Here is a 72089-nt window from a genome sequence, read left to right as displayed (position 1 = left end):
CCAATGTTGACAATTTTAGAAAAATAATAAAATAAGTTAAAATAGGTTTGTTATGAATTTGATAAATAGTTTTATTGAAATTGTAAAATAAGAGAATGTGGGGGCATACAGTACTAAAAAAACATTTGCGGGAACGGTCAAAATGACATTTATAAAAAAATATCCTATGGCTTGCTACTTTTCGCAGCTAAAGATATGATATTTGTAGGTGGGTTTTTAGCCATACCTGCATATCTGTATTCAGGGCTGGCTTGAATCATAACTTTGCCCTAGAAAGCAATTTAAAAAAATCAGCCATACCTCACAAAGTGATCACGGCGGTGCCCGCCACCACTCCTGCCTTAACGGCCCAGCGCCCGTGTTGCTGGCCCCTGCCTCTCACCGGGACCTGCTACACCTACCAAGCCTGAAATGACGCCCTACCTGTGTAGGCAAACGCGGGTAGGCTACTCTAGCAATAACAATTACATCTACCGCTTCATCTAGGAAACTTGCGAATAGAGGAGTCATGGATTGTTACCACTAGACACGCAGCGCAGCGGAAGAAGAGTTGGAGCAGCCGGTCCAACGTAGATGCGCGTCAGTGTAGAGGAAGTAGTCGATCAGATTGTCTCCTCCTCATCCTCGTCCCAACAGCAGCCTCACGCCGTCGTATCCGATCAGCACAGCAGCAGCAACAGCAGGGCCTCCATGGAGTCCACATGTGCAGGCAAGGAACGCCATGCACCGGTATGCTAGCACTGTGTGCGTGGCTAGGGTCTCGGGGTCAGGCCAAGAGGAAGTGGCGGTGAGGGTTGCGGCATGGTGGAATGGTGCACCCCTAGCCCTACCCCTCATATTTATAGAGCACAATAATGGGCTTCCAAGCTGAAAGCCCATTAGTTACCCTAATCCCTCATGGATCAATTATCCTGTGGGCCTTTAGTCCAAATTGTTATGGTTGCCTCTTGGGCACATCACCAAACAATCTCCCACTTGCACTAGAGATAATCATATAGGCAAGCTTTTCCAATATTCAAACCCCTTAAGTGTGTGACCTGTTAGGTTCATGTGCAAACGGCCGAGAATGGAAATTGTTTCCGAAGCACAAGTCAGTAGCGGTACCTAGCAGGACATACTGACTCCCGAATGTACATAAAGATCATATAGACCGAACCTAGGTACATTTACTCACATACCAATCCGTTTGCCTCACAATACCAATCAAGCTCAAGGCGAGATGCGTGCCACCCTTGTAATAGCTCAACCATTCACTCGATCAAATAGTGGATTCAATTCATGACTAACCTTTAGTCATTGTGATTAACTCTTTAATCATATTGGCATAGCCATGCACTTCCCAATCCAACTATCTTGAGGGGCCTAGAGATATCTCTTCTGTTATTTAGGAGGGGCAAATTCCATCTTTATCTGCTCACATCCCATTCCATGTTTCATGATACACCTGAAGATTACTTTTATGACTACCCAGTTACGGAGTAACGTTTGGAAGTCCCAAAGTGCATCACTACACATAGTGAGAAACAATAGCGATCTCAGGTCTAAGGATCTAGCAGGTACACCACTCGAGACCAACTGATGGCACATACGAAATAACAATCCCACCAGTGTCTCGGGGTGGGTCAATCCAACACCATGTTCAATAACATGTATTCACATTATTAATCTGATATCTCCATATCTATGATCCGTGAAACGTGATCATCAATTAATACATACGCTAGTCTGTGTCATTATTGTCCCACATAATGATATAGACTAGGGATCATTTAGAATAACATTATAATCAACAAAGAGTTCTATGAACCAAGTCACATACTTGTCAATCAATGTAAATGATAGTTACTCAAGGAATGAATAACACTTTATTCAATAGTACATAAACATACTCATGCTCCCACTACACACACTAGGATCACTGATGTAAGTATCTAATACCCATAGATCTGGTATGCACCTCATACTTTGGTTGTGGAAGAGGCTTTGTCAACGGATCAGCAACATTCAAATCCGTATGCACCTTGCAAAGCCTCACATAACCTCAATCAATGATGTCCCGGATGAGGTGATAGTGCCGCAGTATATGTTTGGACTTTTGGTGCGATCTAGGCTCCTTTGCTTGTGCAATGGCTCCACTATTATCACAATAGAGATCCACTGGACTGGACGCATTAGGGACAACATCCAATTCAGAAACAAATTTTCTGATCCAAACAGCTTCCTTCGCAGCTTCAAAAGCTACAATATACTCAGCCTCTGTCGTTGAATCTACTACCATCTCTTGCTTGGAACTTTTCCAGATCACTGCCCCTCCATTGAGGTAGAATACAAAACCGGACTGCAATTTGGAATCATTCTTGTCTATTTGGAAGCTAGCATCAGTGTAACCTTTTACAACAAGCTCTTCTTCACCTCCAAACACTAGGAATGCATCTTTAGTACTTCAAAAGTACTTAAGGATGCTCTTCACAACTATCCAATGAGTCTCACCGTAATCTGATTGATATCTGCTTGTAACACTTAGAGCATATGAGACATCTAGGTGTGTGCATAGCATGGCATACATGATGGATCCAATAGCCTAAGCATAAGGAATCACTCTCATCTTCTCTTGCTCATTAGGTGTTGACGAACACTGAGCCTTGCTAAGACTAATGCCATGTGATATTGGCAAGAAACTTTTCTTAGAATCATGCATATTGAACTGATTCAATATCTTGTGAATATACGTGTCTTGGCTTAATCCAATTAGCCTTTCGATCTATCCCTATAGATCTTTATTCCCAAAATATATGCCACCTCTCCTAAACCTTTCAATGAGAAACTATTTCTTAATGAAGATTTAACGGCCTTAAGCATTGGAATATCATTTCCAACCAGCAATATGTCATCCACATATAGGACCAGCAAAACAAGTGGAAGCGCGCTCCTACTGACCTTTTTGTAAATATAAGGCTCTTCTATGTTTTTGATGAAACCAAACCCTTTGACCACTTCTATGTTTGTAAACAACTCCGAGATGCTTGCTTCAATCCATAAATGGATTTTTGAAGTTTGCATATCTTCCTAGCATTATTAGGATTAACAAAACCCTCAGGCTGTGTCATGTACACATCCTCACATAGGTTTCCATTAAGGAAAGTCGTTTTGGCATTCATTTGCCATATCTCATAATTGAAATATGCAGCAATTGCTAGGAGAATCCGAACAGACTTTAGCATTGCGACAAGCGAAAACGTTTCATCATAGTCAACACCTTGAATTTGCTTGAAATCTTTCGCCACCAATCGCACCTTATAGATGTGAATATTTCAATCCATGTCTGTCTTTTTCTTAAAAATCCATTTGCAATTGATAGGTTTCACACTGTCGATCGGATCAACCAAATTCCAAACTTGATTGTCATGCATGGATTCTATCTTAGATTCCATGGCTCCAAGCCATTTCTCAGAGTCAGGTCCCATCATTGCTTCCGTGTAGGTCATGAGCTCATCATTGTCCAATAGTAATATGTCACACTGCTCCGTAGTTAGGAGTGTCAACTTTTGAGTTGCGTGACGTGCCCTTGTAGACCTTCGTGGGGCTGGTGCTTTAACAACAGGTTCAGGTTGCACAACATCTTGGACATCATGTGTAGGTTTAGTGGGTGATGAAACGTTTTCAGGTGTTTCTTGAATTTCTTCAAGTTGCACCTTGCTCCCACTAACTCCTTTTGAGAGAAACTCTTTCTCCAAGAAGACACCATTGCGAGCAACAAACACTTTACCTTCCACTCTACTATAGAAATAATATCCTTTAGTTTCCCTCGGATATCCCACAAAGAAGCATTTGTCTAATTTGGAAGTGAGTTTGTCTAACATCAAACCGTTTGACATAAGCCTCGCATCCCAAACTTTGAGTAAAGACAATCCTGGATGCTTTCCGGTCCACATCTCATATGGTGTCTTCTCAACAGACTTAGTTGGAACTCAGTCTGACTCATCATCGACCTAACCATGTCTAACAAGGTTCAATTCCTCCACTCAGAGACCCCATTCCATTGAGGCGTTCCAGGCGGAGTCAACTATGGAACAATTCCACATTATTTTAGATGATCACCGAATTCTTGGCTCAAATATTCACCTCCATGATCAGATCGTAGAAATTTAATTGTCTTGCCTAGTTGATTATGTACTTCATTCTGAAATTCTTTAAACTTTTCAAACGATTCAGACTTGTACCTCATTAGGTAGATATACCCATATCTACTAAAGTGTTCAGTGAAAGTGGTGAAGTACTAAAAACCACATCTAGCTACAGAACTCATTGGTCCACATACATCAGTATGTACAAGTCCCAACAAGTCACTTGCCCTCTCACTTTGACTAGCGAAGGGAGCTTTAGTCATCTTCTTAAGGAAACAAGACTCGCACGTGTCAAGTGATTCAAAATCAAATAAGCTCAACAAACCATATTTATGGAGTTTTTCAATGCGTTTCTCATTTATATGACCTAGGTGACAATGCCAAATAAAAGTGGGATTCAAATCATTCGGTCAAGCCCTTTTAGTGTTAATGTTATAGACAGATTTATTCTTAAGATCAAGAACATATAATCTATTCACCAATGGATAATGAGCATAGAAAATATCATTATCATAAATTGAACAACATTTGTTCTTTATTACAATGTCATAACCATCAACTTCTTCGAAACATGAAGAAGAGATAATGTTCTTACTCAAAGAAGGAATGCAATAACAATTATTCAATACCAAAACTAATCCTGAAGGTAATGACCTCAACCTATGCTCCATTGCCGACACGAATATCCAACTAGCCTCTTGCTAACCTTTAGTCTTACTTAGTCCCTCAATGATTTGCAAGTGTGAATCATCGATCCAGTACCAAATACCCAAGATTCACTAGAAGATGTAGCAATATTAATTTCTATAACATTTATACCTGAAGCATAAGTCTCAGTTCCCTTCTTCTTCTTATCCTCCAAGTACTTCTAGCAGTTCCTAGACCAATGTCCCTTGAGATGATAGTGGAAGCATTCGTCATCAAGAGAAGGGCCAGATTTCCCCTTTGGCTTAGGCTTAGAGCTTTGGGGCTCATTGGAAATGACTTTTCCCTTGCTTTTGCCTTTGGGAGGCGTCCAACGCTTCCTCTTTTTGTTTTCCTTCTAAACCATCATCACATGAGTGGGGTTTTTCTTAATGCTTTCCTCAGCTGTCTTCAACATGCCATGCAACTCAGCCAATGTTTTCTCCATGCCATTCATCTGATAGTTCAAAATGAATAGCTCATAGCTCGCCAGGAGCGACTGGAGAATGATGTCTATAGCCAAGTCATCCTTGAGTTTAGAAACAAGTTTGTCCGGAGTCTCAATGTAACCAATCATCTTGTAACACCCCAGGAAAAACAAACACCATCTTAGGATGCTACTAAGCCACACTGGACAAAAGGGAAAGATTTTGACAGCATCTCCCCTAAAACGGGAACATCACGAAAGCAACAAATAATAAGATATGTAAACAGATAAAGCACACTAGCATAAATGAAAGATCCTAACATAATATCCAATGATTAAAGGCAAGGTTTAACAAATCTTAGCCATCATTAAGCAACAAGCAAACTCTCATATATAGAGAAGTACTTAAATATTATAGCATCACACTAGAGAATTTTGATTAAAGAGAAGTGTGTGACGTGCTGCGACTTCCCAACCCCCAAGCAAAGCATCCATCCATCAACTACCTGAGATGATGAAACATGGGTGAGATATAAAATCTCAGCAAGTAACCGGCTTTAACAAGCTATTTAAACTACAAGTTCATTAGACAATTGTTTAACTATTATTAGCAAGCATAGCTCCTCAATGAAAAATAATAATAATATCAACTCCAACACCCTCATACATAAATAAAATCAATTCATCGTCAAACCTTGGAGAAGATTCACTTCTCACCACCATTGTCAAATAAATGCCATAGAAAACCAATAGCACTCTAAATGCAAATGCAATGCAAATGCCATGTCTCCTACCTTCATACTCAACAAAGTATGAAGCTGCATCGTTATGCCCAATAAATGATATTGTACCGGTATGGTTGCGGCTATCAAGCGGCGACATAACTCCATATGCCATGCATTATGATGCAATGAAATGCAATGCCAAGATAGATCGCACAAAGAGAGTATACACCGCATGTACCAGATAAGTCTCTCCTCATTTGACAACATAAACCTCATCCTAATTATGCCAACAAGAGCCATTACCAAGTTATAAAGTAAAGAACATGGCATATGCAATAACAGCAGTAAGATGTGCATAAACCTATAATTGAATGGATCATATTGGATAAGTTATCATTCTAAAATTTAAGGTGAAGGTAGAAAACATAGCAAATTAAAACTTGTAGCAACCACCGCTATGTTACTTGCCTCCAAATGAAGGAGACATCCACTCTAAGCGTGATTCGGAGCGTTACACCACCTGTTTTGACACAATAAGATCAGAGCATATCCTCCAATAACCATGTGCATACAGCAAGAAAAGAATTTGTATATCCCAACCCGTCAAACAAGCAACAACGGTGAACATCTCCTAGGCTAACTGCAGCAGTGCTACCTCACTTTTTTGTATCTTTAAAATTATAAAAGATATGACAGCAAGAAAATACACCTTAGAAATCTAAGAGAAAAAGCCTAAAACTTTGTACAGATCGTCTATTTTTAACATGATCCCAAGAGGGATAAAACTACCATTGATTGTGAAGTACAGAATCTATCTGAAATTTCGGGCAGCAGCATACAAAAATCCACATCTCCCAAACCCCTTGTCCAAAAATTCTAAAATTTTGTCAAAACATACATCTTTGAGAAACCTACACCTTTGTTATTATGGGTTTCTATGAATTACATCCTTAAGATCATCTAATATATGTCTGAACATCTGCTGTCAAAAATCTAGACATTCAGAAAGAGCGTCCAAACAATATTCAATAATTGAAGGTATACTCCACCAAAATGTGTCCAAACAATATTCAATAACTGAAGGTATACTCCACCAAAAAATGTGAAACTTTGACAGCAATTAGATCTCACAAGCCTCTACAACTTTTTTATGATCCACTTTTGGAGGAAAAGTCGTTTAGGTTGCCAAAACTACAAGGACAGCAACACTGCCCGAGCTATAGGACAGCACACCTTAGATCGACCTTCAAACCGTGTTTTCCCCAAAAAATCCACTAATCCTCATGACCAAGAACCATATAAAAATATCAATTAGTAGAGCTAAAGTGGATTCACTTCACCTTGGTCGTCCCCCAAACCTAGGGCAGCAAGATTGATATGGGGAAAAGCAAATCTACTCCGAAAATGCACCACATCTTAGTCCTCTCCTCCTCCTCAATCCATTTTTCTCCTTTTCCCTTGGTTATTGCTGCTATGGAGGAGGTTCTAGAGAGGGGGAGGGTGCTATGGAGAGGGAGAGGAACATTCTTGGGGAGGAGTTTGAATAGGAGGGAGAGGGGGCGGCACTGGGGGAAGGTCCTCGGTCCCTCTAGGTCTTGAGGAAAGGATTTCAACTTGGGCCAAGGGTGTGGGCTGGTTTGCTAGGTCTTAGCCCAAATTGGATTAGGACCTCTGAAAACATTTTTTTCTAAAAAAATGTAACATCTTGATTACATGGGACCTACCCAGGCTACCCTCCGCCAGCTTGCACGCAAATAAGGACTTAGAGATGTTGTACCTCTCAGCCCTAGCTTGGTTCTCAAAGATTCCACGCAGCCCCTCAATCATAGTGTGAGCATCCACATACTCATATTGCTTCTACAGATTATGGGACATGGTGGTAAGCATGAGACAGCTGACGTTAAGTGCATCATCATAGTGCTTCTGATAAGCTCTGCGGGCTGTAGTATTGGCATTAGCAAGGGGATCATCTGGGTATGGTTGCTCAAGAATATACTTGATTTTCTCTTACCTAAGAACAATTCTCAGGTTGCGGTACCAATCAATAAAGTTAGCTCCATTGAGCTTTTCCTTATCAAGCACAGATCGCAAATTGAAACCAGAAATGTTACTAGCAGACATGATCTACAACTTAGGATAAAAATGCAAAATTTTAGCACTAGGTTATGTACCAATCTTCTATTAACCAAATTAATAAAAGACACTTCCACTATATCAACATCGTCTTCCCTCTAATAACATATAGTGATCCAAGATTCATATTCACTAAAATCCTAGTGAGCTTTGGCTTCACTACTAAAAACTTAGTGACATAGGTAAGCAACAGTTTGTTAATCATATCCCCATATGACTCTTGTTTGTTGGGCAGCATCCAATACCCCGGCTCCCAACTCCATGCCATAAAGCTCAAAACCATTTTGATAGCTTTGCTGAGTAAACCAATACTGTGCTTGTGAATGTCCGACATCTACATCCTATTCATAATGATAGCTGATGGTACTTTACTTTGGTAAACCTACCACACAACAATCAAAGTTCGTAGGTGCAGTTATTGGTAAAAGGCATCAAAAACTCAACTTTTCTAAGGGAAGCTATTCTATCATGACAAAAACATCCACCACATGTAAAGCATGAATAGAATAGTAAAAATAAATAAACATCACAGGCATATAATCATATTATATTGTGAATAGTATGGCCTTTGGAATCATAGTGGTCTCCATCACCATTTTTCCACCTTGATCTCCATCGCCATGCCTCCTGTCTTGTGGTGATCACCATTGCCACCATGCTTGATAAGGCCTCCATGAACATATGCAAAGCTACTACACCTAATAGCTGATATATAAATTACATGAGGGATCAAGCATCACAAGTCGACACACAGGTCATTATACAATAATGGGAGAACCTCAACCCAGTTGTGTTAACTTGCAACATTGCAGGTTGCACAAATGTTACACACAGATCATCACATGACATTGAGGCCATACCATTCACATCATACCCTGCAAAAACAAGTTAAGCATAGAACGGCTTCTACCGAAACGATGCTAGGATATCACTATAGCAGATAGCAACGACGGTCGTAATTTCTGAGCCATCCAGAATGTCTCAATTTCCACTAGATCAATCATATTGATCAATTTCGACTAGATCAATCATATTGATCAGTGCAACAGGTGTACATGAGAAGACCACAACACATGACCTCGATCCGTTAGCTCAATCTACTGACTATGCACACGACTAGCCCCAATGGTGATTTCAACTGGTGGGAACAAGTCATGCACACAACAGAGAGGGAGCACGAACTAATCTTTTTTTGTCACATGATGCAATGTACTTGAACCCGTTCCATCCACTTATGACCAAATGATCTAATCAAACCGTGCAACATAAGATCCATCACATGAACCTAACCGTAATAGATCACATCTACTACCATCACATATCACCTATATGTGCAAGATCCAAACTAAAAATTACGCAAGACGGCTCTGATGCCATTGTAGGGAAATGTGGGTAGGCTACTCTAGCAATAACAATTACATCTATTGCTTCACCCTGAAACTTGCGAGTAGAAGAGTTGGAGCAACCAGTCCAACGTAGATGTGCGTCAGTGTAGAAGAAGTGATCGATCAGATTGTCTCCTACTCGTCCTTGCCCCAACAATAGCCTCGTGCCACCGTAGCCGATCAGCACAGCAGCAACAGTGCCTCCACGGAGTCCACACATGCGGGGAAGGAACGTCGTGCACCGTTGTGCTAGCACCGCGCACGCCTCTAGGGTCTCGGGGTCAGGCCGAGAGGAAGTGGCGGCTAGAGTTGCGCATGGTGGAATGGTGCACCCCTAGTCCCACCCCTCATATTTATAGAGCACACTAATGAGCTTCCAAGCTGAAAACCTATTAGTTACCCTAATCCTTTATGGATCAATTATTCCATAGACCTTTAGTTCGAATTGTTATGCAACCCACTCAAATGAGGCCGCCACTAGCGGATGGAGGGAGGACCCAGAGTCCCCTGATGTCCTGACCTACAAGGGGCAGGGAAAGGCCGCATCGGTGTTGCTCCGAACCCGAGCCTTCCGTGCCTCCCCCGCACGTACACCGTACCTTCTGCAGGCTCCTGAACACAAGCGTGTGTCTGGTCTCATAATAACTCGACAATGCAGACCTGTTTGTGGTAATGTCATTGCTACTTTCTCGATACCTCATATTCCCTGATTTTCTTAACACCTTCCCCACTTCCTTTGCTTCTTTCATCTCCAACAGATCATTATCTAAAAAGAGAACTGCATGCTACTTGGCAGAAGACATAATAGAAAAGGTGTTGGCAACTTAGCATCATCAAATTGGACGTATGTCTATGCCTGAGTGAGATATTTATAAGCCCACAAATTAAACATGGTTTATGGAGGAACGTTAGGTCCAGGATCTAATAAATACATTATTGGACTTGCTAAACGTTTCTCCATTTCTAAATGCACCGACAATTTACAGGGCCTTTTATGATTTTTGTCACATATCATAGCTGTTCTTAAATTAGCACATGTTGGTATCCATCTGACTTATCATCATTTCATTAAGTTGACATTAACAGCACGTGCATTTTCGCACTCGATCTGAGGGCACGCTGATAGATCGTACAACGGGGAGATTAAGGCGTCTACTAGCGTGGAAGCACTCGAGTCAGGGTCGTCTTCTCGTGAGATGAGGACTCCGTTCTCTCTCTTCTTTCTCTCCGATTAAAACTCAGCAAAAATAGTCTACGTGGCATCATACACACACAGCTAGCTCATTAATTTTGATTGTAATTAATGAGCAAAAAATACTCTAAGGCTTTATGTCTTCCAAGCTCAGGCTGTATCTTTCCCAATGCCTCCCATTCTTGACATTTCTTAGGGCACGTACAACCATAGACGGTTGCGGTCTATATAGCGTCATGGAGGCAAAACAATCCGACGTGGACAATAATTAATGACGAGAGAGAAGGGAGCCATTGTCTCGTGAGACGACGGCAGGGGCTCGTGCTCCCAGGTCACGCGACGATTCCCATCGCCTGTTGTATGAATCGGTGTTGTATCTTTCGGATCGAGTGAGAAATTGGTTGCTTACCTGCTTCCCGCACCTCACCGGCTGTCAACCACCGTCCGCACCCTACTGCCGCCGGGCGCCTGCTGTTATCCATGTCACGCGTGCCTCCCATATCACTGCACCATGCTCCTCACAGCCCAGAGCTGTGGCTCGCCGGCTCCGACGTCAACGCGTTGCTCCGCCCACCAGCTGCCACGCCGCATGCCCGCACCCCCTCCCTGTTGTGCCGTGAAGCGTCAGCCAGCCACCGGCCGTCACAGCGTGTGGATAAGGGAGGAGACATCAAGAGAGAGAGAGGAGAGACTATAGATGGATAGGAGCCACCGAAGATCGCAGAAGCATTGCTTCTTTATGATTTGCCCTTGAGTTTAAAAAAAATGATTTATCCCTTGCCATTTTTGCACTATCGTCCTTGTAAAAGATAGTTTGCAAAAGAAAATCCTTTAAGCAAGTAAGAAGGGTATGGAATAAAATACAAAATTATACTTCAATGCTTATAATAGGATTGTATTTATCTCAATTGGTATACAACACACATTTTCTCGGTGAAGCCACAAAACAGTCTACATAGATCAAATTTATACTTAATCACCATAATTTATGAGTTTGTAGATGAATTAATTAATTTACAAATAATCTAAAGGACGAACTATTGTACAAGCTGTGTTGTCGTCTTTATGTCACATGGTAAGTTTTGTAGACAACTACTATCTAAACTATTGTAAATGCCCTCCACTACTAATAGTTTCATTGTTTTCTTGTACTCTACCAGCCTACCGGTGGCGTGATGGAAAAAGCTGGTGCGTTCTGAGCCTATGACTATCGAGTAGTAATGAAGCTGCACCTGCATGCTATATACTTCCTCCGTTTCAAATTGTATGTTATTTTTAATTTTCTAGATTCATAGATATTATTATGCACCTAGACATGCATTATATCGAACTAAAAAACCTAAAACAACCTACAACTTGGAACTTAGAATGGAGGGAGTATATGTATATATAGTCACAAATGCGTGCCATTACTTGGTAAAATAAAGCATCAAACCTACTTTGCGAGACCACCGCACCAATAAATATATCTCATAAGGAATATATTGTGTAAATTATATTTTAATGTCCGGAGAGGCCAGATGCCTGCCTGTCTGGGGATGACTTCTTTAAGGCTCAAGAAGCTCAACGGATATATTCTGTTGCTTGGAGACTATGGGCATAGCATGCTGTTGTTGTTTACTTCGTCGTATGGGTTGAAGCTAGTTTCCACGAGATATTGTGTAGGATGGTAGGTGAGTAGTTGCATGAAAGCGTACCTGAAATGAAAAATTATACCAAAACTAGTGAACCGCGATGTGCTTGGTTTGCATCCGCACTTGGTCTGCCACACTGAATTAGGCCACTGTTTAATTGCTTCATATCCAGACACTTTCGGCCACAGAATGTTATAGGACAATCCTCCATGCTTGGCAACGCACTTTCTCACCCTAGTTTGGCCAACGTTTTGTCCACAGCGCCTTAGGCGCAGGGCACGAGCTGAAAACTGTTGTGCCTCTGGTCACCGTCCAGGTTGCTGGTAGCAGTGTATCCGTCAGCGGCGCACCTAGGAGGTGGACGGTAATGCCGCCACGGAGAAGACCCACCACCACAATTATTGATCACCGATTTCGCGGAGATGAGGAGCCCATGAGCAACCGATCTTTGTAGTAGTATCCGGCCGGTGCGAGACGCATGCACACCAAACAGTTTGGATGAGAAAATTAGGGCAAGTGAAGTAGGTGTGTTACTAGGCTAGATGGACCATAAAAGTCAGAATTTGCACCTTTTCTGCCAAAAGCTCGTCATGCAGACGGTACACTAGCAATTGATAAACCCAATCTGACAACACACTAGTGCACATAACTAGTGCATGCCATCTGTGGTAATCTGATTGTTACTTTCTCGGTACCTCCTGTTCCCTGATTTTCTTTAACACCTTCCCCACCTCATTCACTTCTTTCATCTATCTCCAACAGCTACTCATCATCAGAATATAATAATAAGACTCAAAAAGACATGCAATGAAAAAGGAAAGGGATTTATTCCTATGATTTAGATGATTGGTTGATAACACTGACAAATTTGCATGTAACATCCACCTAAATTCAAAAGCATTTGAGAAAAAAAATAAAAGAAAATGCATCTTGTTCCATGCATAATAAGCACTGTAGAGGTTGGGATAAATTGTGTGTTCATTCAATTATCTATAAAATTCTATAATAAGTACAATTTTTGTTGAGACAGAACAAACAGTAAACCTTGTTTTCTGCACCAAGTCAGAATGTGCACCTTTTGTGCTGAAAGCTTGCGACCAACTCGGTACACCAGCAGTTGATGAACCAATCTGATTGAAACAGGGTAAGATAGCCTATGAACAGTAAAGTCAATAGTCTCAGAGCAGACTAGTGGACATAACTAGAACATGTCAGCTGTAATAATCTAATTGTTACTTTCACGATACCTCCTATTCCCTCAGCCTGTTTGCTTCAGCTTATAAGCCGGCTGAAAAGCTGAAACGGCTGATTTGTTGTGAGAGGAAAATACTGTTTGGTGGCTGATGAGCCGGCTGAATAAGCTGAAGCGAACAGGTCCCCTGATTTCTTTTCACACATTCCCCCATCTCCTTCTCTTCTTTCATCTCCAACAGCTAAACTATTGGGAAAAAAAAAAGAACTACCTAGGAACTACTACTCATCATCAGAATGTGAAAATATAAAAGGTGGTGGCATTAAAGTGATGTTTATCTATGCCTGCGTGTGAGATATATCATATATCTAACCCCACATAGGCATGGTTGATAGCGGAAGGCTTGGTCCCAAATATACAAGTATTGTACATTATCAAATTTTCTCCGTTTACAAATCAATCGATATTTTATAGGCTCTTTTTCAGATTTTTTTTGTTCTATTGCTTCAATACTAAATTAAATAAGTATATTTCCCTCGTATATCCTCTTTCCTATGATATCAATTATTTGTCCAGTTATCAATAATTTGATCAGTTTTATGCATAAATATATTAACGGTTTAAGGCTAACAATATTTATTCCTCCAATATATTTATTCACTTGTATAAAAATCAGCTGCTTAATAATGGGACAGGTATAGTCATGATTTTCCAGCAGACACACAATAGTAAGGTCATTCTTGGTGCAAAGTTTCGTTGCGCGATTTCTAAGAGTACCATGTCATTTAATAGTCATTGAGTCGATGAATGAAACTAAGTCTCTCAATGCAAAATTTCATTTCAGGGTTTCTTATGTTAGTATATAATTTAAATGTCTCATCTAAGTGACCATATAAATGTATGTAAATGAAACTCAAACCGAGTTCCATCCATGTTTCAAGACTCTTGGTGAATTTGTACACCAAGTTTATTAATCCTTATGAAACCCAATTCTTCTCTTTTCTCATAAATTTCATGCCATGTCATTATTTTTACCTATGTGGTATATCATTATGAGAATAGAACTTATATATGAAACTTGCGTTGAGAATGACCTAAGAGGAAAAAAACCTTGCGTTGAGCCACATTGATGTTGCTCCAAGCCGGAGCTTATCATCACTACTTGAGCGGACTCTATCGCCGCCGGGTGGCAAAAAAAACATTCTCTTTTACCCGAGCACCCCACTCCACCCATCAGCCATCCAAGGGTGCAATGGACGCTATTTCTCACACGAAATGATTAAGTGTGCTTCACCGGATTTGAACTCACGACCTCAAGCTTCATGCAAAGCTTCCATACCACTGCAGTGCACAATCACTTGTGGCTTAGGTAGCGATGCTATTTTTTTATATAAAAATTTAATATTTGGAAATCAAAATAATTTTAAATGGAAACGCTGTAAACTACAAAGTTGTAGATCTTGTTGAGTACTACAACTTTGTTGTTGACTTTGTTTCCAATTGAGGTCGCTTGATAAGTGTGAGACCTTATATCAAATATTTGGGCATTGAAACAATTTCAAATGAAAAAGTTGTCAACTACAAAATTTTAGATCTCATCGAGCTCTATAATTTTTATATAAAGACTGTCGTCATCCGACTTCAAATGAAAAAAGTTATAAATTTTTCACGTGAGTAGTGGGTTTTCACCGCCGGGTCATATTACGAACCAGCGGTGAAGACCCATGTATCACCGTCGGCTCATATTATGAACTGGCGGTGATGACCAATTCAACTTTCACCGCCGGTTTGTGGTTAGAACCGGTGGTGATATACATTTTCACCGCCAGTTCCAAGGTCAACTACGCCCACCTACTCACAAACTGGCGGTGATGATCCGTTGGTAATAGCACTTTCTGTAGTAGTGCGTGCTCCCGCCCATGGCATCTTTGGGGCATCAAGTCCAGGTAGCTTACACGCAGGCCCAGAAAATCATGGATCACAAATACCCCCTGGCATATGACAAATATGCTTGGCATTTTTTTTAACCCAACACAGATATTCTGTGTAGTGCGGGATATGTCAGATAGTGTGGTGAACAGGTTGAAGGGACCGTGACACCCTAAGAGGGGGTGAATTGGGTGTTCTAAAAACTAAGGCTCCAAGCACATATAAAAACATATTCAATTTCTATCTAGATGTGCACTAGGTTTTTCTATGTGTTACTATCTCTACCGTAAAAGAATTTTACACCCTAGATTCCAAACCTATAAACTACATATGGCAATTCTAGGAAAGGTAAACGCGGAAAGTAAAGGGCAATATGAAATGCGGAAGATAAATGAGGTAGAAAAGGTAAACTCCCGGCGTAGCGACAAGGTGATTTTTACCGAGGTATCGGAAAGCAAAGCTTTAATAGTTGTTAAGCCATAATTTCATAATTGATGTGCTACTTTGGTGGCAATACTTATCTTTAGTCATTACCAACAGTTTCATCGTTTTCTTGTGCTTCTACCAGCCTACCGGTACTGAGGTGGAAAAGCCGTGTGTTAGAAGCCTATGACTACCAAGCATATGAAGCTGCGCTTGGATGTTATATGCATATATAGTCAGAAAAATGGGTGCCATCACTCGGTGAAATAAAGTATCAAAACAAACTTTGCTAGACCACCACACCAATAAAATATATCTAATAAATGATATCTTGTGTAAATTGTACTATAGTGTTCGAAGTGGATAGCTGGATGCCTTAATAGCTCAACGGATATATTCTATTGTTTTGGAGGCTACTGTTGTTTACTTCGCCGCATTGGTTGCAGCTGGTTTCTACAAGATATTGTTTGATGGAACGACAGGTGATCGCAAGAAAGCTTACGTGAAACGAAAAATGATATAAAAAATATTGAACCACTATTAAGTGCTGTTCACCTTATCTAAAAGAACTATTAAAGGGATGTTCGGTTCCTAGCCAAACCTAATTTTAGACAAGTTTATTTGGTTGGTAACTGATCTTAGACAATATTCTCTTGGACACCCAAATATCATAACGTTAAAAAGTGTGGTAAGATCCCCATAGTCATGGCAAAGTGTGGTTTTAAATTTCTTAGCAATACATTTTGCGGCTTGCCACATTAGTCTAAGGTCATTAAGAGTGACAGCATGGCAAAGTTTGGATAACAATCCATTATTTATTCTTCAAACCTTAATGAACATGTACAATCTCTCTGCCTTTGACAGTGAGTGGTGGCATATGGAGGGTTGATTTAGAGAAGAAAGACATCCCTGCAACTTTGACTCTGAGATTTCAGATAATATGGTAAAATTCTGACACTACTCTAGGTTCAGCTAATAAGCTATGGGATTAGTTATGCCATCTTCTTTGATATTCTCATGGAAAAGAAAAGACTCAAAAAAAAACATGAGAAGAAACATTGAAGAGTTTTATTATTCCTTTTCTTTAGATGATGATTTATCACATTCAGAATTTTGGTAGCCTTTTGAGCAAACAAAATACATCTTGTTCCCTGCATTATTAGCAGTGAAGAGGTTCGGATATTGTCTTTATTTCATTATCCAAAATGAATAGTAAGCAGAAATTTGTTGAAACCAAACAAAGACAATGTGTTTTTTTCATGCACCAAATCAGAATATTGACGTGCCAAACACAATACGGACACACACATACAAGCATGTATGCGTACTCATCCTTACGAATAAAATTACGCAACCCTACCCCTATAAGCACTTCTGAGAGACAGAACCGGCAAATATTGGGATTGATGAAGTCACCATATGTGTTTCATTATCAATAGGCACGTTGTGCCCACCACTGAAATAATGTGAGTACTTGTATCAAGGACTTGAATCTGGATGAGCAAGTTCTACTATAAAAAACCTAATCTATATTGTGTTAGCTGTTACTAACAATCTTAGGTGTTGTGTTTAGGGACAGTAGCGACCATAAACCAATCTGTTTGAAACAGGCGTAAGATACCAACAATGCACAATAGCGACTGACAGGTCTCACAACACACCAATGCACAAACTACTGCATGCCTTCTGTGATAATGTACTAGTATCTCACCAGTATATTTGTGGTGGATGGAATATGCTTTCTCTAGTAGTGAAAGGTAGCGGTATCAATCTGACGTCTATCTATCACTACTTCCGAAATTGTAATTTCTACTTTCTCGATACCTCCTATAGTCCTATTCCCTGATTTCTTCACGCATTCCCCACCTCCTTTGATTCTGTGTTCTTTCATCTCCAATAGCTCATTATCTAAAAAGGGACTACTAGTCAGAACTCAGAAGACATAATAGAAAGCGGGTGGCATCGAATTTATGTCTGTCTATGCCTGAGTGAGAAATATTTATAAGCCCACATAGACATAATAGCAGAAGGTTAGGTACCAAATATAAATGCATTTGGCTTGCTAAACTTTTCTCCATCTATAAATCCATCAGCAATTTATGGACCCTTTTAATATTGTTGTCCTATCACTCATAGCTGTGTTTAAATTAACATGGTGGCGATTCAACTTTAATTATAAGCATTTCCTCGGAGGATTATACTATGTAGTAGACGTTATTAACACGTGTGGCAGGTCACCAAGTTTTTGTGCCATTGAAAATTGCAACTCAAGTAAAACATCGTGTTCTTAGAATCAACAGAGGTATAGTGTAACATGGTTACAAGCTCCGTCTCAATGCGCCATCACATCTGAAGGAGCTGTTTTAAACAAAACACCACCTCGAACCTGATAAGCTGTGGTGTTCTTCCAAATCTGCAGGTATATCCACACCCATGTCCGGCCCTACGAGCGCATAACTTGGTACCAAATCTTTTTCTTGTCTTCACCAAAAAACCTGTGCGTTGACGTTAAAGCATTGGCCCATCGACTACAAGATGGGTTCAACAAGGCATCGCTCAAGACTCCCTCTACCTTTCCCAATGTCTCACATTCCTCAATTTCTTTAGCCATTACCAAATATAGTTGCAGAATTTTCTCATGCGCCCTACAGGTGGTGTGATGGAAAAGGCGGGTTATTGTGAGCCTATGACTACCAAATGGTGATGAAGCTGCATTGGACGCTATATGTATATATAGTCACAAATGGGTGCCATGATGATGATTGATGGGCATGTTTGTATTGGTGAAATAAAGCATCAAATCTACTTTGTGTTCTAGACCCAACATATTGTGTGAATTCTACTCCCTCCTTGCTTTGAGATATATATATAGACACACACACGACGTCATATATAAAAGGAGGAATGAGGGAATAGTATGATGTCCAAAGTGTATGACTGGATGCCAAGATACATGTATAACTCGCCCAAGTAGAAGGATATGTTCTGTTGTCTTGGAGGTTATTGGGATGCTACTCCCTCAGTTTCAAATTGTAGGTTATTTTAGGTTTTATAGATACATAGTTTTTTTATCTAGATATAATATATATCTTTTAGAAAAAGTCAAAATGACCTGCAATTTGAAACGGAGGGAGTACTTGTTTACTTCGTCGTTTACTTCGTCGCATGGTTCAAGCTAGTTTTGACAAGATACTGTTTGCAAGAGGATACGTGAAAAGGAGAATTGTAAGAAAACTATTAAACCATAATTAAATCAATAACGATCATTATTTATTTCTTAAATATTAATGAGTCCTTACGATCTCTCCCATTTGGACTGTGTGTGCCACGTGGAGGGGTTGATTTAGAGGAGAAAGTCAACCCTGCTGCTGCGACTCGCACGTTGTGGTTAGCCGGTGATACTAATCCAGGTGTCAGTGCTGGAACATGGCATCGCACAAACATGTCTCGCTCTGTTAGTGCCGGGCCACCTTGCAGCGCTTTTCGTGAAAAATGGATTGCTCTCTTTTTCAGATTTTCTTTTTGGTTGAATTGTAACTTGGCTTCATGATGCTAGATTAAATAAGACAAATCTCGATCATGTCTCCTCGTCCCTATGATATCTATAATTTGTCGAGTTTTTTGCATAAACATACTAATGATTTAAGGCTAAACAATATTTTCCTCAAATACATTTATTATCGTGTATAAGTTCAACATGTACTGCATGTAACTTTTCTGTACATAAATTTCATGTCATAGTCCTCTTATTTTTCCAACCCAGAATGTTCTTGTCCAAGAACCAAGATATATTCACATAAATAACTGCTGAATAAATGGGACACTTTTTTGGTAAGGAAATGGGACAGCTATTAGTATTTTCCAGCATACAAACACTAGGAAACTGGGGTGGAGCCCAGTGGAAGCCCAAACGAAAATTTGAAGCGCCAAGTACTGGGCTAGGCCTACTCGACGCCTAGCAACCGGGATGGAGTTGGGCCGGTGCACTCAATACCCACACGACGCGACCCAACTTTCTCAGCTTCAGGCTTCAGCTTGAAGAGATCTTTCAGTGTTGCTGTAAGCAGTGTTGACATCATGCCTTGAAGCCCACTGGAAAGTTTACATGACGATGGTGATAGTTGTGCAAGCATACAACTAGCAAAAAGTAAGCCCAGTAGCCTAGCCTCGCGATAACTCTTCGAGCTGGAAAGCAAACTGCCTTGGTGGAACTGCTAATGGGCCGAAAACCCGTCCAAAATCAAACCAAAACCATATATCAAAGGAACTAACTGACCCAATGACCCATGTCTTTTGATTCAATATCTCCGAAACAGAGCAACTAAGGTCTTGATTGGTCTCCTGCACCAGGGTTGAGCCAGGCTCACGGCATGCAAAAGGGCTCGCTGAGCCTGCATCTGGGGATACGAGAAAATTGTGGCGGAACCGTTCAAGTGCGTCTAATTACTATCGGAGGTAATTATCCAGTCCGGCAATCCGTCGAGTGTCCTTAGGACGATCCGAATCATTCACGTACAACTTGAACTTGAATCTTAACCATACATCAGAATCGCTTCCACGATAGGAAAACATCAACAAACATTACCTTTTTACATAAATACTGAAGGTACGAAAAACAAACTCAAAGTGCAAGTTAAACCATTCTAAGAGTTTCAAACTTAAAACAAGCCATAAAAGTAAAGTAATTAAACATCTAAGTCTAACACTAGGGTATTTCGAGACTCGTAAAATACCCTAGATCTTCGGTTTCTCCTCTTCAGCAGGCGGCTGTTGCGCTTCCAAAAAACAAAAAGGATCCTTCGTACTCAGTAAAACTGACCCGATTAACCAGTATAAAATAACTTACTTCAAGGAGTATGAAACCTTTTTAGTGGACTGGTCGACTCAACTTTTTGCGAAAAGCTTACTACTTGTGGATCCTTAGTTTTGTTATTTTAATCACAATTAGTCCTTACCTAACCTAACCAGTTAAGGTGAATAAAATATTTGCTCAATCAAGTGGTACTAATATCATACAGCAATCTTAATTCAAGGAAAACATTATATTCAACTTGTTCATCTACGATGCTTAACAGTGATCAAGCGCATTCATAACCGAGAATTGCGGCGATCTGGACCGATTTACATCCTGCAAGAAATACCTAATCACTAGCCACGCACAGCTGATCGGGCTGTACGCAACGACCTTTCGATTAATCGTACCCAAAGACTGGAAATATAATCACCCGGACCCGGGAACGCACCCCACATGAGACCCCACGTCTGGCCTGATCACCATATGAGTTTCAGTTTTAGGCTATGTCCCCGCCATACACTCACGCCAAGTAAGGTCAATATATCTTCACCCTAAGAGCCAACTAACCTACCAGGTTTGCTGGTTCCCGATGGCAGTAAGCAACCAGATAATATCACTTGATAGCAATTAAAATAACGGACGGTCCTTAATCAATTTCATTGTCAATAGACAGAACTACCATCTCTAGCTTATATCCACATCATTCAAAAATCAAGCCATTTCCTTGATTTAATTGTATGACAATATTTTCCTTAAGTAATTGAGTAACAAGCATCTAAGCATTGCTAAGCATGAGATAATTACTAATTATTCTTAAACAGGTGGCAAAGATGTCTTAACAATCAAGATTGGATTGTGCATAAAAGTAAGTTTTCAATCAACTCCTAGACTTAATGCATGAGTAGGAAATAACCAATAATTTGGACATATGAATATGAATTTCTGAAATTATTAGGTGTAGATGCTCCGGAGCTTGCCTTAGGTTCCAAAAAGATTAGCTTCTTCAGAAAACCCTTCAACAACAGGAGCAAACTCAAAAGTCTCCTCAAATTCCTCAGGCTCTTCAGATAACTCCACAAATTCCACCTCAAGAGTTTCAAATTCTACGATATATGATGCAAGTCACAGTTAGAATATGCAAAAGAAAAATTATAAAAGAGACTATACAACTTATCTTCATGATAAAGTTGCAAGCCAACACTAAACTACCCATAAAAGAATAACCCTCAAATTTATTCTTAATTTATCTAACCTTAAACTTTTCTCTTTTATTTAGAAAAGCATTATAAATAATTTCTAATCTTAAAACCTAATTCCTATGGATTAATAAGAATTTGTGAATAATAAAACATTATTCAAGATTTTATACATTTTATAAAAACTAAATATTTATTTAAATACCTTAAATATAAGGCACTAAATAAAAATCCAATTTTTATGATTTTTTTAGGATTTAAGAATTAATGCATAAATATAAATAAAAAAAATCCTACCAAAATTAGTTTCACTATTTTTGGATATTTCTACAAATTATAATGAATTAAAGATGAAAACTGAATTTAAATGTAATTTTTAGAACACCTAAATCAATTCCTCCCGAACAACCCGCTTCAAACTGACATGCACAAGGGCTACTGCAGGTCCTACGCAAGCAACCCAGGCTAACGACGCAAGCGGACTGGAGCAAGAACCTGCTGCTCACCGTGAGGGTGGTTACGGCGGCCGAGCGGATGGGGAAAACGCCGAGGACGACCTCGCCGTCGTTGAGTGGTGGGGTTTAGGCGCATGGTGTGGGGAGGAAAAAAATTAGGTGAGGACCGTCCGCAAATTCATCGTTGTGTGGCCCCCCGTCTCAATTTCGTCCGCTAGCGGATCGACGCCTCCGCGCGCGCCTCGCTCGCTCGGCTCCTTCGTGCGTGCCTCGCTCGCTCGGCTCCTCTCCGTCCTCTGGTTCCGCAGGGGCAGCTCGCTCGCACGGCTCGCTCGCTCCTCTGGTTCCGCGCCTGCTCGATCGCTAGCTCGCCCGGCTCGCTCGTTCATCTCGTTCTCGCAAGCGCACCGTCCAGTTGCTAGATCTCGCAACCCCCGGCGGCCGCCCCTGCCACCGTCTCCCTCGTCCGCCGGCGTCTTCCTCCGTCGTCCGCCGCCAGCCACCCCCGCCGCCCTCGAACCCGGCGGCCGCCCCGGCCACCGTCTCCCTCGTCCGCCGGCGCGTCTTCCTCCGTCGTCCTCCGCCGGCCGGCCCCGTCGTCCTCCGTCATCCGCCGCCGTTTTCCTCCTTCGTCCGCCGCCGACCACCGCCCTCGAGCAAATGAAGGCAACACTAACCCATTCAGATCTCAGTTCACAATACTAGAAGAGCACTATGCTGTTTCAGGAGAAAGAAATATAAACGGTATGCTTTCTTGATTTTTGACTGTACGAATGAGAATGCTATTTTGCATCTCTCCATCTAATCCCAAAACAACAAATTTATTAGATAATCTGGAACTAGTTCATGGGCCAGAAAATACTACCAGATCAAGTGGTGAGTTTCTCCAGAGAAGTGTGTCAGCGACTGATCTAGATATAACTGAATTGGCACCACATAACACTCACCATGTTGCTTCAGAAGACGCATATGTTAAAGGTTTTCCTCTTTTCTTTCTGAATTTAACGTTTATACATATTTGCTAACTTAGTTTAATTAAAGGACTTATCTGTTACCCCTGTCAGATGTTCGCGGGGATATCTGTGTTTCACAAGCTGGTGCTGATTTCGAAACAACTGGTGAAGTTGAAGGTTGTATTAAGAAAATTGAACCCATAGGTGACATGGGGACACATAAACTGGTAGTCCAAGATCCTTCTGATGAGCTGGTAGTGCAGAACATTACCAAAAGAATTTAACTGGAGAGGAAACAGGTGAACCGGACTGCGACTCCTCAAGCATCTCATGGAGGCATCTGCTGTCAGAGCTCCCTTTAGTATCTTCCTGGAAATCTTGATCTGCAATGCTGAGAAAATCCTTCAGCTCAGCGAAACCATCATGAGCACCGAACCGTGATGCAGAGGCCATTCTCATTCCTTCATGATCAATTGACTGGTTTGTTCTATCCCGCAACAATGCCAAATTCACTATCAGCTCACAAATGCAGGTCTGATCAACTCTTGTATGCACATACAGCATTGCATCAAGATATGCGGACAGAGTATGATACTTACCTCCGAAGAATTCAGCCATCTTGCAACAACAGAGTTTCCCGATCTTCCTAACTGAGGGCATATAGACAATACAACAACTACACTGACAGCATGATTTGGCTTATTGGTTATTGAACTATATATAGATGCAGACAATGCAGCAGTACTGAAGGTGATCTCTCCAGATGGTACTATGACAAGTTGGTGTCCTGCGTTAGAAAATAGGAAGTTTGCAACCTAGATTTTCTTATGCAGTTGTAACATTTTCCACCATTGTCAGATTCTTGTTGTGGCTCCTTCAATTTGAAACAGATTAATGTTGTAGTTTGTACTTTGTAGTAATCACATATGTACATGATGATCAATGTATTACCTTTTCCTGACATGATTAATGTCTTTTGATATGAAATATATATGGATGTGTTGGAAAAAAATATATACTTTCTTAATGTATGAATCTGGCTCAGTAATCCTCTTATGTGGTATAAAAAAAGAAGAAAAATGATAGCAGAAGAGGGTGCAATATGGTAATCTGAAAAAACAAATTATATGATCCTATAAATGGGTGGTTCTTCTAAAACAATATAGATAAGTTCACATGTTCCAACCGACACAGCTTAGATGAAAATAAGCATCAGTAAAAATAAATTTTTGCTGTAACACAACTTTGAAGAAAATTAAGCATCAGTGAATAAATTTCTGCTGTAACACAACAAGGTTACATATTTTCTTTATTTGTCGGTCCATCAAAATCCAATTTTTCTAGCAGGCAGTTGCATTGTGGCAGCTTGATCAACCCCAAGTAAGAGACTTGTGTATCCTTCTCTAATATATGGAACACTCATGACAGAAGAATTCCCGTGCTTATTGAAGTGTGGTATTGTACTGTTAGCATCAACGCTACCATCATTTAGGTCTTGTCATAGAATATGAAAATGTTTATAAAAATAATATGTAAGCAAATAAATATGAAAAATAAATGCAGTCAAAGCCAAAAGTCTTACAATAAACTTATTTGGACTAGCACCTTCATAACTATTTTCTGCTACATTATTTGATTCTTCTCCTATAGTCAAACATATATAGTTAATAATACAAGTATAGAATAAAACAATAATTCTAGAATTGGTACAATCAATACCTTTCTTTTTAGCAGTTTTCTTCTTCTTGCCTGTATTCTTTTCAAGGGAGATGGTCCCTCGTTTACTCTTTGCACCTTTTACCACCTCAGGAACTCTAAACGATATTGTACCTTTAAATGTATCTGTTGCGAAATCAGCTGAAACAAGAGGAGCCTCATTCAATTGTTCTTCCATCTTACTTAGATAATTATCTGCATCCAAATCCAACTTATCCATGGCTTCCTCCAAAAGATCAAGAAGTTCTTTTGACTTTGAACACTTCAATGCAATAGATGTTGCTTTCTGTGAGATGCGTGCGGCATGGGTTTTTAAACTTTCCTCCTCAGATCCTTGTTTCTGAATATAAAATCCTCTCTTTGCATATTTTGTCCATCTGTGCTGGATATATTGCGAAGGCAAAATGAAAACATCGTTGACATTGAAGACTTTGAAGGCATGCTTGCACAATATACCTATCAGATATGAATGCCATGTTTCATCAATTTGTATTAGATGTTGTATTATTGCAATTTCAAATTTGAATATATATACATACCTATGGATTCGTACTTCCTACAAGCACATGTAATGGTACTGTCTGCTTTGTTGAATATGACAGTTGCTCCATAATCAGAATGCATATGTGTAACCGTATATATTAGAATTGACCCTTCGGCTTGCAACAACTTACAAGAGAATGAAAATTGTTTGTTAAATTCTTCCTCAAACTCTTTATACATCCTCCCTATATATGACTCAGCTGTGATTTTCAACAGAGGAATATGAGTAACTGGGCTCTTTCGACGTGAATTAAAATCTTTATCCAACTCATTATTACGAAGACTACTGTAAACCTTCTCACATTCTTCAAGAAGTTCCGAAAGATCTAGTTTTCTATGAAATCTTTTCTTGAATACATTATTCATACCTTCGCTCCTTTGGGTCGAGTTCATATCAGCTGTAAATGAGTTACGATACACAACAGCCCATTTTGCCCTCAAATCATACAGGTTTGCCATCCATTTGTTGTCCTCAAGGTTGTAGTCACGCAACAATTCATCCCACTTCTTTTTGAAGTAAAACTCCGATCTGTCTTCATAGACACATCTCTTAAAATCAGGTACAAACTTGTCAGGATGCTTTTGAATTACATGGCCAAGATGTTTAGCAGCATTAAGGTAAATATGCCACAAACAGAGGCGATGACTTGTGTTTGGAAATACATAAGCAATTGCTCCTGCCATGGCTGCGTCTTGATCAGTAAAGATTGTGCTAGGATGTTTGCCTGACATTGCTGTTAGAAAGGTTTCAAATAGCCAAACAAATGATGGTATAGTCTCGTCAAACAACAATGCAGCCCCAAAAATGATAGTCTGCTTGTGATGGTTGGTTCTGAGGAATGGAGCAAAAGGCATTTCAAACTTATTAGTCTCAAATGTTGTGTCAAATGACACAGCATCACCAAAGCATGCGTAATCCATGATAGATTGGCCATCTGCCCAAAAGAAATTAGCTATCCGACCATCTTTCTTGTCTATTTGCATGGCATAAAAAAATATTGGATCCTCTGTCTGCTTACGCTTCAAGTATTCCAGTAGTGTTTCTGCATCATTGGATTCTAAGTACTTCTTGCGCTCACGGCCAATCTCATTGTTGCAATCCATCCGTGAGAATGGCACTTTGTCTGCTCCTCTAAAACTCCTTCATAAACTCAAAAACCTGGGCTGGCTTCATCCCGGATTCCCTCATCTGTCCAATTAGCTTCCTGTCCGCTTCTTGAACACTTCGTTGGGACCTCAGCTTGCCCCTTTTATTTGGACTAGCAAGGTAATGGTTGTGATCAAGTATAACCTTTTGCACCGTCCAAATCCCTTCTTTACTAACACTAAACTGAACACGAGCATCGCAATCCGTCCTTGTAGAGTGCCTTGATGACTCAGTTTCTCGATGACCTTCATTACTGCAAACCAAATATTTCTGACGTAGAGTCCCATCTCCTCGTCGCTTTGTATGGCTCTTTCTAATACTAAACCCAATCTTACCAGCATAGGTGTTGTACATCTCATAAGCTTTATCTTCTGATTCGAAAGCCATTCCAACTTCAGGAATGATCATAGGTTGCACAACTTCATCAGCCATCCGTTGCACATTTAGTCGAGAATTAATGTGACTTACCTTTAGCATATGAAATAAATTATGCTCTCAATTAAATAAATTATTTGTAATTTAGTTACCTTATCTGGTGCTTCATCTGCTATTTCTTCAGGTATCATGCAACACACTCTAATGTTATTTTCGGAGTAGTTCTGTGCAATCTAGCATATATATGGTCATAAATCAGTGGAGGTCGAGGTCATGTAGCACGGTCAAACACACACGTAAAAACTCCTCATGATCAAAGAATGTGAAAAAAATATGTACCTGCGTTGGCTGCATTTCGTTGTGTGCTAGGGCAGGCACAGACGACACCATAGGCGACGAGTCGAGAACGTTGTCCTTCTCCTGGCTTCCTACCGCCATTGCAGCTGCGATATGTGGGTAGGCTTCTCCTGCTGTGGAGTTCAGACTGTTATCCTCCTGGCCTCCTTCTCCCATGATAGCTGCTACGGTTGCGATGTTCGTCGAAGATTTCTATGGCGGTTGTCCTTCTTTGCCACGGTCTAGGATTGTACAAAGATTGCTTCTCCTGAACTTGGATACGACGCTGGAAAAGGTGGCAGCGTCGGCGGCACGCAAGGGATGCGGTGGCGGACAACGAACGGATCCTCACGTGGAGACGAGAGATAGGGCGGTTCTCATCTAGCGGACGATAGTTTCTGTTTCTGCGCTGGTTTCTGTTTCCATGTGATTTTGATGACGAGCCGAGCGAGCTGTCCACCTATCGAACCACGCGACCGAGCTGAGTCGAGCGAGGCATGCGCGGAGGAGCCAAGAGAGAGGAGCCGAGCAAGCGAGGCGCGCGCGGAGGCGTCGATCCGCCAGCGCAACGAATCGAGATGGGGGGCCGCACGGCAGGAGTTTGCGGACGGTTCCCAGCGCAACGAATTGAGATGGGGGGCCGCACGGCAGGAGTTTGCGGACGGTTCCCAGACAATTTTTTTCCGTGCGGGGATGGGGTGGAGACGAAGCTGCGGATGCAAAGGATTTGAATGGGAAGCAGTGGAGATCAAGGAATCGAGCGCGAGGTGGAACTCTGCTCTGCTATGTTCTTGCGGATGAAGGAAAAAGAAGAGCACAGCAGCTGCAGCTAGGGATTTATTTACCTCGACAAGGCGGTAACTGATGCTAGCAGCTGCTTGGTTAGCGTGAACGTGGCACGGTGAAAAACGTTGGCGGCAGGCGGACAGTGCGTGGCGCACGAACTGAGATGGCGGTGGCGCTCGACGGCAAGCAGGCAGACGAGCTGCTGGTTGCTGGGCGGCAGAGTGCAAAAAATGCACAGAAAACCAGCCCCTTCAACGAAATTCGTCCAAACTAAGCTTCAACTCGCCATGAGCCTATAACCAAAGTTGGAGCTGGTACAAACAACTACAAGTGATAGATAGCACTTTTGTTCCAACGATCAAAGGATTTGGAGATAAAAATTTGCAAAACACGAGCTCTTACTGTACTTTCAGGATTCATAGACCATGCTGAAACTGTGGACAGTTTTAATCTTTGGCCTCCAATTTAAATATCCAAACTCATTCTTCTATGCCTGGGATATGTTAACCATATATCGCACTTCCCATTTTGAGTGAAACTGTCTAAAGTGTTCATGAAAGATTCTCCAAAATCTTGGACCAAAACTGGCCATTTACCACAGCATTCAGACTTACAGTTGCAGAGGCTTACAGAACTGATCCATAGCTGTCTTTGATACTTGATCTGAGTCTTGTCCCAAGCTTAATTTCATCATGCCAAACACCTTCAAACCTCTTTTCAACATATTTGAATCTTTTGTTTGAATTTTGACCAGATTTGACCTTTTTCCGACATAAGTTGACCAAGTCCAATAATCCTCATTTTAAGCCCATAATTCATATTATTGTCCTTAATAATCTTTCTTAAGGGTTTTAAACACAGGGGTGTTACAAAAATCGGCTAGGCCCGGTTGATGCATAGCGCGTGCGCTCGGTGGTCAAAAAACACTACAAAAAGCTGTCGTCTTATGCATATGCTGGTAACCAATCAGCAGCTCCAACGAGCCAGACCAGTTGAATTCATGCAACCAAACATTGCTGGTGAGGGACAGACTTTGGGATACGGGCCAGGCTGCACACATTCACAAACCAATCACGCCCTACCTGACCTGCTCCAAGGCTCCTTGTGAACACGAATCTTGTTAGGACAAGATGTAATCTCAAGTCAAGAATAATACAAACCTTATACAAGAAAAAAGGGTCATATTTCATCGAACAAACGTAACATTACTAGGGGAACATCCATCCGTTGACTTATCTTTGCCGATCCTTATTCAGAGTCAGCACAGATAATTTTCACTCGTCTTTGTAACGTGAATTTTAGATTGTACGGAGTATCCGGAAATTTGTACCTTTTGCATATAAATTGGAATAAAAAATTTAAATGAAAATTGTAGGTTCAACAAGATCTATAATTTGTAGTTAAATTTTTTTTATTTGAAATCATTTAGATGTCCAAATTGTAGATCAAAGATTTAGACAATATGGAACGAGGATTGAAAGAAATAGAATTCCATATATTATGTTATGTAACGTAAAGATGGGATGGTAATAAGGAGGGATCGTGCACGGGAGGGGGGATCGTGATGGAAACCGCGCCCATAAAAAATATAGCTAAAGGTGGCTCTCTAGCTAGGAAAAAAGTTTTTTTTTTACTATCGTCATTTGCAAACTCTTATTCTGACTATCCATGCCATCTTATAAACATATCGGTACGGATACTTATTGTCAAACTCTCTTTCAATTATAGGCCAGCACATACTTATTGTCCATACTAGGTGTAGCGGCTAGCACAAATACGACGAGTATGCGCGGTTTTATTGTACCACCTCGATCAGCGGCAGAAGCAGGCCAAACATCTAGGGAGGCTTGCTTCTTCTTCATCCCCTATCTTCACCTTTTCTTCCTCTTTTTCCTCTCTTGTTCTCATCTCCTTTTTTGACGAAACAGCAGGGGAGGCCCCTACTGGTATTTTTTTTCATTAAAAAAGGGATATATGTACATGTTACAAGGCTCTAGGCTTGAAGAGAGATCCTAATTAAACATGATTAAATTAGCGGAAATTACAAAACCACTGACTAAGCTCCAAACTCAAGGAGGGCTTTGCCCTGTGAATGACAGAGGCAAACTCGTCCTTGAAAATAACCCTCCATCGTCTAAGCCAGAGGGTAGCACCATCAAAGATAATTTCATTTCTGTGCCTCCAAATGCTTCAACATGCGACCATAGTTATTTCCCTGAAAATCCTGTCTCCAAAGGATCTTCTAGCCTGGACAATCATGTCCAAGGTCACGAGGTTGACATCCCAGTCTATGTTTACAAATTGCCAACACCACTGACTAAAAGGACAGGATGATGTTCAGGAGATGGTAGGGGTAAGGTGCTATCCAAAAGTAAAAGCACTCACACAACGGTTTCAGGAGTCATTGAATAGGATGGAAAGATTGTTTTCGTAATGTCCGGAACTTATGTGTTCCACAGTTGTTAGTTTCCACAGTCGAGTTGTTGTGGCTATCTTATCCTTGGGTCATGGTTGAGGTGTATCCAGAGTGGCTATCTTCTACGATTATGTGTATGCTGCTGTGTGTCCGATATCTTTTTCGCACATGCATGGTACTATGTGATTCTACAATCTACACCTAGCACCCTCTTGTCCAAAGTTCAATTTAGAAATTTAGCATGACTTAATTATTTATTTGGCGAACATTTTACTATTAAAAGTTCAATTTCTATCAGCTTTTTTTTCTTTTAGGACTCTTTTATAGTCGTTGTAAAGAATAAATAAATTGAAGCCATCCTAGAGCTAGGTCGGCTGCTCGCAGCAACAAAAAAAAAACATGCTTTAGCAATGTCAATGTGTATCCCTCCCAACGGATAAGGCTATCAACAACTTAAAAGTCCAATTATCAAAAGTCAAATCACTGTGGCCTGAAGTTTCTGCGTATATTACCTTGGAACTAGCCTGCTGACTACGTCTGTCCAATCGAGCTGTCATGCAAACCTATGAGACCTGATTAGGCAGATTCAGTTGCAAAAAAGTACTTTCATTGTTGTGCCAAGAACCGGGACTCGGGAGACGAGCATATGCTTGCAATGGCCAAACTGAAGTCTCGTGGCTATACGGGCACACCATCAAAGCAAACCTCATCTGTATGAGTAAACTTATTGAACATGAAATAATTTCATCCGTTGTTGCTCAAATTTGGAATTCTTTTATTTACTAATTCACATATTACACCAAGGAAAAAACAACCACAACCCTTTTGGACAAGGACAAGGAGGTGTTCAAAAGTCAAAATTGATGAGAAGGTCAACATATCCGAATACTTGCTGCATCTATTCAATGAACTGCCATGACTTATCAGGTTACCCTCGCCGTACAGCTACGGCTGTACTTCGCCCACTCAGATAAGCTCGCTTACGGAGCGCTGACTCGATGGCCTGCTGTACTACATGTTCTGAAAAAAAAAACTAATAGGGCTCATCAGGCCACGCTGATGGGCTTATTGTGTTTGACTTTGAGCATATCGCCCTTTCAAGTCTGGGAAGGCATAGACATGGCTGTCTGCATGAGACAAAAGTTGACCTTTGCATTCTGTCTCTTCGTTCTGTGTAGGGTCTTCTCTTCACAAAGGTGACATCTTATCTGTGGGCATTTCTTGGGTGATCTCTGTTTTTTATCCCATAACAATAAACCATGAGCTTCGGTGCCAACCAGAGTAGCAGGTATCTAGAGTTTTTGTTATTTTTTCTTAGCAATTTTCCTATATCTTTGTTTGTCCCTCGTTTTCATGACAGCAATGTTTTGGTTTGGGTTTTTTTATAAGATAAAAGGTGATTTCTTTATTCTGTTGGATTGTCGGAAGAAATAAGAATTCAAACAAAAATGTGCAATTCCAGTAAAGATATTTTATTTTGATGCACGAACCCTACACAAATATTGTCCTGCATTTGTCAAAATTATAATGGAATTGTATTGTATGAGTAAATTGCAGGTGATTGGTCGCTTGGTCAGAGCTCTGATCTTCAGAAAAAGACAAGTCCTCAGGGGGCGAAACTAAAAAGGCAGAGGTCCGAGGACACCAGAGCAGAGAGAAGGCTTTGCAATTCCCACAAAATCACGGCTATATAAAAGGAGACGCGCCAAGAGCGCACCCCACCTCTTCGTCTTCCTCCCATCCCCCGTCGAAAGTTCCGCCATTGCCATCGCTCGATTATTGCCCTCCATAACTCGGAGCCCCAAGGCAACACTCCCGGCGCCAGGTAACCCCTGCTTCTGCTGCCTCGGCCCTGTTCTTGGGAGTTCTTCTCAGGTTTAATGCCTTAATCTTGGGGTATAATTTTGGCTGTTCAATAAGGATTTCAGACCTTGTGCTCCACACATTTTTCCTTTTTATTTCTTCCGGAAGAATTTTCCTTGCTCATGATGCTTGGCAAATCAGTATAGATTACCGAAATAAATTTTTTGACCAAATTAACCGATTCACTTTGATTGCCTAATATAAACTAATCACATGAAATTTTTACCAAAATAGAATTTACTTCTTTTGTCGTAGTTGGTTTCTCACTAACCGAAACCACCGCTTCCAAGTATCAAGTCCGCAATTCACGTTTGTTAATAACTTCCAAGAAATTTGATGTAAAATGATCTTATTGAACTTCCAGTCCTAGGTCAGTGCTTTTCGAAAATAGAGGTCTGGCGTAAACTAAAAGTAGGCCGAAGTTTCAGTTTCCATTCTGACTGAACTGAAGTACTGAACTAATTTTTTTTCATGCACTCTTCAAGCCTTGTTGATAGAGAAGTTTGTTGCTTTTTTTTTTTGTCTGACTGGCTATGTTTGCCCCACAACTATTAACCTTCATGTTCTCAAAGAAACCATATCATGAACTTCTGTTGATTATTCCAAATCCCATGATTGTTCATTAGTTAATCACTTAATTGGCAGTCTTAGAACTCGTCTATTCTGTTGTAGGCAACTGTCCCTGCTGAGAAAATGGAAGCGGCTGGTGGCTAATTGTCATCAGCCTCATATGGCCATCGGTATTATGCATGTACTCATCGTACACAGTTTTCGCCGTTCTACCTGCTATTAATATAATGCTATACTTTCTGTAGATATTGGGGCTATGTATGGGGGAGGGACCTGCTGCAACATCAGTAATAAGGAGACCAAGGCTGCGTATTCAACTAGAACAAACCACTCCAAGGCCTTTCACTATCGGATAGCATTTGATATGGCAAAAATAACAAAGTCAGATAAATACAAGTTGAAGAACCTCATTTCAGTGCCATTCAGACCAGTGTCCCTTACAGTTCCCATTGGTGATGGATATCATGAATTTTCTGTTTGCAACATCGCCACACATATTCTTTTCTGTTTGCAACACCGCCACACATAGCAAATAAGCAACGCAGACAAACACGGTAATCATCTCAATTGTTCCTTGTTAACAGGGAGGCAAGCATTGGCTAGGCAGTAAGCACTTGGTGATTCATTGACGATGCTTGCACTTGTTTCACCAAGTGAACCTTCTGTTCAATCACAGGCGTACCTCAGTGCTAGAATGCAGCTCAAGTTTTCAGCTGAGCAAAAGCCCTTCTCCAGGATGATCATCAAAGAGCAGAGTGACTCATACAGCGTGCTGATACCTGGTTTGCCTGAAGATCTGGCAAAGATATGTCTTGCTCTTGTCCCTCGGAGCTATTTCCCTGTCATGGGTTCTGTGTCAAAGAGTTGGATGACATTCATCGGGAGCAAGGAGTTCATCGCTGTTCGAAAGGAGGTCGGGAAGCTCGAGGAGTGGATTTATGTCCTTACCGCTGGAGCAGGCGGTCATGGAAGCCGTTGGGAGGTGCTGGGGAGCTTGGATCAGAAGAAGAGGATACTTCCTCCTATGCCTGGACCAAACAAAGCTGGCTTTGGTGTGGTTGTTCTTGATGGAAACCTTTTCGTCATGGCTGGCTATGCTGCTGACCATGGAAAAGAATTCGTTTCTGATGAGGTGTACAGCTATGATGCTTGTCTGAACAGGTGAGACATTTTTTTACCAAAGGATATCGATATTGTTATTCTCTTGTTAAGTAAGTACTAATCCATTTCTTCTCAAACTCCAGGTGGACTGCACTCGCCAAGATGAACGTTGCACGACGCGACTTCGCCTGCGCAGAGGTCAATGGTGTAATATATGTGGCTGGTGGATTTGGACCTGATGGTGATAGCCTGAGCAGCGTTGAAGCATACAATCCACAGAAGAACAAATGGATACTGATCCAGAGTCTCCGCAGGTCGAGGTGGGGATGCTTTGCTTGTGGGTTCAATGACAAGTTGTACGTCATGGGTGGCCGTTCAAGCTTCACCATTGGCAATTCCCGCTCTGTCGACGTGTATGATCCTGATCGCCGCTCTTGGGATGAGATCAAGAGAGGCTGTGTAATGGTCACCTCTCATGCTGTCCTTGACAAGAGGCTGTTCTGTATTGAATGGAAGAACCAGCGGTCACTTGCAACATTTAACCCGGCAGACAACTCTTGGCAGAGGATCCCGGTGCCGCTTACTGGCAGTTCCAGCACTCGATTCTGCCTTGGGGTGCTCGGCAAGAAGGTCCTGCTATTTTCACTGGAGGAAGAACCTGGGTACCAGACACTGATGTATGACCCAGCAGCGCCAACAGAATGTGAGTGGCAGACGTCTAAGCTCAAGCCTTCAGGGTCATGTATATGCAGTGTGACCATTGAAGTCTGATGGTATGGCTATGTCGAAATGGCACCATTGTATTCTACAGCTTCTTTGTTCTTCAGATGATGAATATTGGTGATCATAGTTGTATACCTGTAAACTACCTACTTCAGGGTGTTTTGACTTTTATATTTCCCTCTTCGCTTTAGTCAATTGGCAGAGTTACCGACAAAGGAAAGCTTGTAATTTGATCCGATTGTGATTTTGTAAGTAATGTCTATGTTGCAGATATGCCAAATTATTTTAGTAGTTCCTTAATAACAGCAGAGTCTGTTGTCCATTCATCTGTGTATGAACTACTTCTAGTGAAAAGCACTTCAATGTGCCTTACTTGTCTTTTGTTAAACTGGAAAGCAGTGTTTAAATTTCACTCTCTATGATGCCTAGTTGGTGAAATGGGCTCTATTAAATATTCATAAACAGTTGATAGAAATAATATGTTTTATGCCCATAAAAAATTTCAGAATGAAATGAGACTTAATAAGACAGGTGCTCACCAAGGTGCATATTCTAACATTCTACATTTTTTAGAGTTCTAGGGAAAAGATCCCCAGTCCATCTGCATTGCAATCAGGACAACATAGTTTTACACCATCACAATTCACAAAGTTGAGTTCAGTCACACCCATTTTTCTCATCCTACCTACTCACTGCACCTCTGGTGCCAACACAGATTTTCTCCTCTCAAACATAACAGGTTCAGTTTTCAATAATTTTTCCTAACAAAATCCACCTACCCATCAGACCAAAAGCTCCAGTAGCGCGCGCCTCATACAAAGGACACACCAGAAATTACTTGCCATGCACATCAGTTTTCGGCGCACGCCGACCTCATGCCTACTTCTGAGACCAAAACCTTCTGTATTTTTCTTGTATTTTCAAGTTAATCTGATTTTGCTCCTGAAGTTATTATGTACTTGTGTGTTTGAAAATGTGAGGCCCAACATTCAGGAGGTTATTAGGTCTGTTAGCACGGGGGGAGGCCTCTGGTGCTTGGCAGGGGCATCAAAGCTCCATGAGCTTGTGCTCCGGTCGTTAGCTCCAAGAGCTTAAAGCTCTGGAGGGTTTTGGTCGTTTTTCTTTGTTTCTGTGGTGAGGCTGTAATCTTAGTGTTTTGTATGGTGTGTGTGCATGGTGTCCTGTTGCTCGTGTTGGGTCTCTTCTGACTCGTGTATTTTTTCTACCTGAATGAAATGACATGCAGTTCTCTTGCGTTATTCGAGAAAAAAAAAGTTATTATGTACACATGGACCTACCTTATGTCCAAATAGTATTTGATGACTTCAGAAAGCATGCACGCCTTATTTGCTCCATATTCTCAATTCCGAATGCTATGAAAATGTACAAATTCACAAGTTCAAAGACACCTAACCAATCCCCTATAATTATTATCTACAATAAACTTTATATATTTTCTTATTGCAAAATGCACTCTTTTAGCTTTTTGTTGTTGACCAAATGGAAATATACGTTACAGTTGAAAATAAAATATATCCCCTCCATGCTCGGATGATCCTGCTAATTTGGGGTAATATTCAAGCTCTTCTATTTTACCATTTTTATGCTACTTAAGAGAAAAGTAAGTGCAAGACGCCAAATACAGAGGGGGTGCAGAGGAAATCTAGATGCTTACTTCAATCATCTAAGAAAGAAAGTCATGAAAGGTACTTGATTGCGGTTATTACGTTAAGTTTGTAACTAAAAGTAAATTCAAAGTTTCAATGCAGCTTATTTGAATTTGATATCAATATGTGAAATTAGGAGAGGGGAGGGGGGGGGGCGACGGAAGGTTCTCACGCCCTTGTGACTTTATCCTTCTCTCATATCTTCTATCTTCTTCTTGCAGCTCTAGAAGGTTCCCAGACTTAATTTTGTTCTGGGAGATTTGGGAACCGGTTTGACCTTTGTAGACAAAGAATTAGCTTCTTTGAAGATTATGTGTTCCACTTCGTTAGAAGAAGTGAAATTATGATTTAAGTTTATTTCTTATGGAAAAATTATACACAGAATCTTTATTTCCAATGCCTCGAATTAAAATGCTTCTTTTCTGCGTGGAAGGATCTCTGTCGTTGACTAGAACTGAAAAGTGCATTTGGACATTGAAACCTATCTACGCATCTTGTCCATTATTTGCTCTTGATAAAGGACACCTCAACTTTAATCCATGTTGCACTATAAAACACATTCATTCTAATGAATAATGTTTTCCGTTCTCAAATTGACAAATCAAAATCGTACCTTATGCAAAAAAGTCGAAATAAAATCTGCAGCAGGATGGTATTAAATGAGACAGTGCAGACACTGTACGAATTCCTGGCCCCCTTTTTTCAGAAATCCCTTGTCGTTGTGATTTTTATTCTTCTCGTCACTTTAATGAATAGGCAGAGCTATTGCCAAAGAAAAAGGTTGTACTCTGAAGTCTGAACCATTTGTGATTTTGTAAAGAAATGTTGATTGCATTTATGCCAAATTGTGATTCCCTGATAGCAGCAGCACCTCTAATTCATCCTTCTAATTCATACCTATGTAATGAAAAAGCACATCAACATGGATTGCTTTTTTTATGTTACTGAGAGTTTTGATTTCACTTGATTAATGCACACCATTGAAAATATGAAAAAATAGGTCTACAAGTTCTCAATGGTTCTTGAAAAAATAGAGATAAGGATACCATGTTCTTTGTCCATGAAAAAAATGATTTAATGATACTTCATTTTTGTTTTTTTAATCCCTGAAACTTCATTTTTTTTAAAAAAATATAAAAGATAACTTCTTAGCAAACAGTGCACATTCTTACTTTTTATATTTTTCATATATTTTCACCTTAAGTTGAGTTTTCTTTTCAAGTATTGTACATATGGCCTACCTTCACTCCAAATATTATTTCATAATTTTTGAAAAACTTTGTATCCCCTATTTCCTTGTATTCTCCATTCTGAAATATACTGTGATGAAAAATGCACGATTGATGAGACAGCATACCTATCCTCTGAAGTTATTGCCTGCATTTTGTTAGTTTATTTTTTTTTCATTTTGATGAAGCGAGATATGTACTGCAACAGAAAAAAATAAAATACACACCCTCGGATATTGTGTTTTTTCTGTGCTTTTGGTTAGTATTCAAGCTCTTCTATACAGTGTGCGTGCGTGCGCGCGCGTATGCTGACTTGTTTCAAGAAAATATGCAAAAATATGAGAGGGGCAACAAAGGTTTCTTGTATGGTGAGTCACTTGACATTGCAACAGTAAGAATGTTGACAGTCCAGCAAACGCAGTCAGACAGAATGATCAATAGCATTTTCAGAAACCAGCCATGTATATTTTTAGCTACATTATCTTTCCTCTAATCTTCTCCTTTCTTTTCTTTTTTTGGCAGAACAATATGACACTCGAGATCTCCTGTCCTAGTTTCAGCACTTCAGAAATGAAAACGAATATATACATGTACTGCTACTGCCCGGCCTATATATTAGAAACTCAATTTCTTTTATACAAAATCATAATTCGATGCCATAATGCTAGTTCACTTTATCCTTGTGCTCTTTTCTCTTCTTCCTGGAGCTTGTGAAGCTATGCTTCCAGATTAAGCTTGGGAAGCAACCTGACCTTGATGACTTCTTCGATTTCTCACCTTTGCGAGAAGTCTTCATGTGTTCTTCATCATGAACAGCGCCATTCTCCAAGTCACTACTGCCGTCGGTAACACTGTCATCATCTTCATCGTCGTAATGCTGCTTCTCCTGAAGAAGTTCAAGAAGTCTCTGCTTCTTCGGAACCAGAGAAGGCTTGGATCTGTCTACCGGCATCCGCGTACCGAAGGATGTAGCTAGTCTCGGATGATCTGGGGTGCTGCTTCGTGATGGTGTGAAATCTTAAGAGTCAAGATGAAGAAACGAGTCAAAAGAATGCGAAAATTGACATCGATTCTGCACGTGTACATTATAGCTCAGGCTTTACCTCCTCTGACGCTGTAAAAATCATCTTCACTGTCAGAATCTAACCAGGGCCTTGCTTCGAAGAATGACTCATCTTTGCTTCCTGGCACAGTAAACAGATTATGTTAAATTGTGCATGGATTTGTCTCATAAGTGTGCATATCAAAGCCAAGAACAGCTGCAATTTAAACAGACACCGAGTAATGCCTTTCTTTGGTCAAAGGTAATGTCTTACAGCTATAGCTTCCTCTATGGCTCACAACAAGTGCAATGTGGAAATGCAAGGAACTGTTGGTACACGTGGTAACATTGAGAACACAAGAAAAACTCTGAAAAGACAAAGAACTAGTTGGCCGTCTGGACTGCGTGTTCCAATCCGTTGTCGGAAGTGAAAACGACGACTTTCTTTGTTATATGAAAATTCTCTGTATATTATTGAATTTCTAAAATTACAAGGTCCATATTGTTTTTCTTCTCGTCGAAAGAAGATTTCTTCTATTGACTATAACTGGAAGCAAATATTTTCACATTGATTTTTCTCATGTCTGTATCTCGTCCATTAATTAATTGGTCCTAAACGTTGAGAAATCCTCACCTTTACGCGAAATGGAAGAAGCAAAAAAGTATGACATATTTTTGTTCTGAAAAATCTCTATACATTATTGAATTCCTAGTTATTGCAAGGTCTATGTTTTATTCTCACCGAAAGAAGACTTCCACTATTGACTACAATTCTGAAAGCAATATTTGGACATTGATTTTTGCCTACAGCATACGCATCTCGCCCATTAATCGGTCCTAAATATTTATTTAGAAATCCTCAACATTAAGCCCCCCCGTTGCACCATAGGCCGCATTCATTCAGTCTAAGAAAAAAATTTCTCCATCCTGGAATTGGCAAACGAGCAAGTACCTCATCACATAAAAGTCGATACGAAATCTTCCACAGGACAGGGCAGCCAGCCATCAACCCTGACAGGGCAAACGCTGTCCCCATCGACCCTTCCGATACGTACCTTGACGACAATTAGATCCTGGCCAATGGTGGCAACGGGACGTGCGCTGCATTTTGCCCTCCACATGGTAGGTGCAGGATCAATCAGTCAGTGCTGACCACTCACCGCATGAACTGCAATCCTACCAAACGGAATGGACGAAATGTACGCGGTTGCCAGATGAAATGGGTACCACAACTAACCCCCGTGGAGTGTTGCGCGTGTCACTCCAGGCGGAAAGATAACATTCTAGTTTATTAAAATTTGTTTGATCGCTTTTGCATAATTGCATCGAATCGGTAACCACCCCACCCACCAGTGTAATTATAACCTTTTTTTTTGGTTAAAAAGGAAGATTAAAAGAAGAACAAACAAACAAACAAACAAAATCGAGAGTTTTTTAGCACGCTGACGAGTGACGACGAGTATGCCGGTCGGATGAAGAAGAGCCGTGACTTGAAATTGCTCTACGGTGGTGGGAATCCTAGGCATGGCATCAAGATCACGAGAAGATCGTCGTAACCGGTCGAGGGAAAACCAGGAAAGAAATTGAAGCAGTAATGGCGCGCCATGAAACGTAGATGGCTTACCGTTGTCCGTGCCGTTCCGGCGATCCGCCGGGCCCTCGCCATCCGCGTCGTCCCTGGCGTCCGGCGCGGCGGGCCGGGCACCGCCGTCCGCCGCCGCCGCCGCCGCCGCTGCAGCCGCCTTGGCGTCGGAGGCGGCTCTCTTGCCGGCGATCCTGAGCCTCATGCCGTCGTGGAATATAATCTTGAGGGAAGGAGGTTCTTCGAGAGCCGCCACTCGGCAGCTGACGACTGCCCGGAGCCTGATATGGATCAAGAGTGCGGCTCGCCCGCAGATGGAAGCAGGCAAGAATGTGGGGAACCGCGCGATGGCGCAGGGTGGAGATCGACGGGACGCGTCGCCGTGCGGCCCGCGTGGGGGTGGAGGAGCGAATGAATTGAATGAGCACGGAAGGAATCGGATCGGAGGGGGGGAGGGGGGTGCTATCGCTATGCACACGGCATGGATTTTTCAAGGGCGGGGCGGGGGCACGGCGCCGTGTCCCTCTCGATGGATGTGCGCGCGCGACGCGATCGATCCACGGGGTGCCGCCGCGCCGGTGCCGTGTCTCGTTTCCGTCAACTCTCCTCTTCCAGCTAGCAATAATCGACTGACACGGAACCAGGTAGACCTGCTGCACATACGACCCCTTTTTTGGGGTTTTTGTTTTGGCAGCAAAGTGCACAAGACCGCCTGCCAAATGTGCATGTATTGTGCTCCGCACGACCTGAATTAGTTTTCTGCAGCAGACAACACGGCTGTGCTGGTTGCTCCTGATGCTACGTGCGTGCGCAGCGTCCGCTCGCTCCCGGGAATCAAGCACGTTTCTCACGGGTCTTGGGATAATGCAAGGACGCTGATCGAATTGGTTCGGCATTATTCGTTACCTGCTCAACAAACACTATTCATGTGTTTGATGTTATTATACTGCTAGTAGTAAAGTACAAGTACATTATAGTATCCCAAGAGACCTGCAACCATATATTACTACTCACATTTTCTATTATGTTTGTTTAGACTCCGAATCACGAGCAATAATTTGCTCGACACACGTCGAAACGCCATGTTCGCTTTGCCAACTGTGCGAGCTCATGTGAACAGAGAGGACGCAGGCCAATTGCAAGGAGGCGCTCGATCGTTTTTTGTCAACTGCCAAGTGCGAACAGAGAGGACGCAGGTCATTGCAAGAAAGCAAGAGCTCATTTCTACTGAAACTTCATGTAATGCACACTGCTGCTGTGTTTACTGCCTTGTACCTCATTTTTTGCACTAGGCTTTCAACAGATTATATTACATGAAGCTTCATCGGTGAAAAAAAAGAGAGGAGATTGTTAGTTACCTCTGTGGACTGAGGCTGAACGGATTCCATTTGATGAATAATAAAATCGGTCCACTTTGTAAAGGCCGAGTAACTGGGCCTAATTAATTGGTTGGTGCTGAAACAGAAGCCCACGAAATGGAACGGATGTTTCGGTCCTGTGGGCCCAAGTACGTCTTGTAGCGTAGGAATTCTGAATGCTCGGAACGGGCCGGCCCAATACGACGAGGCGGCGGCACTTGACCCGTTCGTTGTTCGTTCATTCCATCCACGCAGGGACGGACTTGGGCCATGCGGTGCACCGCGTGACGAGCAAATTACTTTTGGACGTACGGCCACACACGTAGTACGTCCGTCCGTCCGGGGAAGCGCGCTGCTGCTAGCTTTCACTTAGCTCTAGCCCCCTTTAAAAAAAAACCTTAGCTCCTGTTCTAAATTATAAGTTATTTTAATCTTTCTAAATTCGTATCAAAAGCTACTAGGTATGAATTAAGAAATGCTAAAATAACCTATAATTTGAAAAGAAGTGAGTAGCTAATTTCGATTTCTTTTTAAGATGAAGCTTTATACGTAGAGACCACATCCACCAGGTCTCTGCATATTGACCGTTGGTATGGAGGCCCATAATCTCCACGAGACAACGACGTAACCCACCACCCGGCGGCCCAGCGGCGACCGAGGCGCTGGCAAGACGTGAACCATCCAGATCGACCGGACTATAGTCCAACAAGATGCACTTGCGTTTCGCACGTACGCCTTCCAAGCTGGTCCCGTGATTGCATATTGTGTGCATCTACCCGTGCTGCACGGCGAAACGTCATGGCACCCCATGCTTGCAACACGGTGCATCCATCCGTGCGTGCACCGGCAACTGCCGTTCGGCGCACCGTACCGTACGTCCCGCGCATGTTAATTTCGACAGCGACGCGGTCTAGCATTCCGTTTTACTTTCTCTGTCTCAAATTATGAATTATTTAACTTTTCTATATGTATAATTTTTGCTACGTATCTAAATATATTGTACTATGTCTAAATGCATAATAATATTTATAAACTTAAAAAATCACATATATATATGGAAAATCCTTTCTACATGCGCTTGTAGCTGCTCCTACCTTTCTCCCAACCTCAACTAGAGCTAACGGGTTCAGAATCTGAGCCGCGAAAAATGATACGTATGTATGTGTGTGGGATGGCGGAATACCCTCTCGCCGATCTGTATATACCGCGAAAAAAAAAGAACGCATGGTGATATACTCTCCGTGCAAATCGGATCCCGTCCCGTGCGACGGCGAGGGGTACGTACGTGCGGCCGTAGGTTTCGCAGATTTTGTAGGTGACGTCGAATCGGCACCTGGTAGAATGGAGGAAGACGCTGTGGTGGTGATCATCCTGGAGGCTCTCTGGACTGTTGGGGGGCTACTGTTAGTAGGGCTCGATGGCGAGCTCCGGGTGGTGGTAGGATCGGATGCTTGCTTGCTTCTGCAGACTGCAGCCAGCACGGTTCCTGCACCCTCCTTCCTCATGATCAGCTAGCAAGGGCGAATTTTAATTCCCATCACGGTCCGAGAGACGTCAGGGAGGAATATTAATGACCTCTTTACGATCCCTAATCAACGGTCGTAAGGGTCAGGGCCCACCCCGACACCCGTAAATCCCCACCGACCAAAATACACCCCGGAGGTACTGCGCTCCGCCTCGCCCGACCTCGAAACGGGACTCCGCCTCGTGCGAACCGCCACATGGAAGCACGAGCCTTGTGGGTCCCCCTGAGCTCACCAAAACATAACCGATGGGACGCACACGCTCCAGGATACGGTTCTAACACGTGGAGAGGCGCCCGCATTCCTCGACGTGAACTGTCGGAATGTCAGACTGCACCGTGCTACGACGGCAATACAGGGCTACGGCTGAACCGTCTTATCCCTCTGCGACACCTGTCATAGGGTACTCATCGCCCGTACCGTCTAGCAAAGGAGGGCAAACCGCCTGGTTTCATATGCAGCCTGGCAAGAAGTATACATCAACCGCACCGCCCTGTCAGAATACATGGCTACATGGCTACAGTGGTCGGCCGCCTCCTACCACCTACACGGCTACAGTGGCCGGTCGTCACCACCAACTTGCGCGGCTACAGTGGTCAGCCGCCATATGCGACTCACGTGCTCGGCTACAGTGGCCGACCGCCGAATCATCGATGGGACCCGACGGCAATCACCCTTTCCCAGTAGTAGTACCGACAAGACGCAGAGACAAGAAAGGAAGACGGCATCTCCAGTAGCTCCTCCCGCTTTCTTGTTTTACTTTTTTACCTTTCTTACTCCCGGCTCATTTTGTAACCCCTGTGTCCTCCTTACACTATAAAAGGGGACCAGGGGGCCTGAGGGAAGAGCCCGAACAACACCGAACACACACTACAGCTCTCGTAGAACCCTAGCGCTCAAGACACTTTGAGCGTCAGCAAACACCCACAGAGACCTGGGAACCAGCTTTCCTCTCTCACCCGTTTGTAGCCCCTACTGCAAACTTGGTACGAGTAACACGAGCAGCCACCCACACTGGACGTAGGGCTATTCCTGCCCGAACCAGTCTAATCCTCGTGTCCTCCCGTACAACCATCCGAGCCTAACGCGCAGAGAAAACAATTTACTAAGCCGGTAGTCTCGACCCGTGATTCTTGACACCGATAGTTGGCGCGCTAGGTAGGGGACCTTTGCGTGTTCGACGTTCATCACCGGCTTCGGATGGCCAATAACGACATCGGCTTCGCTCCGGGCTCCCATGTCCATTTTGGGAGTCTGGACTTTCTCGCCACGGGAGAGGGAATCGCTCTGATTCCTCTTCCCGTCCAACCTGCTCGCCCCGTCACCCTCGGCTCGCCGCCGGAATGATGGGGAGTCGCCAGGCACGTACCACAGGACCCTCCTCGGAGGAACGGCCCTTTGGTCTGCTCAATGCCGCAGTGACTCACGGTCGTTTCCTAGCACGATCCATGATCACGCTACCCACGAATGACGAGTTCATGGGCATAACGGAGTACGCCTCGGGGGCTGTCTTGCCTTCCCTTATGGAAAGGCCGGAAATAACCTCCGATGCTAGCTCCAGCAACGGAAGCTACCACCCCTCGCGCGAGTGCTTCATGGCCGACGCACACTCCGTGAGGGCCAATGACGACGACAAAGGGGAGCAGCATACTCCCCCACTCCGCGCCGCAGCTATAGCCGGAGCCCACGCCAGGGCCCCTGTAACGACTCAGGATCATCAGCCGAGTTAATCTTAAGACAAGTTCCCAAATCCGCAGTTCTAATCAGCCCCGACCCCTGAAACCCAACCAAAACCGCCGGTTCTCTCTAAGTCCAAAAGCCAGTGTTCCTCCAAACTTTGGAGCTGTGGGAGAGCTAGAGTCTGGAAGTTGGACCCACAACCAGATCCCACGGATCTCTCGGGTCAAGCGCGCCAGAGCAAGCGTGCGCCCTGCGTCAGAATCTCTCCGCCGCGTGGCTTAACCTCCCCGACGAGCCCCGCCTTGCCCAGTCGCCGGCCACGACCAGACGGATCAGCGCGCCTCCTTCCCAATCGCACGCAGAAGCGCCCTGCAGACTCTCTGCCTCGCCTCGTCTCGCTCGCAACCTCGCCGGCCGTGCCAGGTGCCCTATCGCTGCTGCGACCAGAGATTGGCCGCTGCTGCGCCAGACCGCCTCGCCTCCCGCGCTCATCATCTCACCCGGATCTCCGGCCGCGCGTGCCCCTCGACGATGCCGCCTTCGCCAACCACGAATCCAGCAGTGACAACTCCTTTTCCCGCCTCGCCAGGAGCGTGCCCCAGCAAAGCCGCTGGTCTGCGCCTGCTAGCGTCACCGCTCACCCTGTCACCTCGCATGCAGCGCTCTCGCCTGCAGTGCCCCTTCCTTCTTTCCTGTCACATGCTAGCTGAGTCGCCGCCCCCAATCCACCGCTTGATGTGACCAGACCCGCGCTCGCCCTCACCAATCCTTTTCTCCGGCAAAACCGCGCCTGCATAAGCCTTGTCTCCAGTGCCCAATGGCCGAAGACGCTATCTCCGAAGCTCTGTTCCGCCGCCCATCACCGCTCAATCGCCACCATGGCAGCGCACTCCATCCTTTCCTTCCCGATCTTCGTGCTGCTCCAACACTCTCTCTCCCGCGCAGCTATAAAAGGGAATGCCAGAGTCCTACCGGAGTTCCCTTCGCCATCGTTACCCTGCCGCATCTTCCTCTGTTTCGTGCTCAAGCGCTGCCACCTAAGTTCTTGAGGAACTCTCCTCTCCGCTCAACACCCACCTTTCCCAACCCACCGGCCGCTTGTCTCCTCCGCACGGTGCTAGAGCTTACTTGTGTCAACAAGAAGCACCGCCACCGCCGGAGCACCGCCGGACATCGCCGCCACCCAAGCCTTAGCACCTTTCATCACTCCGCCTGAGCCTGTTCTTTCCGACCCCAAGACTTCACCAGTAGGCCTAAAGGTAAACTGCCGACCCCCTTCCCGGTTCGCCCGACCCCTTTTTCCGTCTCGCCCGACCCTGTCTGTTTCGCCCGACCCCTTTTTCCGTCTCGCCCGACCCTGTCTGTTTCGCCGACCCTTATCCGCCTCGCCCGAGGGCTCGGCTGTATCTTTTTTCTTTGACCCAAAGGTATCTGTGTCAAATTTCGGGGACTTCTCTGTGATAAGTCTGAGGACCCCGGTACAGTATTCCTTAGGTCGGAGGGTCAGATCATAAGTTTCTCCCAATCCGACCCTTTGTCTTGTTCTCTATCAACTGAAGCTTGAACCTCCACAGTTTTTTTCCGTAGCTTTGCTACAAGTTTCTGGGCTAAATCTTGCAAGTGTTGTTGAATTAACGGTCTAAGTGTTAACTCCTGCTTTTGCATTCGTGTAGAGCTAAATCTCACCGACGGCACATACGAGCTGCATTCGGTGCCAGAAGACGGAGCAGTAGCTGAGCCGCCGACTGCAGGAGCTGAAGTAGAACTCTCAGAGGACCGGTTCGCCTCCACCCCGCTTGAAGGCAAGCCCCGGAGCATGAACCCAACTTTCTAAACTTAAATATGCCTTCCTTCGTTTGTATGTGCATTTAAGTACAGGAGTTGTTTAAAACCCTAGATGCATGACTTAGTTCCCTTGATCTGAACACTAGTCTGATGAAGTCCGAGTAGTTGCATTGCTTAATAGGACTCGGTAAAAGTTGAGTGATTTCCTGTCACTCGCGAGTTATAGGAGTTGGTTGTTCTCCTTCTGGTTACAACTATAAGGACGATGGACGGGGCAGGACCTGGTGAACTCTTTTGGTGGTCGGTGGATCGCCCTGTCTGTCTATATGAATTTGCTTAAGGTCGGAAAGTGTTGGTGTTCGTGATCAAGTGTTTGAAAGTACTAATCTCATACCTAGTATGGGATGGGGAAGCCTAGTACCTGATTGAACTAGGACGTGGCTTATACCCCTGCTGTCCCTGGAACGAGGTTCCCATGGTGCATCATGTGGGTGCAAGTGCGGTCACAGTACGGTAGAGACCGGGACTATGGAGCATTGCATGCCAAGGGAAGTTTGGACCTGACACGTGCCTGGGAATTGATGGGGACGGCCGACACAGGAAGCGACCCTCGGTGATGCGCGGATGTCGTGAGATTAGGTTCGCCATGCATGGTTAAGAAACTCGAATCGATTCGTCTGCCTCTCACAGTTTGAGACTGCTTGATCGCTATGCTACACTGAGTAAAGATGGAACATGATGATGATATGAACCCGATGCTTGTTCTATACTTGTTGTTGGAAACTGTGGTTGTTTAGCATAAGTTGCCAACATAGACTGGTTAATGAACTTAGAATCTGAGCTAAAATATTGAAAGTAAGGACTCACTGTGGTCGCTTTTGGCAAAACAAACCCCTCAGCCAAAGAGCCTTGCATGTCTAGAAGTGGTGGAGTAGTTCTTCCCACCGGTCGGTTAAGTCTTGTTGAGCTTAGAAGCTCAGCCTTGTTTGTGGCTCTCTTTTCAGGTGAAGTTGCAGCTTCTGAGTTTGCTGCTGTTGGCACTTGGCCGCCCCAGCTTCCTCCTGGGTGGACGGTCGAGTGGGATCCCTCCTCGGACGGTGAGGAAAGGGATCACTGATGTCCTGATCGGCCTCATCAGGGACATCCGACTCCGGCGCTAGCTTCCGCTATTTTATCTTTCCGCTGCTTTTGAATCTTGTAAAACTCTGAATTTTGAACCAATGTTGAAATAAATCGTCGAACTTGTTAACTTGGTTGATCTGTTGTATTCTCTGGAACCACTCATCTTCGTGTGGGTTATGCTAACTCGGTCCTGTTAAGTGGTTAAATCGGATGAAATCCGATGGCACTTCGAGTTAACTTGACTAAGGCATGAGTGTCACGTGTCAAGCAGCTTAACCGTGCTTTAATTAAGTTAATCCGAGGTGGTTCCGCCACAGCCCCGGAGCAGCCCCGGTAGCCGGAGGAACGCGCGGTGCTCGAGCAGGAGATCGAGCACCACCGCAACGAGGACGGAGCACGCCATCGGGCCCGCGACGTCCACCAGCACATCTGCGAGGACGACGATCATCCCCAACTCTTCACACGTGCCAGCCAGAATATCGCCGCCGCAGCAGCCCTACTCCGATGACTCGCCAAGCCGGCAACGCCCGAGGAGCGACATGCCCACCAAGAGGTACGCAACCTGCTTGAGTGTGCGGCAGTCCAGCAGGCGGAGAGCTCCGCGTCTCGGCGACGCGGACACAACGCCAGCAGGGTCACACCCTCCGCGCCTCATGAGAGGCGTGGAGGGTCTGTCCACCAACCTTCCTTCCGCGGGGGAAACCGGGCCTTGCCCGTTCGACGGACTCCACCACGTGCGGGCGGCGGAGCCCAATCCATCCACCAACGCGTCGGTCCCGTCCGTGATGCACGTGACACCTTGGACGCATGGAGACGCCCCAGTGCGGACAGGGAGGACGGAGTCGACCGGGGCTACCACGTATGCCGTGGTGGCCGCTACGACAGCGGAGAAGACCAGAGCCAGAGCCCCAACCCGGCGGGGCCCAAGGCTTTCTCCGCGCGGATCCTCAATGCGCCGTTCCCGGCGTGCTTCAGGCCGCCTACCAACATCACCAAATACTTCGGGAGACGAACCCCGAACTTTGGCTCAGCGACTACCGGCTCGCCTGTCAGGCCGGTGGGGCAGATGATGACCTGTTCATCATCCGCAACCTCCCCCTGTTCCTAGCCGACTCCGCGCGAGCATGGCTAGAACACCTTCCGTCAGGCCGGATTTGGAACTGGAACGACCTGAAGGACATCTTCGTGGGAAACTTCCAGGGCACATACATGCGCCCTGGAAACTCCTGGGACCTCCGGAGCTGCCGCCAGGGGTCGGATGACACAACGTCATGCTTCTATTACCGACAACTCCCTGGACTAGAATGGCCTCCAAATGATGAAACATGGCACAAAATAGTGTTTGACATGCAGAAAAAAGTATGATGCTTTTGTAAGAAATCGGTGCTCATACCCTAAGAGGGTGAGGGAGTGAATTAGGCAACTTAAAACCTTAACCTATGCCTTCCACTACTTTTACATCAAACTTCAACTAGATCCTGCTATCAAGATGTGCAACTATGGTTGATTTACTGTAAACCTCATCCCAAAACAAGTTTTGCAAACTAGAATCAATCATAGCAAGATACTACACTAAGAAAGTAAAGGCACACAAGTTGCAAGTATGAAATGCAAAAATGTAGGAGGTGAGGATGAAGGGAAGCAAACTCTTGACACGAGGATTTATTTCGTGGTATCGGTAGGCACTAAGCCACCACTAGTCCACATTGTTGAAGCATTCACAAAGAGCATTACTTCTCGGTTACCGAGTCTCTTCCGGAACATCCCTTGACTGGCCACAAAGGCTCAGCCACTAAGGCTCACGCCAAGTTCCCCGATCACCTTGATGTCGTCTCCACTAAGGAGCTTCTCCATGAAGGGAGGGGTCTCCACGTTCCCCGCACACGGTCGTCGACGCCGCTCCACACCAAGCTGGAGGGTCGAAGACTTGTTGGCGAGCCACCAAGGCTCCAAGGCGCCGGCACACCTTGTACAGCAGTGGTTCACTCCTTGAACCGATCACAAGGAAGGCACACCTTACACTCTCTCTTCTTTAGCCCTATCCTAGCACTAATAACTCTTATAAGCTTGTGCTAAGCCTTTAAATAATCACTTATGCACTTTAGGTGGCTTGAATGTGTTCTTGAAGAATCTTGATCTCCAATGGACTTCTGCACACTCCAGCATCTTCAAATGGGCGAGTGGAGGGGGAATAAATAGCCAAGGCATCAAAGAGCCATTGTTCCAACAGTGGATGTTTCGATGGTATGTATTTTTGTAGCATCGGAAAGTGATGCTACCGTATGCTCCTCCGTATTTCAGCCATGATTCCAACTCTGAACTCCGATTTCGATGAAATTCTACTGGTTGGAAAGCTTATAAAATTCTACACGAGATTCACAAAAAATCCAGACCATTCAATCACTTTTTGAGCACCGAATGAATGCTAAAAGTCCGATGGTACCGTCGGACCTTCCGATCACCACATCGCTACTTTTCGTATTTTTATCACAACTTTTTACTCCGAACTCCGTTTTTTAGCACCACCAAGAATGGCATCTGGCACGTAAAGAAACAAACGCATGTCGTACACCAGCTTAGCTGCGACCGACCTAGCTGCTCAGGTCGCAGAGAAGACAAGGTGTGTACTTCTAGAGCCCAAGCTATCAGGTTGAGGCACCAACTAGATCTACGTACAATCACGTGGAAACGCACGACATTAAGCAGGGAGGGATAAGCACTCTGAATTCTGAAGCATGGATGCCTTTGTACACCTGCTTTGGCTTGCTTTGCTTCCACTGACGCGAAAGTGAAATACACGGGTCGTGCTGGAGCTAGGTTCGGCCATGGCCAGGAGGGAGAGGGAGTGAGAGAAGAGAGAGCAGGGTGTCGGTGTGTGTTCATAAGAAAAAGGGAGTGGGGTGCCTTGCACCGAGCGCGTTGGGAAGTATGAGTTAGAATCTGCTCCCTCCGTCACAGTATTTAGGGCTTGTTTGGCAGAGCTCCAGCTCTGAAAAAATAGCTCCAGATCCATAGATCCAGCTAGCTCCACCATAAAGCTGCTCCACCGTTGATTTGAGATCTCAAAAAGCGCTTGGTACAGCTCCACTCTTGTCTTTATCTCACTGGCAATTTGGACCCATGCATCAGAATAAAAAAAGAAAAAAAACGTCTTCTTCCTCATAGCGCCGGGTGCGATCTCGCACAGGCGCTGCGTCGCGGCGAGTACGGCCTTGCGCGTGCGGTTGAGGCACGGCCTCGGCGGCGGCTAGGCGGCCTCGCGCGCGTTGGCGGGCGCGGCCTTGCCGGCAGCTAGGCGGCCGGGTGCAGCCTCGCTGGGGCACTGCATCAGGGTGCCGGCCAGCCATGCGGGCGGGGCTTCGGTGGGCGGTCGAGGCGGGGCTCCGGCGAGCAGGGCGAGGCCACGGCGGCGTGAGCAGAGAAGGACGATGGCGCTAGCAGAGGAAGGACGGCGGTGTTTCGCACGGAGAAGAAGAAAGCTACGAAGAAATAGAATGAACAGACCATTTTCCACTAACAAGTGGCAGTGGTGGGTAATTTCCTCCAACTCCATCAAATTTGATTTCGTGGAGCACCCCCTGAGGTGCTCCACCAAATCCATAGATCTAGGGGTATCCACCGTTTTCGTGGAGCAGATCTGTGGTGGAGTCGCTGGATCTAAAACCGTTTGGCTGAAAAAATCTAGAGCGGAGCTGTTTTTGAGAATCTGGAGCTGCGTGGAGCTTTGCCAAATATGTTTTTATTTTAACTTTTCTGCATGCATAGTTTTTACATGCACCTAGATATATAATATATCTAGATACTTTCGGGTGGAGAGAGTAGATAAGAGGCCTCATATTTAGAGAAGTAGGGGCTAAAAATGAAAAGCCGGCTGGGGATGCTCTTATGTTCTTTTTGCAACAGCAACAAGGCAACAAGTCAACTGAAGAGATGTTCGAGTTGTTGAGAGAGAGAGCTTAAACAGTGCATCCCTCGGTTCTCTTATTTCTTTACATGTATCTCGTGCATTGTAGGCACAAAATTTGGCGAAACAAGTCGAAGTATATATCAAGGCATATACTGATATACACCTTGACAGCATACAAGATACATGCGAAAGCAGTGAGTATAATTTCCTGTTATTCCCCCTATGATTATCCTCGTAATCTTTTAGGCGACTTTGCAAGAGAAGACCTCCATCAAACTTGCTGACAACTCTGGAAATACTCGAGTTGGCCTAAAATCTTTGTTGAGGCAAACAGCGGTCGCTCTGCCTTCCAATACGAGCTGCCAAGAGTAGCAATAAAGGTGTGACTTGAGAGATAGATATGCTTTTGATCATTAACAACCTAACACATATAACACGCTTCTAGTTCCTGCGTGTACTCCCTTTGTTCCAAACTACAATGTTTTAAATTTGTCCTAAGTCAATTTTCTTTACTTTGACCAGAAGTTTTTAAAAAAAATACACCAACATCTACAACATCAAATTAATTTTGTTAAATTCACCATGAAATATGTATTCTTAGTATATTTGTTTATATGTAGATGTTAATATATATATATATTATAAATTTAATTAAATTTGAAATTTTTGATTTAGAATAAAATTTAAATAACCTATATTTTTGAACGGAGGGTTAATTACCTTACGATGTGGCAGAGTCTCGATTATATGCTCTACAATAATTCGTACGCCTTTGATTTGAATAGGCTTCACCTTGACCGCAAACTTGTCACCACTCTGACGATGCAACGCATGTAATAAATTGTTAAAACGTAAGTAAATTCTTTGAGATCTTCCTTATTGCACGAGGAATAATTTGCCATGCATTCGTTCACAGCAAATGAACCAAGGTAGACATGTACCCTGAGAGGCGCGAAGTACTTGAGGTTCAACTCTGAAAGAGCCATGGCGTTGCCCGTGGACGTCCAGTAGTCCACGCTGATGCCCAGCTGCTCAAGCATCACGTCACGACCTGATACCGTGATACGTACGGCTCAAAGAACTGATGGATACTCGCAGATACGTGCCGTGCGTCTACTAGCTAGGAATAATATAATGGATAATCTTCGAGAGCTGCTATATCTTGGAATAAATTAATCAAACGATGGCTCACCACTGTGGAGGTAGCTGGCGTAGATGGCGTTGTTGACGACGCCGTACTCGTCGAGCTCGTCGTCGCGGACCTCCATCTCGATCTCGAAGAACCTGTCCTTCCTCATGGTGGTAAGCTGGTTCGACGCGGTGTTATTGCCGGGGCGAGCTCGCTGATCGAACAGCTCGCGGCTGATGGCGTCGGGGGCGGCGATGGCAACCACGCCCCGGAGCCGGCAGTACTTGGGCCCCGTAGCCACGTGCGCCGCCGTGACGACGACCCTGCCAAGACGCGCCCGGCCGTTGCGCGCCACCACGCAGCTGTGCTGGCCATGGGCGACGGAGCTCACATCGGCAGGGCGCAGGCGAGGGGAGAGCCCGGTGACCTGACGAACGAGGCCGCCCATCTTTTGCTGCATTGCGATCTTGCGAGCGCGAATAAATGGTGGTGTGGCAGTGGCACGTACTTAGCCGAACTGTGGATATGTTAGTGGCTGAATCTTCTGATGCCTTTGATGGCAAATGCGTGGCAGCTTTATATAGGTGGTACATGGAGAATCGAGGCATGGGCATGAAATGAAATTGCCGGTTATTCAAATGTTCCTCGCCGTGGCATGTGGAGTTTTACTCCCAAAATTCTAATACTGTGTGTGGGCGAGCCACCGGGCTTGCTCTGCCATTCTCTCTCCCTCTGCTCGGCCATTTGCAAGTTTCATGCGCATGGATTTTCATCTCAATAAATGGCATGCACGAAAAAAAATTGATGCGGTATGAAACGAAGAGACGAATTAGACTTCACATGAATGAAATTTATGTGCAGATGGAATTCAGCATACACAGTTACAAGAATTTTTAAAATAGAGCAATTCATTTTATCTCCACGCTACGCTAGTATTCAATGTAGGTACAATTGTAAGTGTCTACAGAATTGATAATTCATACTCTCTCCGTTCCAAATTACAGGTTGTTTTGACTTTTTTAGATTCATAGATTTTGTGATGCGCTTAGATATACCATTTGTCTAGATGTATAATAATATCTATGTACCTAGAAAAGTTAAAACGGCCTATATAATTTGGAAGGAGGGAGTATGTTGCATTTGATCTCAGCACCATAAAAAAATGAGGGTGGGCAAGGGGGTATAAACCCCACCTAAACAAAGGTGAGAACCTAGGGTTCGAATATTCTTAACACCGCGCAACAATTAAAATTAAATTATGTATCGTGTATAGTGTTGTTTTCTTCGTCAAAGCTAAATTTGTAAAAATACGTGATGTTCTTAGAAACTGAGTAACGAAACTCTTCACTGAGTCTCAGGGCCGGCATCAAGTTTTTGCTACTATGACAGCTGAGCACCGGAGCGCAGGACCAGGACCCACTGGATTGTACTCGGAGTTGTGTTTCCGACTGTACTGCTCATCTAGTACGAGCTTGAGATGATTTTAGAAGGCACGTGTGAATCGAAGTCAAGTTGGAGGCACGTGGCCTTGACCGTTGATGGCTTTGGTTATGGCAAGTGCTGCTAAAGAAATTGTTTGAAATTAAAGGTCGTGCTTTTTTTGAGCTGCTGGTAGAGATTTCTTTATCTCTTTGTTAGGTATTACCTTGTGTCTCATACTGTGACTACGAGTGAAGCCATTTGCTGGTGGAGTTGATCATTTTAATTGTAGTTGTTGTAGTGATTCTTCCGTTGTTAACCCCTTAAAGGTTGTTATTTGCTCAATATACACCTCTTTCTTTATCATAATACAATGAGTAACTCTCCTGCTTGGTTTGTTTTAAAAAGATGGCAAAGTGTTGGTGTTGCCGTTTGCCTTGGTATTCTTGGGAGTCAATTGCGGGTGGGGCCATCTTGAAGTGGGTCGCTGATTCATTTTACAGGAAATTATGCATCAACCTAAATAACATGCCAAGTTGCAACACCTGTCAATTATCACGGTGAACACATTGTAGCGAGGAAAATTGCAAAATGAGAAGAACTTTAGCATCCATGGATGAGAAGAACTGCCATACTCCGTTAGCAACTCTGGAAGATACACCAGTAGGACAGTCATGCGTGTCAGATTTAGATAAACTAACATCAATGCTAGGCCTGTCACCGGGTATTCATACCCTTTCTCCAAATCTACACTCACTTCAAATAAGAAGGTATGGGTAGAAAATTATATATCCATTAGAAATGGGGAGGGTATAAATAATCAATTGGATATATATAGTACAAAATTAATATCTATTGAATATGAGTGGGATTGTGAAGGATAAGAAGTGGGAAATAATTATTTGAATTTGGACGGTGAAAGAGAAGGGTGGGTTTGCCCGACGGGATCAGTCTAGATCGATCTAGTCGGAACAGATCGGGACAGCTTCGACTCGACCCACACCGTCCCAGGAGATCGATCACGTCGCAGGCCAAAGCCATGGCGCAATCTACTCCGGCGCGTGCTCCACAAGAATCCAAGCGATCGACTACAGCGAATTTATCCCGATGGTAACAGGGAGTCTCCTTTTCCAGTCCTGGTTGCTCGGCAGAAGAGGAAGCTTGCTAGAAGTTAGAACGTACAACATTCTTTATGTTTCATTCTTGAGGGTGGTGGATTGTACCGTGTTATTGTTGCCCCTTTCACCTCTTGATTTGCACGGTCATGACAGAGTCACTTCTAATTAGCTTTCCACGAGACCTTATAAATTTCAGAGATAATAATACTTGTACCACAGAATCTGCAGTCTCTGGGAATTACCAGAGATAAACATTATGGGCGTTATAGCCAGCTTAGACTGTGTTAACCCGTTCGTTGACAACATAATGCCTTAAGTATGTTCACGAACTTTGACTTTGCTTTGAATAGTTTCTCGCTTTTTCTGTACAACTATAGCAAATATCAATATCAAAAATTAAAAAAATGATCTGTTTTACTTTTACAAGAAAATAGGCATAAAAAACTTTATGTTCTGTTTTGCATGCAACACCAACAAGTTAACTGAAGGGAAGTTCCAATTCCAGATTAAAGAACCTAAGAACCTAAGCTTGCATCCCAGTTCGTGTTCGCATTGTTGAGGGTAACTTGAACAAACAATTAATCCATCTCTCGGCTCTTTTATTTATATCCATCTCGTACATTGCTGGTGGTACAAATTTAGGCGAAACAAATTAAATTGAACCATATACACCATGACTGTATAGAACGAAGAAAAATGATCTATCGTGAAAGCAGTCTGTAGAATATTGCTTCCTTCTTCGTCGTGTTTGTTTTTTAATCTTACAACCCTCAGTTAACCTTTTAAGCAACTTTGCAAGAGAAGACCTCCATTACCCTCGCTGACAGCTCCGGGAACACCCGAGTTGGACGGAAGTCTGTGTTGAGGCAAACAACGGTCGCTCTGCCTTCCAATACGAGCTTACGATCCGGCAGGGTCTCGATCATGTGCTCGACGATCATCCGCACGCCTTTGATCTGCACGGGCTTAACCTTCACGACGAACCTGTCACCACTCTGACGATGCAAGTGTATAAATATAAGTAAAATCTGCGGGATTATTTTCCTTTCACGAGGAATTTTCCATGCATGCGTTCATAGCGAGCGAATGAAGGCAGGCGTGTACCCTGAGAGGCGCGAAGTACTTGAGGTTCAGCTCAGAGAGAGCCATGGCGTTGCCCGTGGATGTCCAGTAGTCCACGCTGATGCCCAGCTGCTCGAGCACCACGTCACGACCTGGCAACATAACGACGGCTCAGAGAATTGATAGATATACTCGCTGATACATATGCGTGTCTAATGAAGTTCTTCAAAAAAAAAGTGTAGGAGAATGAACGATGGCTTACCACTGTGGAGGTAGCTGGCGTAGATGGCGTTGTTGACGACGCCGTACTCGTCGAGCTCGTCGTCGCGGACCTCCATCTCGATCTCGAAGAACCTGTCCTTCCTGCATGTGTTCTCGTACCACTCAGACATCTCATCAGGATTATCATTCAGCTAGGGCCTAGGGGGCTTGGTGGTTTCCTGGAAACAAATTAGCAAAGGGATCGAAGCGGACCTGATGGTGGTAATAAGCGGGTTCGATGCGGTGTCGTGGCTGGGGCGAACTTCTTGTTGGTCGAGCAGCTGGCGGCTGGTCTCGGGGACGGCGTTGGCAGCCGCTCCCCGGAGCCGGCAGTACTTGGGCCGCGCAGCCACGTGCGCCGCCGCGACGATGACCCTGCCGGGACGCGCCCGGCCGGTGCGCACCACCACGCGGTGCTGGCCATGGATGCCGGAGCTCACGTCGGCGGGGCGCGGCCGAAGGGAGAGCCCGGTGACCTGACGAACGAGGCCGGCCATCTGCTGCTGCATTGGCGATCGGCGAGCGAACTGTGGTGGCAGGTTCGTTTCTGAACTCTGGATATCTAGTGGCCAGCGTTAGATATATCGCACTGATCGTTGATGCCATTATGCCAAGGCGTGGCGTCTTATATAGGTGACGGTCTGACGGAGAATCAAAGCAGCATGGCCCGAAAATCGCCGGCTATTCAACTGTCCTCGTCGTGGGGTTTACTCCGAAAAGTTTCCAATCCTGTGCGTGGGCGAGCCGTCATTGGGCTTTGCCATTTCATCTGCTCTATTTCTTAAAACATAATATGGATGAAAATGCTTTATATGCACATAAAGTTTGCTCATTCTGTAAATGCACGCACGCACAATGTATGAGAAAAACTGAGCCGTAGATGTTAAATTGACAAAATCGTCTCACATGTTTCGTTATCGGCGAACATATTTCCTGCCACTAAAAAATAGCATTGTTTTTCTTAATAAAATAAATTAAGAAAATGTGAGCCATCATTCTAAGTCTAACACTTAGAGACCGATGAACAGATTTCACTGTGAAAACCTAACTAATTGAGGTATGATGACTTGATGAGCTTGGTCTAGTCTAACAAATCCAACAAGTAGGACCAGCTGCGAGTTTGGGCTACCGTGCTGCCTACTGGAGCCCATGATCACTGGATTATACTTCTCGTGGAGTTAGGCTTCAGACTGTTCAAGTACCTTGAGCTTGAGGAGGCGTGTGTGAATCGATTTCAAGTTGGAGGCGCGTGGCCTTGACTGAGAGGTATCCTGGAAGTGGATGACGGGTGGGGACACCTTGAAGTGGGTCCGCCGAGTCATGCAGGATGAAGGCCTAACATGACGTGTAGAAGCCTCGTGTATTGATTATTACTTAGGAGTACTCATGACTAATAGGGAACGACGACGAAAGGGTTCGGATTAAACTAGTCAGTCGTGTCCCATGGTGTTGAATTTTTATTGCGGGGACGCCTCACAAATGACGAACAGCAGACGGTTGGTTCGTACGTCCTTTAAAAGTTGCTGGAAATGCAACCGAAATAACCAAAGGAGCACCAGCATGTTAACTATCAATCATGGTGAACACACTTTACTACTTCAGCAATGGAAAATGCAAATTCCACACCTTTGTCTCTCAAAATGCAATCACATTGTTGCTAACTGTTAATTTACTTTCAGAAACACCGTGTAAGTAAAATGGTTGACATCTACCTCAAAACTCAAGCACGCAGAAATTAACTGGTGTGTAGACTACTGTCGTGCACTTTCTTTCTTTCTTGAAGTCTAGTCCTATTTATAGCGTCTGGCAGAAACTATCTTTCTTTGGATTACTATAATCATTATTTCATACCAAGAGGCAGTCCTTTGCTTTGATCATCTCCGTGTCAAAACTCAAAATACGGAAGAACTGTTTTGTAGTAGGGGTATGAAACAAGCAGAAGCATGCAGTTCATTGTTTTGCCCGGTTCCAACACCATTTCCTGTGATTTGCAAGTGCCCTGCTGAAGCCATGCTTGAGGGGGAGTAAACTTGGACTTTTTTTAAGGCAATTTGTATGGGAGGTTCTGAAATATCGCTTTGGCGCTGACAGTTTTATGCAATCTATTCTCACATCTGAGCCATGGGCACTGCGTATTTCCTATTCTTAATAGATGTATGTGTCCTGAAGCTCATGGTACTCCTGCATCATCCAGTGTTAAACGAACTTTCTTTGCTAAGAATATACATTGCAAATCAAATGTATCAGACCAACAATTACACACATACAAAATCACAATGCAGACGGACTGTAGCTCTACTGTTACTACGAGCTGGAGGGTGGACGTGCAGCCGGTTTTGCTGATAAGAATACCCAGCGAAGGTACGTAAGCCATTATACGATAGCCTCGATTGCTTTTTGCTTTTATCTAGTTTCGATTGATCGGATTCGTTCGTTTACAAGTATGTACTCGTGATAAATGCTATTACGTCGATGCAGGTCAGTTGCGAGTTAAAAGGGTCCTTTTGTTAGGCTTTTGAAAGTGCTTTGGTTTCAAAAAAGCTAAACGCTAACCAAAGGGGTGGGCTGCGAACCACCAGTTTTCACAAAAGCAGCTTCTCTTTAGTTAAATTTTACGGTACTTGATCCCCTGCTTCCACCGGAGGTGGCATCCAAGTTTTCCTCAAAATTACCCACTGCTATGAGCGTATCGGTTCATCCTCCTCCTCCCTGCAATAGAACACATGCGCGTGCACGGGGATGGACTGCGGGTTCGCCGCCCCACCGCCGGCTGCCCTCCCCACCGGCGGCGCCCCTATCCGGCCGCTTCCTCTCCTCCCGGCGGCGGCGGCCCTCTCCGACTCCCTCCTCTTCCGGCGGCAGCGCAAAAGGGGGTCAGCGGCGGTGCTACCTCCGCCTGGTGATTGGTCACCGGCGGCCGTCCTCCCCACTCTGGTTCGTGGCTGCCGCTCCCGACATCGCTCCCTGATTCGTTCCGTTGCCGCCGCTCACGATTCGCTCCTAATTCGCTCCCTGATTCGCTCCGCCGCCACTCGCGAGGTCGCTCCGCCGCTGCCGTGGTCTCTGCCCCGGCCGGTGCGCCCAAGCTGGCGAGCCCTCGGCTACCGCTGCTCCTTCGCGCATTGGCCAGTGAGAGGAAGAAGAAGGGGCTAACAATAGGGATCAGCAAACAGCTTTCAGCTTTCTCACAGCCCACACCTCACAGCAGCTTTCTACAGCCCACAGCTCATAACTACTTTTCTAAGAAGCCAAACACACCCAAAGTATGCTGCTGTGCAAGTGCGATCAGATGAGTGTGGCTGGAGGACAGATCGTGGCAAACCAAGCTAGTATCAAATCGATGGGCCATCAAGTGATGCTAACTTAATTCAAGCACTCTAAACAGCGCCTACTCCAAATTTAGAGTGTCGAATTAAAAAACGCACTCCAGCAGATTTTCTACTTGGCTCACCATTTTGAGGAGGTTCGGAGCTATTCGTATCCATGATCTTGTCACCACCATTCAATACTGTACAATGTACGTTATAAAAAACAAATAATAATGATTAGCAGTCTTGTGATAGTTATATGGTTAGACAAGATTTTGCTGTGGTGGTGATCATCCTGGAGGGTGAACGTGCAGCCGATTTTGCCGATAAGAATACCCAGCGAAGGTATGTAAGCCATGATACGATGGCCTCGATTTCTTTTTGCTTTTATCTAGTTTCGATTGATCGGATTCGTTCGTTTACAAGTATGTACGCGTGATAAATGCTATTGCGTAGATGCAGGTGAGTTGCGAGTTAAAAGTCATGTTGGTTGGATTTTGAAAGTGCTTTAGCTTCAAACAATCCAAAAGCTAAACAATCCAAAAGCTAACTAAAGGGGTGGGCTCCGAACCACCGGTTTTCACAAAAGCAGCTTCTCTTTAGTTCAATTCTCACCGTACTTGATCCCCTGCTTTCACCAGATGTGGCGTCCAAGTTTTCCTCAAAATTATCCGCTGCCATCGGTTATGAGTGTACGGTTCATCCTCCTCCTCCCCGCAATAGAACACATGCGCGCGCACGGGGATGGACCGCGGGTTCGCCGCCCCACCGCCGGCCGCCCTCCCCACCGGCGGCGCCCCTCTCCTGCCACTTCTCTCCTCCCGACGGCGGCGGCCCTCTCCGACTCCTTCCTCTCCCAGCAGCGGCGCAAAAGGGGGTCGGTGGCGGTGCTACCTCCCGGTGATTGGTCGCCGGCAGCCGTCCTCCCCACTCTGGTTCGCGGCCGCCGCTCGCGAGGTCACTCCCTGATTCGCTCCGCCGCCGCTCACGATTCGCTCCTGATGCGCTCCCTGATTCGCTCCGCCGCCGCTCACGAGGTCGCTCTGCCGCCGCCGTGGTCTCTGCCCCGGCCAGTGCGCCCAGGGCGGCGAGCCCCCGGCTGCCGCTGCTCCTTCGCGCCTTGGCCAGGGAGAGGAAAAAGAAGGGGCTGACGAGCGGGGTCAGCTCGTCAGTGAGAGATGGAGAGAGTTGAGTAGGAAGGACTGTGGATGACACGTGAGGTCTGCTTAACTGTTTTCTCAAAAGCCACAGCTACCCAACCAAACGGTTTTCGACTTTCTCACAGCCCACACCTCACAGCAGGTTTTTTACAGCTCATAGCTACTTTTCTAAAAAACTAAACACACCCAAAGTATGCTGTTGTGCAAGTGCGATCAGATGAGTGTGGCTTCAGGACAGATCGTGGCAAACCAAGCTAGTATCAAATTGATGGGCCATCAAGTGATGCTAACTTAATTCAAAGCACTAGCATCCTCTAAACAGCCCTAATCCAAATTTAGAGAGTCAAGCTAAAAAAACGCACTCGAGCCTGCTCTCTCTACTTGGCTCATCATTTTGGGGAGGCCTCCAAATTTCCCCTGCACCATCCATTCCTAGGGATCTCTAGGGAGCGTACTATCCATGAGGCTATTGCTGGAGCTGGAGACATTTTTCACCTTTAAAAAAAATATAAAGAACCCCATTTGATTTTTAGGAACTTTAGTTTGAGGGCTGTTTTTGGAGTTGCTCTAAGTGGCAAACAAATCGATCCATGTCTAGCATATAATTAGGGGGAAGCAATGCAGGAAGGAGATTTTTCAATGCTCAGTTGAGGAGAGAGGGGGATATATGCAGCCAAATGAAATGAGGGGCATATAGAGCATTTGGTACTCATGACTCCGGCAGAACACACATCTAAGATGGTGTGGCGTGCCAACGTGGGTGGCACTAGGATGAAAAACAAAATTGAACATAAGTTGGAGTACTAGCTAATTCATCCAATTGAAAGTTGAGGATAAACTTGACTCACTAACGATGGTTGAGGACCATTTCTTTTTTTTTCGTTTTCTCTGAAGAAAATATTCTTTTAGCATAGGTGATAAGCTCATCGACGACATTCCGGGACCGCGTCGAGTAGGTAGGTCAGCAGGCCGATCGGGCCTTGAATGTGCCTGCTGCTCGGCACGGTTCTGGAAGCTTCCTGCCTATTGAGGGTCCCCAGCAAAGGCTGTTTGTTGCGCTGGAAAGAACAGGCGGGAGTAAAGGAGGAGAAATGACGAGTGAATAAAAACTGCAGGCTCAATTCAATTCCGCAGTGCATGGCGGTTGCATCATTGTACAACCCTCCCCCCACACACACACATCGGTGCATTCATTATGCATATGGTGTCCGAAGAAATAATGCACAGTACTGTACTGTACTGTTTAGCCGAGACACTAGGATTCTTTGATGCAAGAAGCCAAGAACCGTCGCGTCGGTGCTTCAGCTCACCTGCGTCTACGAATCGTATCGTGTTCATGCTTTAACCAACTAACAGTTCGTTTACTGCGACCATTCGACTTCGCCAAGGCATAAAGTGAACTGTTCAGCTGGATATTATAAAACTAAAAGCCATCATTATCTAATCAGTTGGGATAGAAAATTTACATGGTGTCTTCCATAACCTCACCTTTTCGTTATAAAATGTAGGTTATTTTAACTTTCCATGATACATTACACAGCCATAAAAAACCGCTTCATCTTTTATACTTTCTACATGAGAATATACTATTCTAAGAAATAAAGGAAAAAAACAAAGATCATCATTATCTAACCCCGTTTGGCTAGCGAGCATAAGTTGCTTGAAATAAGAGAAGGCGAAGACAACACTTTATTTAGGTTAAAAATGTCCGCTTTAAGTCACTACTCGAGCAAACCCACTCCTCTCGGTGAAACGTAATAACATGCTAATGCGTTGTAAAATCTTTTTACTCTATTTTTTCCCATGCATTCTACACCAGCAGCTTCGGAGCTATCCACATTTATGATCTTGTCACGACTATTAACATTGTACAGTGTAAGATCAACAATCTTATGATAATTATGTGATTAGATGACATGTTAGATGTGTGTTCATTTTCCTCATGCTACAAACAACTAATCCAAGGAAAAAATGCATGAAAGGTGCAGTTGAGCAGGACACCATACAAACAACTACTCCAATGGCTCGATGCATTATGCATATGGTGGTTAAAGAAATATTTACCTATCAATAAAGCAATCAAATCTTCTACCTCATAATTTCATACATCAACAGTAGAACCGGAGAAAACCCCGTGAAAACTGGCGCATAGGATACGATCAAAACCCATAGTAAACCCACCCTCCTCCAGCTTGAACAGGCCCCAGGAAGAAAAATACCGGCCTCCACCTTGAACCAGCGCTCGGTTGAAAATTAGAAAAAAGCCGGCGGCCTCCAAACTTTTCCACTCCATTCTTTCCATACATCCTACATGAGGAGGTTCGGAGCTATTCATATCCATGATTTATCACAACCATTCAATAGTGTACAATGTGCGTGATAAAAAAAGAATAATAATGATTAGCAGTCTTGTGATAGTGATGTGATTAGACGAGACGTTACATGTTATTGTTCATTTTTCTCACGCTACAAACAACTAATCCAAGGAAAAAAAAATGCATTAAAGGTGCAGTTGAGCTGGACACCATGCAAACAACTACTCCAACGGATCCATGCATTATGCATATGGTGGCTGAAGAAATATTTACCTATTAATAAAGCAATCAAATCTTCTACCTCATAATTTCATACGTCAACAGTAGAACCGGAGAAAACCCCGTGAAAACTCGCGCATAGGATAGGATCAAAACCCATAGTAAACCCACCCTCCTCCCGCTTGAAAGGGCGCCTAGGAAGAAAAAAACACCGGCCTCCACCTTGAACCGGCGCTCGGTTGAAAATCAGAAAAAAGCCAGCGGCCTCCAAACTTTTTCACTCCATTCTTTCCATACATCCTACAAGAGGAGGTTCAGAGCTATCCACATCCACGATCTTGTCACGACTATTCAACAGTGTACATTGCACAAGATAAAAAACGAATAATAAAGATTAGCAGTCTTTTTATAGTTATGTGATTAGACGAGACGTTAGATGTGATTGTTCATTTTTCTCACGCTACAAACAGGTAATCCAAGGAAAAGAATGCATGAAACGTGCAGTTGAGCCGGACACCATGTAAAGAACTACTCCAACGGATCGATGCATTATGCATATGGTGGCTGAAGAAATATTTACCTATTAATAAAGCAATCAAATCTTCTACCTCATAATTTCATACGTCAACAGTAGAACCGGAGAAAACCCCGTGAAAACTAGCGCATAGGATAGGATCAAAACCCATAGTAAACCCATCCTCATCCCGCTTGACCAGGCGCCCAGGAAGAAAAAACACCGGCCTCCACCTTGAACCGGCGCTCGGTTCAAAATCAGAAAAAAGCCAGCAGCCTCCAAACTTTTCCACTCCATTCCTTCGATACATCCTACAAGAGGAGGTTTGGAGCTATCCACATCCATGATCTTGTCACGACTATTCAACAGTGTACAATGTGCGTGATAAAAATGAATAATAAAGATCAATAGTCTTGTGATAGTTATGTGACTAGACGAGACGTTAGATGTGAGTGTTCATTTTTCTCACGCTACAAACAACTAATCCAAGGGAAAAAATGCATGAATGGTGCAGTCGAGCTGGACACCATGCAAACAACTACTCCAACGGATCGATGCATTATGCATATGGTGGACGAAGAAATATTTACCTATTAATAAAGCACTCAAATCTTCTACCTCATAATTTCATACGTCAACAGTGGAACCGGAGAAAACCCCTTGAAAACTAGCGCATAGGATAGGATCAAAACCCATAGTAAACCCACCCTCCTCCTGCTTGAACAGGCGCCCAGGTAGAAAAAACACCGGCCTCCACCTTGAACCGGCACTCGGTTGAAAATCAGACAAAAGCCGGCGGCCTCAAAACTTTTCCACTCCATTCTTTCCATACATCCAACATGAGGAGGTTCGGAGCTATCCACATCCATGATCTTGTCAGGACCATTCAACAGTGTACAACGTGCGTGATAAAAATGAATAATAAATATCAATAGTCTTGTGATAGTTATGTGATTAGACGAGACGTTAGATGTGAGTGTTCATTTTTCTCACGCTACAAACAACTAATCCAAGGAAAAAAATGCGTGAAAGGTGCAGTCGAGCTGGACACCATGCAAACAACTACTCCAACGGATCGATGCATTATGCATATGGTGGCCGAAGAAATATTTACCTATTAATAAAGCACTCAAATCTTCAGCCTCATAATTTCATACGTCAACAGTAGAACCGGAGAAAACCCCGTGAAAACTAGCGCATAGGATAGGATCAAAACCCATAGTAAACCCACCCTCCTCCCGCTTGAACAGGTGCCCAGGTAGAAAAAACACCGGCCTCCACCTTGAACCGGCGCTCGGTTGAAAATAAGACAAAAGCCGGCGGCCTCCAAACTTTTCCACTCCATTCTTTCCATAGATCCTACATGAGGAGGTTCGGAGCTATCCACATCCATGATCTTGTCATGACCATTCAACAGTGTACAATGTGCGTGATAAAAAATGAATAATAATGATTAGCAGTGTTGTGATAGCTATGTGATTAGATGAGACGTTAGATGTGATTGTTCATTTTTCTCAGGCTACAAACAGGTAATCCAAGGAAAAATGCATGAAAGGTGCAGTTGAGCTGGACATCAAGCAAACAACTACTCCAACGGATCGATGCGTTATGCATATGGTGGCCGAAGAAATATTTACCTATTAATAAAGCAATCCAATCTTCTACCTCATAATTTCATACGTCAACAGTAGAACCGGAGAAAACCCTGTGAAAACTGGGGCATAGGATAGGATCAAAACCCATAGTAAACCCACCCTCCTCCCGCTTGAACAGGCACCCAGGAAGAAAAAAACACCGGCTTCCACCTTGAACCGGCGCTAGGTTGAAAATCAGAAAAAAGCCAGCGGCCTCAAAACTTTTCCACTCCATTCTTTCCATAGATCCTACATGAGGAGGTACGGAGCTATCCACATCCATGATCTTGTCATGACCATTCAACAGTGTACAATGTGCGTGATAAAAATGAATAATAAAGGTCAATAGTCTTGTGATAGTTATGTGATTAGACGAGACGTTACATGTGAGTGTTCATTTTTCTCACGCTACAAACAACTAATCCAGGGAAATAAATGCGTGAAAGGTGCAGTCGAGCTGGACACCATGCAAACAACTACTCCAACGGATCGATGCATTATGCATTTGGTGGCCGAAGAAATATTTACCTATTAATAAAGCAATCAAATCTTCTACCTCGTAATTTCATACGTCAATAGTAGAACCGGAGAAAACCCTGTGAAAACTGGTGCATAGGATAGGATCAAAACCCATAGTAAACCCGTCGTCCTCCTGCTTGAACAGGCACCCAGGAAGAAAAAACACCCGCCTCCACCTTGAACCAGCGTTCGGTTGAAAATCAGAAAAAAGCCAGCGGCCTCAAAACTTTTCCACTCCATTCTTTCCATACATCCTACATAAGGAGGTTCGGAGCTATCCACATCCATGATCTTGTCACGACTGTTCAACAGTGTACAATGTGCGTGATAAAAATGAATAATAAAGATCAATATTCTTGTGATAGTTATGTGATTAGACGAGACGTTAGATGTGAGTGTTCATTTTTCTCATGCTACAAACAACTAATCCAGGGGAAAAAATGCGTGAAAGGTGCAGTCGAGCTGGACACCATGCAAACAACTACTCCAACGGATCGATGCATTATGCATATGGTGGTCGAAGAAATATTTACCTATTAATAAAGAACTCAAATCTTCAACCTCATAATTTCATACGTGAACAGTAGAACCGGAGAAAACCCCGTGAAAATTGGCGCATAGGATAGGATCAAAACCCATAGTAAACCCACCCTCCTCCCGCTTGAACAGGCGCCCAGGAAGAAAAAACACCGGCCTCCACGTTGAGCCGGCGCTCGATTGAAAATAAATAAAAAAAGTCGGCGGCCTCCAAACTTTTCCACTCCATTCTTTCGATAAATCCAACATGAGGTGGTTCGGAGCTATTCGTATCCATGATTTATCACGACCATTCAACAGTGTACAATGTGCGTGATAAAAAACGAATAATAATGATTAGCAGTCTTGTGATAGCTATGTGATTAAAGGAGACGTTAGATGTGATTGTTCATTTTTCTCAAGCTACAAACAGGTAACCCAAGGGAAAAAATGCATCAAAGGTGCAGTTGAGCTTGACACCAAGCAAACAACTACTCCAACGAATCGATGCATTATGCATACGGTGGCCGAAGAAATATTTACCTATTAATAAAGCAATCAAATCTTCTACCTCATAATTTCATACGTCAAAAGTTGAACCGGAGAAAACCCCGTGAAAACTGGCACATAGGATAGGATCAAAATCCATAGTAAACCCACCCTCCTCTCACTTGAACAGGCGCCCAGGAAGAAAAAACACCGGCCTCCACCTTGAACCGGCGCTCATTTGAAAATAAGAATAAAGCCAGCGGCCTCCAAACTTTTCCAATCCATTCTTTCCATACATCCTACAAGAGGAGGTTCGGAGCTATCCACATCCATGATCTTGTCATGACTATTCGACAGTGTACAATGTGCGTGATAAAAATGAATAATAAAGATCAATAGTCTTGTGATAGTTATGTGATTAGACGAGTAGGTTGATGTGATTGTTCATTTTTCTCATGCTACAAACAACTAATCCAAGGAAAAAAAAGCATGAAAGGTGCAGTCGAGCTGGACACCATGCAAACAACTACTCCAACGGATCGATGCATTATGCATATGGTGGCCGAAGAAATATAAACCTATTAATAAAGCACTCAAATCTTCTACCTCATAAATTCATACGTCAACAGTAGAACCGGAGAAAACCCTGTGAAAAGTGACGCATAAGATAGGATAAAAACCCATAGTAAACCCACCCTCATCCTGCTTGAACAGGCACCCAGGAAGAAAAAACACGGGCCTCCAAACTTTTCCACTCCATTCTTTCCATACATCCTACATGAAGACGTTCGGAGCTATCCACATCCATGATCTTGCCCCGACCATTCAACAGTGTACAATGTGCGTGATAAAAATGAATAATAAAGATCAATAGTCTTGTGATAGTTATGTGATTAGACGAGACGTTAGATGTGAGTGTTCATTTTTCTCATGCTACAAACAACTAATCCAAGGGAAAAAATGCGTGAAAGGTGCAGTCGAGCTGGACACCATGCAAACAACTACTCCAACGGATCGATGCATTATGCATATGGTGGCCCGAAGAAATATTTACTTATTAATAAAACACTCAAATCTTCTACCTCATAATTTCATACGTCAACAGTGGAACCGGAGAAAAATCCTTGAAAACTAGCGCATAGGATAGGATCAAAACCCATAGTAAGCCCACCCTCCTCCGGCTTGAACAGGCGCCCAGGTAGAAAAAACACTGGCCTTTACCTTGAACCGGCGCTTAGTTGAAAATCTGACAAAAGCCGGCGGCCTCCAAACTTTTCCACTCCATTCTTTCCATACATCCAACATGAGGAGGTTCGGCACTATTTGTATCCACGATTTATCACGACTATTCAACAGTGTACAATGTGCGTGATAAAAAATAAATAATAATGATTAGCAGTCTTGTGATAGCTATGTGATTAGACGAGACGTTAGATGTGATTTTTCATTTTTCTCAGGCTACAAACAGGTAATCCAAGGAAAAAAATGCATGAAAGGTGCACTTGAGCTGGACATCAAGCAAACAACTACTCCAACGAATCGATGCATTATGCATATGGTGGCCGAAGAAATATTTACCTATTAATCAAGCAAAAAAATCTTCTACCGCATAATTTCATACGTCAACAGTAGAACCGGAGAAAACCCCATGAAAACTGGCGCATAGGATAGGATCAAAACCCATAGTAAACCCACCCTCTTCCTGCTTGAACAGGCACCGAGGAAGAAAAAACAGCAGCCTCCACCTTGAACCGGCGCTCGGTTGAAAATCAGAAAAAAGCCAGCGGCCTCAAAACTTTTCCACTCCATTCTTTCCATAGATCCTACATGAGGAGGTTCGGAGCTATCCACATCCATGATCTTGTCAGGACCATTCAACAGTGTACAATGTGCGTGATAAAAAATGAATAATAATGATTAGCAGTGTTGTGATAGCTATGTGATTAGATGAGACGTTAGATGTGATTGTTCATTTTTCTCAGGCTACAAACAGGTAATCCAAGGAAAAATGCATGAAAGGTGCAGTTGAGCTGGACATCATGCAAACAATTACTCCAACGGATCGATGCATTATGCATATGGTGGCCGAAGAAATATTTACCTATTAATAAAGCACTCAAATCTTCCACCTCAAAATTTCATACGTCAATAGTAGAACCGGAGCAAACCCCGTGAAAACTAGCGCATAGGATAGGATCAAAACCCATAGTAAACCGACCCTCCTCCCGCTTGAATAGGCGCCCAGGAAGAAAAAACACCGGCCTCCACCTTGAGCCGGCGCTCGGTTGAAAATCAAAAAAAAGCTGGCGGCCTCCAAACTTTTCCACTCCATTCTTTCCATACATCCAACATGAGGTGGTGCGGAGCTATTCGTATCCATGATTTATCACGACCATTCAACAGTGTACAATGTGCGTGATAAAAAAATGAATAGTAATGATTAGCAGTCTTGTGATAGTTATATGATTAGACGAGACGTTAGATGTGATTGTTCATTTTCCTCAGGCTAGAAACAACTAATCCAAGGAAAAAAAATGCATCAAAGGTGCAGTTGAGCTGGACACCAAGCAAACAACTACTCCAACAAATCGATGCATTATGCATATGGTGGTCGAAGAAATATTTACCTATTAATAAAGCAATCAAATCTTCTACCTCATAATTTCATACATCAACAGTTGAACCGGAGAAAACCCTGTGAAAACTAGCGCATAGGATACGATCAAAACCCATAGTAAACCCACCCTCCTCCCACTTGAACAGGCGCCCAGGAAGAAAAAACACCGGCTTCCACCTTGAACTGGCGCTCGGTTGAAAATCAGAATAAAGCCAGCGGCCTCCAAACTTTTCCACTCCATTCCTTCCATACATCCTACAAGAGGAGGTTCGGAGCTATCCACATCCATGATCTTGTCACAACTATTCACCAGTGTACAATGTGCGTGATAAAAATGAATAATAAAGATCAATAGTCTTGTGATAGCTATGTGATTAGACGAGACGTTAGATGTGAGTGTTCATTTTTCTCACGCTACAAACAACTAATCCAAGGAAAAAAATTCATGAAAGGTGCAGTCGAGCTGGACACCATGCAAACAACTACTCCAACGGATCGATGCATTATCCATGTGTACAATGTGCGTGATAAAAATGAATAATAAAGATCAATAGTCTTGTGATAGCTATGTGATTAGACGAGACGTTAGATGTGCGTGTTCATTTTTCTCACGCTACAAACAACTAATCCAAGGAAAAAAAATGCATGAAAGGTGCAGTCGAGCTGGACACCATGCAAACAACTACTCCAACGGATCGATGCATTATGCATATGGTGGGCGAAGAAATATTTACCTATTAATAAAGCACTCAAATCTTGTACCTCATAATTTCATACGGCAACAGTAGAACCGGAGAAAACCCCATGAAAACTGGCGCATAGGATTGGATCAAAACCCATAGTGAACCCACCCTCCTCCTGCTTGAACAGGCACCCAGGAAGAAAAAACACCGGCCTCCACCTTGAACCGGCGCTCGGTTGAAAATCAGAAAAAAGCCAGCGGCCTCAAAACTTTTCCACTCCATTCTTTCCATAGATCCTACATGAGGAGGTTCGGAGCTATGCACATCCATGATCTTGTGAGGACCATTCAACAATGTACAATGTGCGTGATAAAAATGAATAATAAAGATCAATAGTCTTGTGATAGTTATGTGATTAGACGAGACGTTAGATGTGAGTGTTCATGTTTCTCACGCTACAAACAACTAATCCAGGGGAAAAAATGCGTGAAAGGTCCAGTCAAGCTGGACACCATGCAAACAACTACTCCAACGGATCGATGCATTATGCATGTGGTGGCTGAAGAAATATTTACCTATTAAGAAAGCAATCAAATCTTGTACCTCATAATTTCATACGTCAACATTAGAACCGGAGAAAACCCCATGAAAACTGGCGCATAGGATTGGATCAAAACCCATAGTGAACCCACCCTCCTCCTGCTTGAACAGGCACCTAGGAAGAAAAAACACCGACCTCCACCTTGAACCGGCGCTCGGTTGAAAATCAGAAAAAAGCCAGCGGCCTCAAAACTTTTCCACTCCATTCTTTCCATAGATCCTACACGAGGAGGTTCGGAGCTATCCACATCCATGATCTTGTCAGGACCATTCAACAGTGTACAATGTGCGTGATAAAAATGAGTAATAAAGATCAATAGTCTTGTGATAGTTATGTGATTAGACGAGACGTTAGATGTGAGTGTTCATTTTTCTCACGTTACAAACAACTAATCCAGGGGAAAAAAATGCGTGAAAGGTGCAGTCGAGCTGGACACGATGCAAACAACTACTCCAACGGATCGATGCATTATGCTTATGGTGGCCGAAGAAATATTTACCTATTAATAAAGCAATCAAATCTTCTACCTCCTAATCATAATTTCATACGTCAACAGTAGAACTGGAGAAAACTCCATAAAAACTAGCGCATGTGATAGGATCAAAAGTCATAGTAAACCCACCCTCCATCCGCTTGAACAGGCGCCCAGGAAGAAAAAACACCGGCCTCCACCTTGAACTGGCGCTCGGTTGAATATGAGAAAAAAGCCAGCGGCCTCCAAACTTTTCCACTCTATTCTTTCCATACATCCAACATGAGGAGGTTCGGAGCTATTCATATCCATGATTTATCACCACTATTTAATAG

At 43.7% G+C, this 72089-nt stretch overlaps 4 protein-coding genes and 1 pseudogene across 8 annotated transcripts; 1 reads left to right on the top strand and 4 right to left on the bottom strand.

Moving 5' to 3' along the window:
* Positions 1-23514: 23514 nt before the first annotated feature.
* On the bottom strand, positions 23515-27466 carry LOC140223456 (protein FAR1-RELATED SEQUENCE 5-like; annotated as a pseudogene).
* A 4719-nt stretch (positions 27467-32185) lies between these two features.
* On the top strand, positions 32186-35145 carry LOC117862865 (F-box/kelch-repeat protein At1g67480). 5 transcript variants are annotated; one of them, XM_034746403.2, is made up of 5 exons: positions 32200-32391; positions 33102-33169; positions 33245-33553; positions 33676-34160; positions 34244-35145. In XM_034746403.2, exons 4-5 carry the CDS (start codon positions 33694-33696, stop codon positions 34869-34871), a joined length of 1095 nt encoding a protein of 364 aa, XP_034602294.1. In that variant the 5' UTR covers positions 32200-32391; positions 33102-33169; positions 33245-33553; positions 33676-33693; the 3' UTR covers positions 34872-35145. The 5 variants fall into 5 exon arrangements, with proteins under 5 accessions (XP_034602290.1, XP_034602294.1, XP_034602292.1 ...); XM_034746401.2 differs by having other exon boundaries at positions 32201-32391; positions 33245-33451; positions 33584-34160; XM_034746399.1 differs by having other exon boundaries at positions 32186-32391; positions 33245-34160.
* A 2998-nt stretch (positions 35146-38143) lies between these two features.
* LOC117862817 (uncharacterized) lies at positions 38144-40819 on the bottom strand. Its single transcript, XM_034746339.2, has 3 exons — positions 40386-40819; positions 38823-38903; positions 38144-38736 (listed from the first exon to the last, which is right to left on the bottom strand). Exons 1-3 carry the CDS (start codon positions 40546-40548, stop codon positions 38384-38386), a joined length of 597 nt encoding a protein of 198 aa, XP_034602230.1. The 5' UTR covers positions 40549-40819; the 3' UTR covers positions 38144-38383.
* A 10972-nt stretch (positions 40820-51791) lies between these two features.
* On the bottom strand, positions 51792-53307 carry LOC140223455 (acyl-acyl carrier protein thioesterase TE3, chloroplastic-like). The gene is made up of 4 exons (XM_072295299.1): positions 52911-53307; positions 52660-52769; positions 52439-52534; positions 51792-52077 (listed from the first exon to the last, which is right to left on the bottom strand). The coding sequence occupies exons 1-4, from the start codon at positions 53305-53307 to the stop codon at positions 51961-51963; spliced, it is 720 nt and encodes a 239-aa protein (XP_072151400.1). The 3' UTR covers positions 51792-51960.
* Positions 53308-55957: 2650 nt separating this feature from the next.
* Positions 55958-57508, bottom strand: LOC117863299 (acyl-acyl carrier protein thioesterase TE3, chloroplastic). Its single transcript, XM_034746949.2, has 4 exons — positions 56921-57508; positions 56709-56809; positions 56489-56598; positions 55958-56379 (listed from the first exon to the last, which is right to left on the bottom strand). The coding sequence occupies exons 1-4, from the start codon at positions 57214-57216 to the stop codon at positions 56167-56169; spliced, it is 720 nt and encodes a 239-aa protein (XP_034602840.1). The 5' UTR covers positions 57217-57508; the 3' UTR covers positions 55958-56166.
* Between the last annotated feature and the right edge of the window lie 14581 nt (positions 57509-72089).

This window comes from Setaria viridis, chromosome 7 (assembly GCF_005286985.2).
Source record: "Setaria viridis chromosome 7, Setaria_viridis_v4.0, whole genome shotgun sequence".
Taxonomy (NCBI): domain Eukaryota; kingdom Viridiplantae; phylum Streptophyta; class Magnoliopsida; order Poales; family Poaceae; genus Setaria; species Setaria viridis.
Note: the sequence above shows the minus strand (reverse complement) of the source record. Positions and strands in the feature narration are given on the sequence as shown.

Coding starts and splice junctions, on each gene's coding strand:
- LOC117862865 (XM_034746399.1), top strand. CDS start 33,631: ATGCTTGCACTTGTTTCACCAAGTGAACCTTCTGTTCAATCACAGGCG. Junction 34,161..34,243: donor TATGATGCTTGTCTGAACAG/GTGAGACATTTT, acceptor CTCAAACTCCAG/GTGGACTGCACTCGCCAAGA.
- LOC117862817 (XM_034746339.2), bottom strand. CDS start 40,548: ATGAGGCTCAGGATCGCCGGCAAGAGAGCCGCCTCCGACGCCAAGGCG. Junction 38,904..40,385: donor CCGGAACGGCACGGACAACG/GTAAGCCATCTA, acceptor TTACTGTGCCAG/GAAGCAAAGATGAGTCATTC. Junction 38,737..38,822: donor TTTTTACAGCGTCAGAGGAG/GTAAAGCCTGAG, acceptor TTGACTCTTAAG/ATTTCACACCATCACGAAGC.
- LOC140223455 (XM_072295299.1), bottom strand. CDS start 53,307: ATGCAGCAAAAGATGGGCGGCCTCGTTCGTCAGGTCACCGGGCTCTCC. Junction 52,535..52,659: donor AGTACTTCGCGCCTCTCAGG/GTACATGTCTAC, acceptor TTGCATCGTCAG/AGTGGTGACAAGTTTGCGGT. Junction 52,078..52,438: donor AGACTCTGCCACATCGTAAG/GTAATTAACCCT, acceptor TACTCTTGGCAG/CTCGTATTGGAAGGCAGAGC.
- LOC117863299 (XM_034746949.2), bottom strand. CDS start 57,216: ATGCAGCAGCAGATGGCCGGCCTCGTTCGTCAGGTCACCGGGCTCTCC. Junction 56,810..56,920: donor CCGCTTATTACCACCATCAG/GTCCGCTTCGAT, acceptor GAACACATGCAG/GAAGGACAGGTTCTTCGAGA. Junction 56,599..56,708: donor CGCCAGCTACCTCCACAGTG/GTAAGCCATCGT, acceptor TTATGTTGCCAG/GTCGTGACGTGGTGCTCGAG.